Source organism: Coffea arabica, chromosome 3c (genome assembly GCF_036785885.1).
Source record: "Coffea arabica cultivar ET-39 chromosome 3c, Coffea Arabica ET-39 HiFi, whole genome shotgun sequence".
NCBI classification, from domain to species: Eukaryota; Viridiplantae; Streptophyta; class Magnoliopsida; order Gentianales; family Rubiaceae; genus Coffea; species Coffea arabica.
In genome coordinates this window covers 8,801,037-8,871,374 of record NC_092314.1, presented here as the reverse complement: position 1 = coordinate 8,871,374, position 70,338 = coordinate 8,801,037, and the positions used below count along the sequence as shown (strand labels likewise).

The following is a 70,338-nucleotide window of genomic DNA, read 5'->3' as shown; positions in this document are numbered from 1 at the left end:
AACTAAATTTTGATGTTTCATAAGAAATGTAGAACTATGTGTTAGCTTTAAAATGGTTTAAGAATCACCTCAACCAATACCTGTTGTTCAAGATATAGCCGAAATGCCAACAGGTATCGAAGCTATCAAACTCCCTTTCTTCTACACTTGACTGCAATCCATCTTTAAAACATTTTGCACTTCATATTCTCTTTATATCATTTCAAATCATCAACACTCATCTAACTATCTCCTCCATTCATTCCATTTGATGATTGAATCATTGAAACCTATAAAAACATGAAGTTTTTATCACTTTAATTCATAAATATGCAATTATCACACTTTGACCACAAAATGCATAATTCACTAGAAACCTAGTTCATTCGCCATAAAAGTGAATAAAACACATCAAAACTAAATAATAAAACATATTTAAATCACTCAAAATACAAACTTATCAAAATCCCATATACTTGAACCATTGCTTGTCCTTAATCAATTAAGAATTATAAACCAACAATGATCCAAAACTTTGAAAGTAAACATATGTGAACACTTCAAATTCACCTCCTCAAAACAAGGTAAATAACTATTATGCGATCATTCAATTAAGCTCAAGTAATCATAATATCAAGTAAAGGAGAGCCAATTATGAGATAATTGTAACTAGTTCAAGTCAATTCCTCATCTTTTTTCAATTTCAAAAGCAAGTTACTCCTATGGTCAATAAAAAAAAACTTCCTAAGTCTATGATCATCTTCTTTTCTAAGTTCAAAGAGGGATTTATTCATACAATATATCTAAATGTTTACTCAAGTTGTGAAAGTGACTTTTGACGCGAAAATCGACAATTTTAGATAAAATTCGCCAGTTACTCAACATTTCACATTCTGAAGTTGCTTTGCATACTCTTAATTCAAATACTATTTTCTACGAAAGTTGACATTTGTAGATGAAGACTTTTGGTTACTAAGTACAAGAACCATTTGAGTAGAACAACTCTTATTCTCTTCTCTTTTTTTTCTTTTTTCTTTTTTTTTCTACTTTTTCCCCTTTTTGTAAAGAAAAGATACCAAAGGAAAGATAAAAATTATTCCCTCAAAAGAATAATCATGAGAAGAGTATCACAGTTATTGACCATATTAATCACTTAACTATATAAAATCAATTAAAAGAAGAAATTTCATCAAACATGCAAAATTTAGGCATAATTATCTCCGCTTTACTAGATATATTTTATAAAAAATGTAAAAATTCTAATTGCATAATAGCTATTCTGTTTTTAATCCAATATTTCATGCAAATATCACTTTTATTGATACTCAAAAAGTTACGGAAGAGGCAAGACTATTGTGACATGGTCATGGTTGCAGTTTAGTATAGTCATAAATACATGGAAGATCAGGTAATCTTATAGAAGTAATTCAGAAATCTAAGTATTAAATCATACGGTGCATATGGTGTTATCCAGTGTCATGGTCGGAGCTGCTACTATGATGAACTTGAATTTTGCGCCATCTTATAATTATTTTAATACGTGTGAAGACAAAGACCAATGTGGAACACGTTTTTACACATTGGTGATTAGGTCAATCCTTAAATTAAATATTAATTAGCTTGGCCTATAAATTAAATATTCATATACTCAATCTTCAATCCCCGTATTTAAACAAAACGTACAGTTGTACCAAGACTACAAAGCTACAGCTCTTCAAATTAGTATATAGCTATAACACCTGTCATTACCATAAAAGCATTGATTTTTTTTTTTTAATAATTGCAATAGCACTATGGATCATTTTACATTCCACCATTAATAGAAATAATAAAGGAAAAAACTCACTAAAACTATTAGGTCTGGTCCCAGGAAATTGACCAACGAGAATAATAGAGTTCTTACAAACTCGATAATGACAATAATAAAGCAAATAAATTAAACAGAGAAACACAAGAATTTATGTGTTTCGGTCCAATTGACCTACATTTACGAACGAAGGGGTAGCAGATTTATTATAATAAAAAGAGAGTACAAAAGAGAGAGTATAAAACCCTAAAAAATAATTTTTAGGTTCAAAAGGCACCTAAAACTGAAAACACAAAAGTGTCTAAATAGCACTAAATACTTAAGGGCCCAAGGGCACATGGCTTACTCTTTTGGTTTGATGCCAAACCAAAACTCCTCTCAGACTAGGGTGCGAGCCCCCAAAACTCTCTTGGACTTGTGCATATGTCACTTGGGCTAGTGCCATGAGTATAATTAAACTCACTTAAGTCCATTATATTCATAACTGCCATAATTTCTTGAATGATTTTCTGTTGAATTTCACAATCTCTAATTCATTGAATGTTAAACAAAATATGGGGATAAGTATTAAAATCCAACAGCATGTAGATCTATTAATTTTGTTGTCACATTTTAAAGAGCAGATGATTCTTTGCTCATATCTATGCATTTTAAACTTATTTGACACGGTATGATACACGTTGTTTAGAGATGTCCAAATGAATGGTTGTAGAAAGCAGAAACTCTCATCTTTGAACTCTAACTTTTGAGTTACATGTCTCTCTCAATATATCAACTCATCTTTCATTTCCTTTCCAGATTTGGATTCATTTTAAGTAATGCTTAACTAATAAGATTTTATAACTAGTCATGAATATAGCACCTAATTGACATACAAAACTCAGTGATTGGGACCTGCTTCCAAGCAATCGAGAAAAACACAGAAGGCTGTTTTTATTCATTTAATGGTGCATTTTTGTTCGTATAAGTGCACCTTTGACATACTAGTACAATGACACAAACTCAAACACACAGCGGATTTTTTATTTGACGGTGCATTTTTGTTGGTAGAACAGCACCTTACATACTAGTACAACATCAGGGAGATGTATGCATGCCAGCAGTACATCATCCATGCAGAAACTGAAAACCACACCAAAGACACTATATAATTAGAGTACTTAAAGTCGTTGATCCTCAGTTGATCAACAGCAGTGCTTGATTATTTCATGTGCCAGATGAGTTTGGTTTCACTTGGGGTCTCAAGAACAAGTGCTTTATGGAGATATGTGGCACCGTCGCTATCCTGATTTTCAATGATAAGTGCGTAGTAATAACCTCCATCACCGCTCCACGTGAATCCTCCAACCACGGCGACGAAAAGCAGCTGGCCGTGGTGACATTGTTCCACTACAAATTGTCCGATCTGGATCACATGAGGGTCAGCCGGCTTCACCGGTTCTAGTGAACTGATGTCGTTCTGTAAACACCAAACAATTGAGTTCCCAAAATCAATTAGAATCCTTTCAAATAAACAAACAACCAGAAAACTAAATCCGACCAATTAATAAGAAACTGTATCACTCAGAAGAAGCTTATTCAGACAATTCAAGAGACCAATTAATGCATGTAGACAACTAGAAAACATAAAATATTGCTCAAGAAAATTCAAGAATGTTAATGTTACTGTAATTTGCAATTCCTTATACTCTTCCAAACGTTTCTGTACAAGTTGTTTATGAGTTGCTTCTCAAAACCACACACAAACTTGAAGAAACAAAAAAAAAGAAATCTATGTCTAGCCAGGCATACAATCACTATTCACCTTTCCAGTGCCAATAGCAGATTTGGCTGCGGCCATTTTTTCCTTAAAGAGCTAGCTAGCTAATGAATAAGGATGAAAATCGATATTTGTAACTGGTTACTGTCGAAAACTTGGTATAGTTGAGATCCAGACTCCTTGTATTTATAGGCCTAAAAATGTGGTAATGTCGGACCTAATCACCAAAATCTTGGCCCACCAGCATGGAACATGTTTTTACACGTCCGTGATGAGGTCAGTGTGAAAATATACACCAACATCACCTAATTACTATAGCAAAGCCTGTTTTTTTTTTTTTGTTATTGTTTTATCATCATTCAAACCTTTGGCTTCATACCACTAGGCCGGGTTGGTAAGTGACTAAGATCTCCCCTACTATCATGTTTAGAATTCGAATTTTGAGACTGATAATTGTGAGCGGAAAGGGTTATAGAAAGGGGAGGGAGAGTTAAAAAGAAAAAAAAAATACTTTCGGCTTGAATCTACTAATTCCAGTCAAGTAATAACTTATATTTTTTGTATTTCTTTCAAGATTTGATGTATCTCTTAGTGAGCTGATGTAAAAGAAGACGAATAACAATTACACAAAAAGATACATAGATCTTGAAAGAACTATACGAACCAAAAAAATTAAAACCCAGAATAATATACTTGCCATTTATGACCACATTTTGTGTTCTAGAGTTTTTTTCTATTCACTTTACGAACTTATCGATTCAACTCTTATAGATATCGAGTCTCAACCTAAATTAGTTTACTATTCAAGAAAGTTCATACAAATGCATCTAATGTCATTGCGGTGGATGATAAATGATATACAATGCCATTTTAGAAAGATTGTTATATTACTTCTTAAAAGTAGTTTCAGTAGACGAAGGAATTGACAAGAAATGTGTAGTAGTCCATTGAAGTTTGTTTATCCTTGGCAACATGATCCGATGATGTGTTTGAGTAAGAAAATTGAACACCTGATGCTGATTCCAAAGAAACGTACATTTGCCACTACATTTAGTGAAAGTTGAAATTCTCATAGCTGGTGGTATTCATTTTTCTCTCAATTGCAATAGTTAATTAGGTTGTACACAAATCATAAATTCTTGAAACCCCACATAATATATAATAAACTGGCAAATAAATCTTTCCCGGGTCCTTGCTGCTGATCTTGTTTGATTTTTCCTTATTTTTGTTAGCTTGAAGTGGTGACTTCTTTGTTCCAAAACTTCCCCTGTGTTGACCACATGTGGTGGTGATGTGCCTAATTCCACATACAGCTTCGCGCCAGAAATGAGGTGCTGAATAGACACAATTATCAAATTATTAGATATTCAATAGATGCAATTAAAATAATAAAAGATATGTACACTCACTAAAGGATTTTACGAGTTTACTCGAAAGAAATTAAATACTTAGGCAGGCCTGGAATACAGAATCATTAGCAGACTTGATTGTGGATAAAGTTCAGATTATGATAAATGGATGGATGAATGCACTGAGGAAGAGGATTTGAGAACTCAGTTTAGAGTGGAAAACCTATCAGCAGAATTTTAGCCTTCCTGAAGCACTTTTGAACTTGAAGTCATCAGTATGGTTCACAGTCACAGTTATTTCACATCCCGTGGCATATCGGTTGGATATCAGGTGATACACATATTATAACACATAAAAATTTACTAAAAATCTGAAAATTTACTAAAAACAGAATATACCATAAAAAGGTATAATTTGAAAAAATATCCAAGTCCACTCAGAGTTGACTCGGATATTTTGGTTGATTCTATGCATTACGGATTCGAATCAGTTAACATCGGCCAAGCCAAAACTAGTCATCATAGATATGAAATTATTGATGATTCGGGGATCGGCATCGTACCGGTCTCCTCTATTCCAGTTATATCAGACTCGGCCGAGATGGCTAACCATGGTCATCAGATGAGTGCTGAGCAAGCTTTAGCCGAGATTTTTCAGCAGAAAACTACAAAAGATTCTAATTTATTGTGTAATTAGTTGACGTTTTGTCTATTACAGATAATATGGATGTAGTTCTCTGCTTGTGTAAGCTTGCTGCTCTATCATTAAAAAGATCTGCCACCTAAAACAAGTATTCCTGTTAACAATGGCTTAAGCAGCTAATTTCATCTTTCTTTCCCTTTTCTTTATATCAGATTTGTCTACATATGAAATTGGTCAGGAAATAAATCTTCCTGGCCTTGTAGTTGGGACTTGTCTGATAGAATTCCTTCAAAAAAAAACTTTTTGTTTTCTTTATATAGATGAAGATGAGGACAAAAGAACCTCCATTCTAGCTTCTTTGATCAGTTACAGAACAAGAAAATATTGCTGCCTTTGATGTTAAGAAACTGTCCTCTAAGCACAACACAAGGAAATTGTATACAGAATGCAATGTAACTGAAGAAAATATTTCAAGGATGAAATGTTATGACATATCAAACGGTGTATCTTTTAGGCTCTTCTGTTAAAGCAGGTCATCTCTGGAATTTTGCAAATTGGATATTGGATTGATACTACGAAACAATTGAGCTGTAGTGAGGTAATCATAATCATACATTTCTCTAGAGTATACACAAATATCGATATTTACCATAATTGAAAATCTCATTCAGACATTAACTATGTACCCCAAAATGTAAAGTGGTAGTACTTTTACCCTTCTCACAACATGCAAGTCACAACACCACAAATCATTACAAGACCAACACCACAAATCATTACAAGACCAGCCACATTTTCTTTAGTCCAATCTGCTAGCCATCCCTGGAGTATTATCGGCTTTGAGTAGACACTGAAGCATCAAGTGCAAAAGACATCTTGAGATACAAATGCAGCCCATGCATCCTGCAACAGACAAGTAAGCATAATAATCATCAGCTAAATTGGTTACTAAAGATTTCACAATTTACTAAACCTGGAAAATGTACTGCAATAATATATTCCTTAACTTCCATATTCTCAGTAAGATTGACTTCATATAAGAGAATAATGCAATAATCACAACCAAAATGACAGTTCTGCTTCATCTTTCCTATTCTCATTGTTTTTTCACCATTACACTTAAGTCCAACAGTTATATATATTTGGAAGTTTTAGTATTAATTGAGATATAAAAACTCTGTGGTTACCTAAGAAAAAGTTTTTATTAAGTTGAATGCAGATTGGTGCCGATGTCACATCAAGAAGCCCATTGGTGGCTCAGGTATGAACTTTCCTAAGCATATGATGGACTTGGAGCTTCAAATAAAGAACCAAGAGCATAACATACCTGGAGGATGGGAAATGCCTTTTCTGCAACATATTTTTGGGGGAATGATGCTCCTCTTTGTTGCAATTTGTCAGGGTGCAGAATAAGTCTAGCTTTCTGATAAGCCTTCTTGACATGTGAACTTTCTATCAGATTTGTTAATGGTACTGCTAACCAGCCACTGTCAGGCCACAATATCTGAACTCATCAAGAAATGGCAGTTCAATCAAATAAATTCCATACACTTCAGCACATACAGAATATATGCCAATTCTACTAATTCTCTCTTACATGATGCAGAGTTGAGAGCAGCAATCGAATATCTGCTTCTTTTCCAGTAGACCACAACCTTATCTTTTCATTTAGTAGCTCCATTTCCATCTGCCATCAACATGGAAAGTAAGTAGTTATTAGCATACTTGGAAAAAAACTTAAGGATGCAACCTGCCCTTTAATAAAGATTCCATCATACACAATATATTATACAGTAATCTACTTATAGATTGAGAGAGGGTGAATCTAAAGTTCCAGAATATTCAAGTTGATAGTTTTTTTTTTTTAATCTGACAACCATAGAAGCATGTACCTTATGACACAAACATATGTACAGATTACAGCTGAGACTAAAAGAATCAAAGGTGAGACTTTTCAATTTTGGGGTGACTATTGCAGTCCTTTTGCCATGAAAAGGAGTCCTGTGTAGTTAAAAATAAAATCAAAGGATAGTGCAAGAAGCCCGGTTCTCACATAGATATTATCATAGTGACTTGGCAAAGGAAAGTGGGCTTTGACATTCAGTAATCAAGTGGTTTGCTTGAGTAAATAGTTAAGAGTCCATAAATTGTTTGTGAAGAACTGTTACTGCAACATAAATTTCTTAAGGCTGCTAATTTCCTTGTGATAAACTAATAGGGGTGTTTCTCCTATGACTGTGATGATGAATGTCAATAGCATAGTTAAGAATGCATCTTGGAACACAAACACATGTATAGATTGCACCTCACATTGCAAGACTCAAGTGTAAGACTTCCCACTTTCGTGGTGACTATAGCAGTCCTTTTGCTATTAAAAGGAGTCCTGTGTAGGTAGAAAATATGTCAAAGAACAATGCAAATTGTCTGGCTCTCATACTATTAGTGACTTGGATAACTAAAATGGGCTTTGAGATTCAGTAATCAAGTGGTTTGCTTGAGCAAATAGTTAAGTCCATAAATTGTTGGTAGAGAAGTGCAACTGTAACATAAATTGCTTAAAGCTTCTAATTTGATGGTAAGAAACTGAAAGGAGCAGTTTTCTCCCATGACTATGATGACAACTGTCATATTATAATTAGCAAAGCATCTTAGGAAAACTTAAGACACACAGTTCTCTGTAGGATATTGGTCTGCATGCAATTCTAACCATGTGCAAGAGCGAGGGTAATATCAATATCCTGATGTCTAATTTGCAACATTTGTTTCTATCAATGCAAAATTGAAAACCAACATTGAATCATACTGTTATTTTCTGCTCCCAAGTCAGTGATAAAATAACTGTATATTGGAAGCTTACATCTGTCCCTAATTCTCGTTTCTGTTCTGCATTTGTCCATGTATCTTGTTCTTCATCCTGTAAACAAATAATTCAAATAAAAAACTATGTTAATCCTACGTATGCAATCAGGGCTTAAAGAAGTCCTAGTCAAACAATCATTAGGAGTGGATAATCTAAATATGAGTGTCCTCATAAAATCCAGAATAAGAGTATAAGATGCTATTACTCAATCATGACAGCACAGGGGAGCAGAGTTTACCCCTGCAACATGCGTTGATTCATTGACATCTTTATGTCCATCTGAAATTTGATCTGCACCAAGCATGTCTTCTGAACAACATGTTTGAAACTTCTCTTTTGCCCAAGCAATAGCATCATCAACACCAACTGCTTCCTCAGCCCATTCCCTGTTTCCAGCATTAATTTCAATGACATAAGAGCTCACAACTTCATCTTCATCTTGCTCCATGGCTTGCTCTCGCGACATCTGATCCTCAGTTCTGTTGGCTACTACATCAACTGCCTCCTGGTCTTGACAGAGGGAAGAAATAACTGACGATGGTGAGTTGTGGTGCTCTAAATCATCTGCTGACACTTTTAGACTACGGTATGAGTTCGGTTCAAGACTAATTGTTTCAGGGGATGGATTCCTTCGACAGAATCTGAAATTAGAGCCTCTGAAGTTCTCATTGTAATCAAACTCAGCATCATAAGAAGGGCCGCTGGACACAAATGCAGACATGGACTGCTGCTCTTGAAGCTCCTCATGGATGGCTGTGTTTGAAGTCCATCTTCTTGGGACATTTAATGGCCTGAAAAATCCATTGCTCATTTAGTTTCACCAAAAAAGTTTTGAAGCAAGCTTTTGATTGCCACAAATTAATACATTAGCTAGCATTTTGGTTAGTAATTTTTAGTACTAGAGAAGAACCATTCTATCTACAATTTACTTAGTTTCCAACTTTGCTTCTGTCACATTAATTAAGACAGTTCAGTGGCTAAATCCCTCCCCTTTAGTTCCTCCTTTTACGACAAATAATAACAATAACAATTACAATTGTGATACTAACCATAACAATGATAATCGATCGAGGTCAGTGAAGTTAAGAGCTTTCAACATATGAAAGAATAATTATTCAATGTTTGTGAAACACAATTTAAACAAGTTGAAAATCTCCACTATTTGTTCAAAAACTAGCCCATGTAAATATTGAAATTTTTATATGATGTCCGGGGCAGAATTGTCAATCAAGCAAAAACAGTTGCAAAAGAACCCAAAAAAAAAAAAATACTGAGTTAATTAGTTAATGTAGCACAGTATCTAACCTCAGCCTGGAAGCAAAAAATGAAACATCCTCATCACCCAATTCACCACCTCCAATGGCCGGCCGTAAAGGGCTCAACTCCTCCGAACTCAACACCGACGATGTGCTGGTCTTGGACTTAGACCTTGACCTCGTCCGTGACCTCGACCTCTTCAAATCCTCTTCATTCCACCCAAAAATATCGCCGTAAAAGCCCTCAAACTGATTACTCCTCCTTGCACCCTTTTCAGCTGGAATCCTGAATTCCGGCAAGTTCCGGCCACTCCTCACCGGTGCTGGTGCCGGAACCACATTCTCGGGTGGCCTGAAAATCTCTTCGTAGAAAGAAGAAGTCGAGGATGACCTGAGAAAATACTCATTGCTGGGAAATTGCCGTGACATGACTGTCCGAGGCGGCCCACCAAACACGTCGTTGAAGTCTTCAGGGTCTAGAAGAGGGCTTTCAGAGGTTTGCCTGTAGGAAGTGTCCTCGGTGGATCGCCGGGGAGGGGGATTGTGCTTCAGCCCTGTTTTTGTTGTTGTTGGCATTCCCATTCTCATTCTCCATGACTCGTCCATTTCTTCTGCAAAAGCAAGTATTAATCAAGCGATCACTGCGCCAGTATTTGTTGCAAATTATGTTCGGTAGAAAGGCCTACAAATTATGGTAAATTATTGGGTGCATGGGTTGTGTGGAGATGAAGTTATACAAGAAGGTAGTTGAAGTGGATAGAATGATGGATTGATGATTATAACCAAAAAAGCAGGCCTGTTTCTTTGTCCTGGATTAATGATCTTGTGGAGTACTAAAATGGCGATAAGAGCTGATGAAGAAGAATTGGGTTTGGGGTTGGGACGTTTTTTTCTAATGGCTTTGAAGATATAGACTGTGCGTGAGGGATTGTTAACGGCAAGCAGAGTTGGATTTGAGTGCTGAGTTTTTTCTATTCTGCTTTTAATTAACAAAGGCAAAAGAGAAAAGAAGAAAAGATATTTGCATGATATATAATATTTTTTGTATCTGTAGCATTTAATGGATGAATAACTACTTAACCCCTTGTGGTTTAGCATATAATCACATAACTACCCGATATTTCAAAATATTTACATAACTTTCCTTGACCTAGACGTGCTCAAGAAATGTACACTGAAATTATAATATTGACTTAACTCTCACATTATTTTCATATATTTTATATAATTTTTCTTTTGATTTTATGCAAAGTAATTAATCCCCGTTAAATTCAATATTAAATAAGAGATATAGTGACATTATATTTTAAATAATGACATTACGAATATTTCTTTCTTTAAAATTCCACTTTGTATAAAATTACAATGGATCATGTGAATATTTTAAAATGTTAGGGTATCATGTGGTAATAGATGAAATAATAGAGGGCTATGTAACAATTTACCCATACCTTTAGCATGCACACGATTTTACACTTGTTTTTCGGCCATTATAAACATTAAAGTCATTTCCTTGACAGGCAAATTTGAATATGCAACATTTCTAGCCACAAATGGGATGAAGGTACATAGTGATAGCAGAAGGCCATTGTGACCTGTGTGTGTGAGGAGTGGGGACATGAATTTGTCCATAAGCATAATCTCAATTGAGTAAAAGGAACTATCATTTTTTCTTTTCACTTTTTGGGTGGGGAATCATGTTTATCTGTATCAGATCAGTAGACAAACTTAGTCGGTATACGATTATGGATAATGTATTAATGTTTGTTTGCAATGAAAATGATGAAGATCGTATGCAGATATGTGTCAAAGGTTATACTATGTTTGAGAGACACGGAGATATGGCTGTAAAATGAGATGAAGAGACATGCTTGCTAACCTGGGAAGCTTTATGTTTGCAGACCCCACGACATGCCAACTGTGGAGTTCCTTTTGCCTTTTCCTAATATTTTTAATCTCTAATATAACAAGTTAGTATACACTATGCAGTTATATAACGCTCTATTTTCTACCACTTGATTCCTCTATCTAATTTAACTTATTTATGTATCTAGCAACGTGCTAATTGATCCTCTTCAACTCAGATGATGTTCATGATCTTTGTTGAAATAGTCATGATCGTATTCAATTCTTGTAGGCTTTAAACTTTGAGGGATAAATGGCATCGGATACGTAGGTTCGAAAACAATCATTACCCCGATGGTAGTTGGGCAAATTTCACTTTATCCCCCGTGGTTTAACATTTTTTTACATAACTTTCCTATAGTTTCAAAAACTATACATAATCCCCTCATGATTTAAATTAAAGTGTCAAAGTGACGGAAATGATCATTCGTAGCGGAGTTATCTAAAATGTCAAAAATACCCTTATATAAAGTTGAAAATTATTTATTAACCAAGGAGAGTTATGTGTATATTTAGAAAACCATAAGGGGGTTATATGGTAAAGTATTAAACCATAAGGGAGTTATATGATAAAATATAAAAATCATACGGGGTTAGTGTGTCATATATTTATAAGGATAATTTAGACATTTTAAGAAGTTCCGTTTCAAATGACTATTTCCATCACTTTGACACTTTAATCCAAATCATGAGAAGGTTATGTATAACTTTTGAAACTATAGGGGGATTATGTAAAAAAAAAATGCTAAACCACAGGGGGGGTAAAATGTAATTTGCCCATGATAGTTTATTTTTCATGATCTCATGTGCTATTAATTATTAAATTCAGCACTACTGATTACAACTCTTTTTTTTCTTTGTTCTTATCCTTCAACTTTTGTATGTATTTCATAATTTTGTACTTCAAATGAATGTTTTTAGTCTACACCTGCAATCAATGTGCATGTATCAATTACTACAAGTCTATTTTAATATGTGCAATTTCAATCTTGGAATGGATGTTAAACACTACAGTACTAAATAGGCAACAAACCTTTTTTTGTTTTTGAAAAATATAGGCAACAAACTTTGAGTTCTCTAACTTTATATGCAATTAAAAGTTCGGTGTCCAAAGTGTCACAATGCATCCCATTCACTCGTCAGTGTGCAAAGTTGGAAGTGCAGGGTAGGGACAATCGCTTGATGCTCTCTCCATACTCTTAGAACTTTTCTATCCCTTCACACAAATTTATAACATCCTTGGTTATTTTTTCAATTTTAGAATGACTATAAGTGGTAATTTTCGTGTTGCTTACTTTACCTGTCTGCCGAATTCTCAATTAACTTTGATCGGTTTGACTAGTAATATCAAGACACTTTTACTGCTGCAATTTGACTGCATCGTATATTAGAATACATGATGGGCGGATTCAGAAATGAAAGTATGGAATGTCCAGAGTGCATTCATCATCTTAGTGGACAAGTTTGGTACGCTGGAAAGCATTTTGTCTACTCCCCATAGACATGCCAACCTAGTACTTCAATTTTCTATGATTTGTACATTGTAAGCGTATTTAGGCCAGCACTAACATATTCTTGCATGTATACGAAATCAATTGTGCTTGATATTAATAATGGTTCAAGCTAAAAAAAAAATGACGATAGTTGTTCAAGCTGTCAAAATTTCTAAAGCTTAATGTTTTTTTGCATATTTGCTTTAACGTTTTCTTTGACTATTTACCCTTTATTCAGATGGCAAAAGCAGACAAAGCTTAATCCTCAAATTCACTAGGTGAATGGGACAAAGAAGCAGCACTCTTAAACTATTAGTGGACTTTTTCTCCGGTCAGTTGAAATCGGAACAGACAAAAACCAGGTTTGTCTTCTTAACTGTACATTAGTATCCAAAATTATGATCAGGTTTGTCTTTAATTTCTCTACTTCTCCTTTCTCTTCTAAAATTATGATCGAAATTCGTTGTACTAAAAATAGTATATGTCATCTGAACATCTGGCTTTGAATCAATTAATTAGCTAGACAAATGTTTTCTTTCAGGCTGATCTCGACTGTTAAATGCTGTAAAAATTGTCTTCGATTGCTGGTGCAAACCACCACAGACGATCCGGACCCTTGTGCCTTCTTTTTTTTTTTTGGGACATGTACTGTCTATAGGGTACCTTCCCTAAGATTATTTTGGGCAAATTACACTTTACTCCTCTATGGTTTAGTATTTTTTACATAACCCCCTATGATTTTAAAATCTATACATAATCCCCTCATCATTTGAAGTAAAGTATCTAAGTGACGGAATTTGCAATTCAAAACGGAGGCAACTAAAATATAAAAAATGCTCCTATGTACAGTTGAAAATTATTTATTAACCATAGGGGAGTTATGGATATATATTAAAAATCATAAGCAGATTATATGGTAAAACACTAACTCATAAAAGAATTATATAGTAAAATATAAAATCATACAGGGTTAGAGTGTCATGCATATTATATTTATATATTTTAGTCATTTCAGCTATTTTAGTTTTAAAACAAGGGTAATTTCGATATTTTTATAGGTTCCGTTACGAATGATCATTTCTGTTATTTTGACACTTTAATGCAAATTATGAGGGGGTTATATATAGCTTTTAAAACTATATGAGGGTTATGTGAAAATAGCTATACCACAAGAGGGTAAAGTGTAATTTGCCCTTTTTTTTTCTTTTGGTGGGTGAGGGTGGGGTTAGCTCTTTTTTTTTTTTTTTTTTCCTTTTTGCACTGGTGGTTGCATTTTCTGGATTTCCAGTACCTTTCACAAATGTTTATGATAGGTATTCACTTGATTTTAAGTCTAAAAGAAAATCCACCACATACAATGGAATAGTCGGAAAGTTTTATAGCTGTGGACAGGAAAAAGTTGCTTAAAAGGCAGGTAAGGGAAAGGATAATTGATAGCTCCACAGGGGACAGGCATGCTCTCTTTTGTTCATTGACATCAAACTTTATGCTTCATAGCTCTACTTTAATTATTTGTTTTTTGCATCACATTTTTTGCTTGAGAAAAAAAAAAGGGGATAATCATTAACCTCATAAAAGCAACGATTCTCATCAATCAAGTAGTGATTTTATTCAGTTGGGCCAGGGACGTTTTTTCTCGTAGACTCACCCGACATATATACAGTGAAGAGTTGATGAGGTTCGTTCAGAGCTTTTAGGCTGCTATTTAAGCAACGGATCTTGTTGATAATAGTGACTAAATAAATGACTTTTGATTTTACTCTTGAAAGTAGGAACTGTTATTTTGGAATATGATGGCTTTTGATATCATGTAGAAGTTGTTAAAATTTTAGATCAAAGTTACATAGTGGTTGTAAAACCACAATTAAAGAGGAGAGAAAATGTTGGTGAAATTAAAACTAAAAAGAATATAAAATTTTCTAAAAAAAAAATACATAACTCTTTAGAGAAATAATTCCTGATTTGTTTGCCAATTACAGCTAAAACTACAATATCGAATTCAAAAGTTGAATAATATGTACATGTGCTATGTAACCCAAAATTCAAGGGTGATATAACCTATTCAAAAAGATTTCTCAAGAAAAGTTCTAGGACTTTTAAGCTAGCATGCTATTACTTTTGTGATTTCTTCTTTCTATCAGACGTGTGAATAAAAGTCAAAGCAAGATGGAAAATTGCATACAATTCATTTGACTGGAAATACGGCTGCAAATGATTTGAGCTCTTGACTAACAATTTATGCTCGTCCACACAATTGTCCATGTACCAGTACAAGGTTCGGCAGTTTTTGCAGCCTCTGCTTCTTCAGATGTCGAAATGCTGTCAAGATAAAGATATCTGTATCTTTTGTTTCCTATTCAGGAGTATAATAAGTCAATTTATGCCCTTTTAACACGATTTTTGAATCCAACACTTGCTTTAGTCTCTATTTATGGTGATATAAATTCCTCTTTACAACTCATGAATTAAGAGTCTCGTAACAAGAAAATCTACTCGACACGAATTAACTATTAATGAAGCTTTTCAAAAAAATCCCTGCTAACACTAATATTATCAACTAATCAGAATGTTTGATTATTAGACCAGACCATGGGATTTGCCAAACATATTATTATTGTATACTCAAAAGACTAAGTTTTTCTTCTTTTTTGTTTTTGTACCTCCTATTTATGCCACTTTACATGTATGCTGGTGCAATCCGACTATATAATCCTGAAGCTCCATTGCTGGTGCAGCTGGTAAGGAAAAATGAAGAAGGAAATATCAAATTTCTGAGCCGATTTTATCCAGCCCAGTCCCACCAACAGGATCTTAAGAAACTGGTGAAGAACTGAATGACATTTATCAACTTTTAAAATACGTTTTATGGAAAGCTAATTAAATTAGTTTTTAGGCGCATTCTCTCAAAACTTAAATGCAATAAAACTGAATAGTTACTTTTTAAGTATTCTCACCCTAAATTTCGAACTTGGACTTGAATGTGGTGGTACAGAAGTCAGGTACCTTCATAAGATGAGAATTATGCGATCTCTATATGCTTAGATTGTTTAATTCTGTGTTAAAAGTTTATCTTTGCACTTAAGAATTGCTTTAGAAAATTTTACCATCCCAATTCTAAAATTTATGGAATGGGAAAAGGCTGAGCCTTTTCAACCGCAAAGTTTCTTTCCAAAAATCGTCTAGATTGACTCATCTCATAGAAATCAAGAATCAAGATAATAGTACCAAAAGATTTCTACCAATGTTCTTTTTCAATTTCTTTGGCATTGGTCGGGTATATAATTCTGAATCCAATTCAAAAACAAGGTAGGATCCTTAAATCTTGTAAAACAAGGAAGAAAACAGTCATCTGCATGCAAACACAGCTCCTCTTGAAGAAAAGCTTGAACCTGCTCTTGCACAAATGCTAGAAATCAGAAGACAGATTTTGGAAGGAGACAAACTGCATAAGTATTGTAATGGTTCTAGACGCATGAAAGAGAACATCTACTTTGCAACTGAAATTCAATCCTGCATGAAATTATTGAAGGCGGGTTCCACGATTTGGACAATCTGATTCGATCATTTCTGTAGATATTTGTATAACTACTGAATAATGCTTTGGACTCGCGCGTTCGGGTCAACAAACTCACGAGTACTACAATAGTAGAGACTGATCTCTGCAAGTTGATGAAATAATGGTACGAGGATAAATTAATTACCAAGAAATTAACGTATTAAGGCTAGAAAATCAACAGACAACTCACCGAAATACTACAAATTAAGCGATGCTTCTGAATATCTGAGCATTTCAAGCTTCCATTCCAAAAAAATTTACTCATCAGACCTCAAAAAAATTGGTAATTTGGGAACTCTATCATCTTTGCCAAACAAAATTTTGTTCCATAAATTTTCTCGCTCGTAGGAATGGGCCTAAAAATATTTGGGGTTCAATTGCTGGCCAAGGTGAAAATGTTTTGTTTCAATTATATTATGCAATTTAATCGCAAACGATCATTCTAGCAATCGACGCACAATAACTTGAAGAAAATAATAAAATGTTTAACCTCATACAGAATCCAATATAATTAATTTGGTTGTCAATGTTCACTTCTCCAATTTTCTACGCCTCCTCAATAGTTTCCCTGTGTAAAAAAGATTCTTTTAGTATTGTCAATGCTTGCTTCTTCAATTTTCTACGCCTCTTGATTTACTAGAGACATCGACCTATTCTGTTCTTTTAGATCGGTGGATACAAAATGGGTTTCAAAGATAAAAATTCTTTATTTATTGGCCCATAAACTTGTCTAGATAACTCAAATTATTCATTTCCCTATTTTTAATTTTTCCTTTTTAAAAGGCCTATGTAAGAATTTTGTAAGGGTTACCGTAGCAATTTTGAACTGCCAAGGGATGCAAGTTGGAATTTTGAAAACTTGAGGCCTTCTGAATTCTGATTGTAATTGCGAAACGTCAGGGACGGTTAGATCAATTTGAGATCATCCATGATCAAACAATCCAAAAGTATTGGGCCTCAAAGCTGATCGATACTGGTGAGTTGTATACTTTGACTCCGTAGGATCAAGTTGGACATAACCCATATCAGTTTGTCCCGTTGCCAGACAAGTTTGGGTTTTTACTTTTGAGCCCAAATTTACTATGCCTAACAACTTGCGGATGCGAAAGCTAGTAAAAGACCGCGTCTCTTACTTTTGATTTTCAGACCAAAAAAGTCAGCAGCTGAATTGTAAATAGAAACATTAGAGAGGACACTATGGGATTGGTTTAACTCTTGAATCCTTCGTTTTTTGTTTTCTCCTTACACAGTTCGGAGTTTCTCTTAAATTACAAAAAGGAAGAATTTCCCCAAAACGTTCTATCTACTTCACAAATTATCAATGTTTCTACTATGATTTTACACAGTGGTGGAGTCACGACCTGGAATTACAACGGTCAATTTCAAGACAAATCATATTCTTAGATTTATATAAAATATAATATGTACTTTGATTTGAAAGGCCAAATCCATTTTCCCCATTAGTGTCGTTAATGTTTATTTTAGAATAGGTCCAAAATTTTTGTTCGAGGAGGTAATTAATAAAAGATCTTATTTTTTTTAAGCAGTCAATGTAGAATAAGGAGGGAATATATAGATATTAAGAGGATAATCTATGTATAGAAAGGAATTTTCTTAGATTTAAGGGGGACAATGCAAGTATGTAACTGAAGAAGAGAACTTTATAAAATTTAGGGGGTGCAAATATAATACAAACTTAAAATTTTTTTCAAAAAAATTTAAGGCTATTACATAATTTTATCGAATTTAACGAAAGGGAGGTGGGGGGAGGCGGTAATTGTCCACCCTCACTTCTATGTTGCTCCGCCACTGATTTTACACATAAATTATATTAATACCAAACTCAAGCCCATTAACTAGAGCTAATTAGCAACTGACGATTTTTGAGGTATTTCACCGCAACGGATCTTCTGTCCCACACTCTGTGCCATTCTCTGTCTCACTTTTTATTATATTGCTATTTCTCATTCATAAACATCATGTTTTAATTCTTTTTTACTTCCTTAAAATCTAATAACTATTAATTGAGTAAAAAATAAACATAACAGCTTCAAAAAAGCAATATATAATAGAAAATTAAAAAATACAGCAAAAAATTCATAAAAAATCTCATTTTTTATGCATTTTGATTTTTTGAGTTTGTTAAATTTTGTGTATTACTCAATTAATAGTTATTGGATCTTAAGGAAGCAAAAAAGAATTAAAACATGATGTTTATGAATGAGAAATAGCAATATAATAAAAAGTGGAACAGAGAGTGGCACAGGATGTGGGACAGAAGATCCGTTGCTGTATTTCACAGGGCTTCAGAATCAATGTGTTTGTAACTTCTGTCAGCATTGTGGAGTGTAATAAAAAAAAGCCACATGAGGGCGTCCGGTTTAAAGGAGAATTTTTGTTGAAAATTTTTTAGTCGGAGAGAGAGATGGAATTTAATAAATTGAAAGGGGACAGGCAGATTAGAATCCATAAACTGAAAGGGGACAGGAGAATTAGAATCTAGAATCTCTAAGAAAAATCTATTTTGTGAAAATTCATGGAGTAAATAATAATTTTAGAATTTTAATAATGAGCACGACCTTTTATTTTTGGTGACTTTCTACTTCTATAACTAGTATCTAAGTGTTAGGCATTTGAGGGTTATATAAATCATGGATTTTTCTGGTGGATGTGATTATCAGAATTCACATAATTAGTAGGGTTTAGTTTAGATGTATCAACGAATATTGACTGAACACTAGTTAAAAGGCTTTACAAAGTTTAAAGAAATGATTTAGGAACCAATTGAGAAGATAAGGTTATCTATGTAGAGAGTGAGTATCTTCAACATACGTGTGCGTGTGTGTCTATTTTGAATGAGTATTCAATTTCCCAGTAATTCCTGTTCCTAACTGAGTATCAAAAGGGGAATTAACATTTGGAGATAAGCTTCAAAACCCTCATCCTGCTTTTCTACAGTGAGATGTATTTCAGGCATGGTTCAGGTGACCTCCCTAACATACTGATATGGTCTCGGCTCCATGATATTACATCTGTGGTGAGCTTGGGATATTACATCTGGAGGTCCAATCAGCATTCTCAATCAAGCTGTGGTGGCGGTTCCGTACAAGTGAGTGTTTATGGTCGACATTTATGCAGGCCAAGTATTGTCGGCGAAGCCATCCATGTATGGTGGGGGCGGTGCAAGGGAGTTCATATGTGTGGCGCCGTATGCTTCAAGTGCGGGAGGTGGCGGAGCAAAACCTTCGGTGGTTGGTCCGGTCTGGTCAGTGTAATTTTTGGTTTGATAATTGGCTGGGATCTGGTCCTCTTTGTCAGCGAGTACAAAGTGTTTCTGATCATCAAGTAGGTGATTTTGTGGTGAATGGGCGATGGAATCAACAATTGTTGCGGCGCTGGGTTCCGGCTGATATAGTGTCAGAGATTGTTATCAAAGCGCCTCCTGTGGGGGCTGCGGATGATTCTGCGGTGTGGGCATTGACGGAGTCAGGGGATTTTACGATTGCGTCTACCTATGTGCTTTTGGGCAGGCAGAGTCCTTCTTCCTTCATGTTTAGCAAGGTATGGAATTCTTTGATTCCACTAAAGGTGTCTTTTTTCATGGTGCGGTTGTTGCGGGATCGTTTGCCATTGGCGTCTGCGTTGGGGCGATTGCATGTGTATGGTCCTTCCAAGTGTTTTTGTTGTTCGCTCCCGCACTCCGAATCTTTGGATCATGTATTTGGGGATGGTGATGTTGCTCAGTTCTTGTGGACATTTTTTGGGAACGGTGCGGGCGTGACGTACCGAGGGGGTGGGGTGCGTTCACGTCTGGCTGGCTGGTGGTGTAAACCGACAGGTAGTTCGCGTTTGGCATCCTTGCACGTGCTGGTGCCTAGCATAATTTGCTGGCATCTTTGGTTAGCACGAAATCTTGCGCTGTTTGAAGGGAAGAGTCTGTGTAGGGAAATCATGTGTGCTCGCGTCCTTTCGAATGTTGTGGGGCTTTTTGGCGGAAAATTTGCAGGGGAGAATCTGGGGCATGGTTCTTGGATGTCATTTTATTCCAGAATTGGGGGCTGGAGGCCTCGATATTGCCATAGGCTGGTTCATTGGGTGTTTCCATCCCAGGGGGCTTTCAAATTAAATACGGATGGATGCTCGTTAGGCAACCCGGGTGTTAGTGGTGGGGGTGGTGTGCTCCGAGATTCATCTGGTGTAGTGGTGTTTGGATTCTCGACCCCGCTTGGGGAGTTATCTTCCCTGCATGCGGAGATTAGTGCTTTGTTGGTTGGAGTGCAGCAGTGTCTTCTTAGGGGTTTCTTGCGGATTCAGGTGGAGGTGGATTCTCTTGTGTTAGTCAACATTTTGCTTAAGAAGTCGAGATGCCCTTGGAGAATTAAGCCGGAGTTAGCTGCCTTAGAAGCGATTCAGGGGATGGACTGGTCTGTGGGGCATTGTTTCCGGCAAGCAAATCAGGTGGCGGATGTGTTGGCCAAGGTTGGGGCACGGGCAGCGGGTTTGGTTTTGTATTCTTCACACATAGACTTTCCTAGACGGGCAAGGGGGGCTTTGGGCTTAGATAGGTCTCAAACTCCCGCTATTCGGGTTACAGTCGCTCGCGACTGAAATCTTTGTATTTCTGTTGGTTTAGATGAATAAGAGTTGTGACTTTTGATTAAAAAAAAATAATAATAATAATAATAATAACGAAGTGTATTGATTTTCTAAAAAAAAAAAAAAAAAAAAAAAGAGCTTGGGATAAATATCACATTTCAAAAGTCTGTGTCCGGCTGTATTAGCAAAATTGTCTACTATATATTATCCGATATCAAAAGTAGCTCAGAAACTTGTAATTGTTCATATGGAATATCAGGGCGAAGTCATCAGAAAAGTAGAGCCCATTCTTGTCAACCATATCGACCAAAACCATCCCAGAGGTCCTCACCCCTACGGTTGGAAGCTTTATCCTATGAACTCCAGCACGATCAAAGACATGGTATATCTACAATTAAGAGCAACTCATCCCTCTCCCTGCTTCTAAACCCTCATCCCTCTCCTGTTAAAAAAATAATAAAAAGAAAAAGCTAAGGCTTTCGAATTCTTGTATAAGCAATCCTCAAAAAAAAAAAAAAAAAAAAAAAAGAAACTTGTGACTCGAATACAAATTACATTTGCAGAATCATTATTTTGAAATAGTGAAGATTGACGTTAACAAACTCCGTTTGAAAATCTGCATAACAAATATTTTTTTTATAACTCAATGAGAATTGAACAACACCAAAGAGTTTGACTCCATTTATGTGACATGAGCTTTTGAAGATAAAAAGAAAATAGATTTCTATGCATATGTACGTCTGTGAATATCTGAGCATTTTTCTGCCTGTGTGTTTGATTGTCCATAAGTTGGACTACTTCCTATTTTCAGAATCCACATTCATTTCGAAAAGGAAAATTATATTTACACATACTCATAAGAACTAAAGTTAATTTGCAAAATCTGAAGTATTTATTTCTCAAGAATTAATCATATCATTTCTCATCTATTATTTGCAACTCAACTTAGTTTTATACTTTTGACAAATATCGACCTTTAGGCAATTTGGTAACTTACAATTATTAAAGGATGCAATTAACGTTATCTTTTCTTTTATGTTCTTTAATCAAAACAAAATCAAGTTATTAATGTATAATTTTGAAAGAAAAAAAATAAGGAGAGATAATATTAGCTAATTAAAGACATAATGGCGTAATATAAAATGGTATAAAAGAGTTTAATTATTGCATGATAATTTTCCTTTACCTAAACCAAAGGAATTCAATGCCAGAAAACAACACAATCCTGCATGAAATAATCCACATGCAAGCCTCATTTTCCTGTCACATAATCTTCATCTCAACAGTGTCAAATTTTCAAAGCATCTAAAGGCCTTGTGATCCTTTTGTACAATCTCGGATTTTTGTCGTCAATGAGACCCTCCGCGGGTTTGATTTCACCGGACGAAGGTTCAGGACAAAAGAAAAAAGCTAGCGATATTCTCTCCTTTTTGTTGTTTGTGGGAACTCTATGTATTGGACTTTTGAATATGCCGTTACTCATTATCTGCAAATCAAATAAAATCGAAGTTAAAAATAAGAGTCACCTAGAAAATATATAAAACTGTTGATTTTAATTGGGAAAAAAGCAAATTATTCTAACTACCAATGACATTTTTCATAAGTACAATAATCTCAATGCCTATCAAGTAATTAAACATATTCCTCATCATGCTTTGTATGAAGGGACATGATCAACTTCACAATTTGCTTCTTTTTTCTAAGATAGAAGAGATCTTTGAAATTACATGAATGAAGATGAAGCATAACTACAGAGCTTAACAAATGAGGTCATTTACGTTTTATTTTTTATTTTTTTTTACGTTACAGCACACCTAACCTAACCTAACCTACTCCTACTGGGGGAAAGCCTATTTTAAGGGGTGGCCCAACTGAGACGGGAGGAATCTGATGGAAACTAAATCACCATCAGACCAGACAGGTGCACCACACTGCGATGACAAGCCTCATATAGAGGCATATTGATGGGAGGCAAGGTTTGAACCCTTGACCTCCCACTTCACGTATTGATGAGATCATTTATGTTTTAGTTGCTGCAGCGAAATATGCCTCTCTTTTTTTTGGGGAGGGGGGGAAGGACAGGGGGATTCTAACTGAGACCTCAAGCCTTATACACGAGGAAGAAACGAGAGAATTTAAAAGTTGAACCTAAGATTTCACGGTCATCTAACTAATATTTCTACTAGTTAAATTGATTGCTTAGAACAAGCTTGAAGTTAAATTAAATTTTCAGGGCCTGATGCAATTTACCCCTTAAAACATGATGATTGCGACTTCTTATGAAACTTGTGTGCTTCTTTAGTTTGTCAACTTACGTGTAGCTAATGACACTATTCAAGTTTTATTTTATTTTTTTCTTTTTTTGGGCGGTTTTTTTTTTTGTTAGCCTTTGTTTAATTAAAAAGTACACAAACAACATTGACGACAAAAAGGATTTAGTCACCTCAACTTGATCACCAACATTGACGACAATGGCATCTGGAGTAAGTAGAGTTCTATGCCACTGATTTTGAAGTTATCTTTGCTTGAGCTGGTGAGTGTATCACTCACCTCATTTGTTGCTCAACTTGATTTATTTGTACTTGGAATCTGTGATTTGAATGACTGTACTATCTGTTTATCCTGAATGAGACGAGAGTGTACTTTATCACACTCGTTCTCTGGCCTGTGTAACTGGTTTACTGTATATGCTTGAACCTGTTACTTGTACCTGTTATAAGCTTGAATCTATTACTGCGCCTGATCGGATGTCGTTTGGAAATGTATCCAACGACCTTCCTGTTAAACCTGAACTCAATCTCATGGAGAATTAATGGAATCAAGCCAGCAAGGGTTTGGTCGAGGAAATTGACAATCCATGGGTGCCTGTTCGTGGGGAATCTATGGGTATTGGAGACTTTGGATTTCCGGTATACTCGAGTATTACCATTTCTGTTTCCGTTGAGGTGTTCAGGCCCGGTAAGAGGTATGTTTGGTGGACGGAATTTGGCATTAAACGGTGCTCTACTGAACTAGTTACTTTACTTGAAAGTTGACGGAGTGTCAACCACTATTTGATCAAGTTCTGGCACTGCAACCGAAGTTTGGCTTCTGAGAGCCACATGTATCCTTTTAATTGAATCACTGTGTTTAACTGCTTTACTTTATATCTGGTATGTGTATTTGACTGGGCAAACGTGAAATGCCATGATTCATAACTACTTGTATTTTTGGTACCTCATTGAGCGTAAGTTCACCCCTTCCTGTTATCTTTGTGTTTCCTTATAGGGGCAAACTTTGAAACCATGATTTTTGGAAGAAAGAGTCAAGCTAGTGTAAACGTTCCTTTGTTAAGTTTCTTTGTAATAGAAAACCTTAATTGTATTTTGATCAAGTATCACACTTTGACTTGTAAAGTTCAACATATATATATATATATATATATATATATATATATATATATATATATAAGTGTTTATTCATGTTTTCTTCATGTATTTGTTGGTGAATGTACACTCTATGGGTTTATATGAACTTTACTTGTATCTGTGGGGATTCAAGCAAGTGTGGGAATTGATCTAGAAAAGAAAAATTTTGGCGGGGAACTGTTCACAGAATCCGTCCGTATATCTGGCCAGTTATTGGCCGGATACATGGCCGGATTGACAGGAGATTTGGAAAAAAAATTGGTTTCGCTACTGCCTTGAATCCTGCCGGATTGTGACGTGTCAGCTACTGTTCATTTTTGTTTTCGTTTTCGTTCTTCATTGTTCGTGGTCGTTGAAGTGATTAACCGAAGTCCCATTGCACCGTATGGTTTGGTAAGTTATATTTTGGTTTGGTGGTTTCCAATTGTTCGTTTTCTTTGGGTTCTATCGCGCGTTATGTAGGGTTTGTGTGATTTGGTTTCGTAGTTCTGGCGAAAGTTGGGCAGGCGGTCCACCGAATCCTTTGGTTCGCCTTAAGAGGAGGTGGGGCTATCGCACCTTGAACCGGAATTGTAGTAGAATTTTCCATCTAAACAACGGTGCTTTCATCCACCGATTTCATGGACTTGAAGAACGTTCTATTGTTGCACACGTGTCACGTAGTTCCAGAATCAACCCACCAAGCAAAATCATTTTTAATCATATTGATTTCAGAGATCATTGCCACAAGATTTTTGCTTGTATTTTGAGAAGACTCTTGCTTCTTTTTCTTATTTTGAAGAATCTTGCACTCGAATTTGTAATGTCCCTCTTTCTTGCAATAGAAGCATTGTCCCTTCTTCTTTTTCTTGGATTGGTTCTTGGGTTGTTGGCCCTTCTTGCTTCCTTGAGACTTTTCAGTTTGTCTCTCTTCAATCACATGCACTTTTGAAGTAGAATCTTTGTTCTTTTCAAAGATTTGAGTATCCTTTTTTTCTTGCATGCGAATTTTCTCTTTTACTCGAAGAGATTTAGCAAGAATTTTAAGAGAGATATCATCTTTCTTATGTTTACAGTCTCTCCTGAAATCTTTCCAAGAAGATGGTAACTTATTTATTATAGAGCAAACAATAATGGCTTCATCCATGTGTAGATTGTGGTGTGTGAAGTAATTAAGAAGCCTTTCAATCTCACTAAATTGCTTCATAACAGACCTACTATCTATCATTTTATAATTATTAAAAGATGAGACAAGAAACTTCTTACTTGTAGCATCTTCTTGCATGTACTTGGACTCCAAACGATCCCAAAGTCCCTTGGCGGTAGTAATTGAACGGTAGACATCAAACAGGCTGTCACTCATGGTATTGAGAATGTGACCACGGCATATTTCATCGTCGTTCTCCCATTTCTGACATTTTCTGATGTCTTCAAGAGTTTCTTCCTCGGGATTGATCAATGATTTTGGTGTGGTCAAAACATAGATCACTTTGAGTGCAGTGAAAAGGAAAACGAACACGTTTTTGCCAACGAATGAAATTTCCTCCGTCAAACCTCTCAAGCTTGACAATGTTGGATGCCAACTCTTTCAGGGTACCAGCTATTGTAGAGTATGAAATAAAGCCTAAAGATTGTTGGGAAAATTGCAAATAACTGGCAAATATTGTGACAAGAATTGGCTTCCAATTGTGACAGATATCACTTTCCTTTTAGGCTATATTTGTCCGGTATAACGTGCAATAATCTTGGATAAATATCCTTTAGGATAAGATGAAGTTTGTTTGTCTTAAACTCTTACACAAAACAAAACAAGCCCTTTGTGAACTAGGGAGTGCTTTTGAGAGAGTATACAGTAGTAGGAAAGTGATTTTCTGCAGCAGACCACTCTCTACTTGATCTCTTTATATAGAAAGATTGTTTGAGAAACAAAAGAACTCATTAAATACTTGTATGAATAGATTCAAAGTATTGTGTACAAATTCATGCACTTTAATTCATGCATCTCATGATCTTAAGATCAAAACATGAATCTATCCTTTCATTCAAGGATTCTCATATACATGAACACATTCATAAATAAATGTACATTTTAGAAACATTCACAATACTATACATGTATCAAAAACAAAAATGAATATATATTAATTACATGTATGTACATCATACAAATTTTGAAAAGTTTCCAACATTTCACTAATTGGAGATCTCATACGACAAAGATCTTAGGATCAGCTCAAATGTAGAAAATTTTGGGTGGTGGTGAAATTTTTTTTTTCCCTGTTGCCCATGCACAAGGCAGGCTTGTTGAGTTAATAATCAGAAATCGTATTGATTCCATTAAAGAGTTTGACATGCACATTTTGCTTGTAAAATTGTCTCTCTTAAAGAACTGCAGGCAGTTCAGCTGACTTTTCTCGTCTTCTAGTTATTACTTGCGAGTAAGCATAGGGTTGAATCTGAAATTGGTAATAATAGTGAGTGTCTCTTACTGTTTTGCCATTTGCACCCGGAATATTCTTTGAGAATTACTCATAATGGTACCATTTATCTTGACCATCATTCTTTGGGGGCAGAATTAGAATTGCATTTTCCTTGTTTGGATTGTGATTTTTTGTGAATAAATTTTAACGTTTTTATGAACATATTTTTTTATTATTTTTTTTAACCTCGCGTGCATCAAATTATTACAATATATATTTTTTCTATAAAAACTTTTAAAAATAGTAATTCAACGGGGAGAGTGGTTTTTTTTGGTCCAGAAGAACAGTCTGCATGTTATCCCTAAAAATAGTGTAGGCTAGGCAGCAAGTTTATATAGTGAGAGAAGAAATAACTTATATGTTGCATATTGATGTATCCAAGTGCTACACTTTTGTTGTTGAATGCGCTTCCAATTGCTATTTCTGTTCATCCATCCACGATTGAGTTAAACTTAAAGCATAGCTGTGGAAATGGCTGATGGAAAAGTGAGAAAATTTGATGCTGTCGCAAAATTCAATTTACATAGAAATAATTGCACATATGGCATTAGCTACTGTCTTGCCGGCTAACCCTGCAACACATTTTGGCAACCCAGAAAAATTTGGTTGCTGAAGGAATTTCTCTTAGCTGGTTAAACAACGAAATTTTATTAGCCGGTTGTGGTTGCACCAGTAGTCGATTTAGACTATTGAGATTGGTCAGATTGATCACGTCCAAATAATCGATTTAATATTTTAAAGTTCCTCGGGATAATAAAGAAAAATCTATTAATGTTCCTCCAGCAAGGATGCAGCTGCTGCTGCAGACAATTCTGATCAATAAATGGTAGTAATACGTTGACAAACAAACAGATCATTTTTTGTATGGGCATCCAATACGTTGACAAACTAAAGTCAGCGGCTCCTAAATAAAAGTCAGTCGATGTGATATGCTTTTATGACGTTTTAAGAAAGACTTGAGGAAGACTTTTATAACTCGGTCCTAATGTGGAAGACTTGAGGAACTTTCCAAAAATGAAGACCAACGCACTTGACATTGACAATGCTAGTGTAAACTCAAATATCTGAAACATGCTAAGCCTCCTAGCGTAGTGACAGTTTTATAGATTCTAATTAAGTTATTTACCATTTGACAATCTTTAGCATATTTGTTGCAGATTGGAGAACTTTTGGGCATTATCTTATGGATTAATTGGGATAGAGTAATCCCTTATTTAATACATTAGGTGTCCTGTTTGCCATGTGAAGCTGAAAATGGACAAGAAGCTCCATGTGCTTTGCACCTCCTAGTGTAAATTGCTGACCAGTTCCACATATAGTAGCTACTTAAACCGGACAAATTAGACAGCCATCGATGCCCGTTGTAGATTGCCGACTACCCTTTGTGAGGAAATTGATGGCAAGAAGTGTTGGCATTTTGTTAGCTATCTTTTGCTTCCTGCTAGGCTCAGCTGCAGCAGATTGCAACATTCTCAAGGAGAAAGGGAAAGATGGACTTCAAATCACCTTGAAGAACTACTGTGAGGCTTGGAGGATGAATGTTGAGCTCCATAACATCAGGGATTTTGATGTTGTGCCTGATGAATGTGTTTCATACATGGGCAAATACATGACATCAACTCAATACAAGGTGGATTCTGAGAGGACTATTCATGAATCCATTGTCTATCTCAGCACCAGCTGCAATCTCAAGAAAGATGGCACAGATGCTTGGATCTTTGACATTGATGATACTCTTTTGTCCACTGTCCCTTACTACAAGAAAAATGGTTTTGGGTAAGTTATTTCAGCTATAAGATTCTATTATTCATTCACTTCAAGCCTGATTCCTATCGTTGTTTTTAATAGGGGAAAGAAGTTGAACTTGACCTCTTTGGAAGAGTGGATGACCAAGGGCAAAGCACCAGCTCTTCAGCACTCTCTGAAGCTTTTCAATGAGCTTAAATCACGAGGAGTTCGGATCATTTTGGTTTCTTCAAGGATGGAGCATCTCAGATCTGCCACAGTCGACAACCTTGTCAATGAGGGCTTCTTTGGCTGGAATAGTCTCTTATTAAGGTTTGGATAAGATATCTTTTGCTAGCACAATATGCATCCTTTTAAAACATGATTCTGCGCATCTCGTCTAAATGGTGCCTGCCTATCTTTTGAGATTATTCTCATTGATCAGTTGCTCTATTGTTGCAGGGGAGCTGATGATGCATGCAAGGACATCCAGGGATTCAAATCTGATGTAAGGAAACAATTGATCAGCAAGGGATATCGCATTTGGGGCATTCTTGGTGACCAATGGAGCAGCATTGAGGGGCTTCCAAGTGCAAATAGAACATTTAAACTTCCAAATCCTTTGTATTATAGAGCCTAAAAATCCAACAGTACTTATGCATTGATCAACAGCACAATCACACAATTTCTTGTTGTCCTCTTATTTCTCTTAGTGGAACATTTTCTTTGTTCAACGAGTCCTTCAATGATGATTAAAGTTCTTGTTTTCTTGATTTCATTTTCGTACCTAAAGTTGCCCAAACAATAGTGAGAAAAAGTAGAAAGACCATCATGGATGGTATAACTCTTTATATATCCTATGCAAATAAGGTTACTTCCTCAGCTTGACAACATTTTCGAAAGATATCGGGTCAAAATTCCTGAATCGGGACATGGCTGCTGATGGCAATGTTGAAATGTTGAGGAGTCCTTCAACGTCCTCAAGAAGAGTCATCTTTTCTGCTTAACATCCTTCCCAGCCGATATTGTTTTCACGAACAATTATTTTGGGATTACAGTCCTAGTTGCATTTAATATTTTCCTAACAATCAAGCTTGTCGTGTCCTAGCATGCTTTGTCATCTCTGGTTATGCAAACGGTCCCTGAAGAATAAAATTCTGCTCGTGGACCTCAGCCCTTGTGCCATCAGTTATTTCCCTTTCAAAAAGCTTAAATAAGGATCTTAAGTTCATTAGCCGTTGCTTGCAAATTGTTTTCCAATCACGCAAATTATGTTATTAAATCAATCAATCTTGCACCACAAAAAAGTAATACCTGAAGGAAATGAACCGACCAAAACGAGTTAAAAAAAAGAAGAAGTAAAAGAAAAAACAGTACTGAGAGATGCAAGCATATTTCAGAGTACACAACTTGCAAATTTGCCTTTCAGAGTATTACTTTGTCGAATCTTCTTGAATAATTGATCTATTTTGGGTATAATAATTGATCCTATTGCTTTGTAATCATCTGACAACTTGTCGAAGCAAAATCCATAGGCCACTGGAGAATCAGTTATACGGTTTTCACCATACAATATCCTCCTGCTAAAGTTGATCAAACCTCTAAAAGATCTTGTTGATGGGTTCAAAAGGTAGAAGTAACAATAATTATAGTAGTCATATCTGGTATTATAAGTACCATAAGTACTGAAGAGCACCAACCGTTACAAGATCCTAGAAAATCTAAATAAGGTCGATACCAACATTGCCTAAGAATCTCTTGGATTGCATACTGATCGTCTAAAGAACTAAAACATCTTTTGCCACAACACCAGAAGATCGCGTGTTCTCTACCTTTAGTTGCCAAACTGAATCAAGGATCGGATAGCAAAGAGTTCCATAACTTGCAAACTAACTTGAATTTCAAAATCGATTTCACCGGTAATCTAGAGCGTATCTCAACAATAATTTCCTCTGGTATGTGAATGTGTACCATAGTGGTCATCCTTCTTCTTCCAAGTCTTCTGGGGCGTATTAAAATAGCATACGAATGAGCATTTGTCTTTAATTAAGGAGTAAAAAGGATTTAAAGTATAAATATCAAAATATAAACGGTTTATCAAATAGATGGTGGGAATGTTTTAAATTTTAAATTTGATTAGTGATAGGGTTGGTTATAACCACTACTTTTTATATATTAAAATAAATACAAAAATCTAGAAAAAAGAATGAGAAGTTTGGAAGCCATTGAGAGGGTCTCTGCTAAAAATCCCTTACTTTTTATGTATTAAAATAAATACAAAAATCTATAACCCACTACTTGTTCCGTTTTTGGGATTTTTTTTAGGGTTAAATATAGTAAGCCCCTTAACTTTACATTTAGCGGCACTTTACCCCCTCAACTTTACATTTAGTTGCACATTTGTGATTTTTTTGAAACGTGATTGTAATTTGCAAAGCTCATTTGTAGGGGTGGTTATACGGTTAGTTTGGTGATAAATATTTCTTAATTATAAAAATGTAACATTATATTAAAATAGCATACGAATGAGCATTTGTCTTTAATTAAGGAGTAAAAAAGATTTAATGTATAAATAACAAATTATAAACGGTTTATGAAATAGATAGTGGGAATGTTTTAAATTTTAAATTTGATTAGTAATAGGGTTGGTTATAACCCACTACTTTTTATGTATTAAAATAAATACAAAAATTTAGAAAAAAGAATGAGAAGTTTGGAAGCCATTGAGCGGGTCTCTGCTAAAAACCCATTCTGCAATACATATAGATATAGATATAGATTGTAGAAACTAAAACTATAAATGGTAGTTTGTAGTGTTTATCCACAGGACCTACTAGACATTACAAATTCTCTGTAAGCTTTAATCTCCACCTTCATCTTTTAAATGGTGGAATCTCCACCTTGAATAATTACCCTAACAATTGTTCTGACTCCAATCCTGTGGAGTTACCATACCCAAAAAAAAAAAAAAGGAAACTAGGAATACAACTTATAAGAAAACATGATGTGCTTAGAACTAATCTAGAGGGTTAGACTGGTGCTGGAACAAACCTGAAAGTAACCAGATGAACTCAGAGCTGAGCGCAGTTTCCTTAGTTCCACCCCCACTTCAGGTGAAAGAGAAGAATTAAGAAGGCCAATATTGATGGCTGGAATCTCCAAAAGTCGAAGGGTGGCATGATCGATGCTTTCAACGCCTTTTATGGTAGGTTTTTGTGCGAAACTATTGGAATTGATGGCCAATTCATCAGGTTTTAGTGCATCAGCCATGGTTTCTTTGCAAGTTTCTTGATTGACTCGAATAAACAGACAAGCCACATCTTAATGAATTTCAGTGATGAGTTGTTTTAAAGATTCTTTGGTTCGGTAGCTTCACCTTTTCTCACCTAATCAAGAATATAGAAACAAAATAATTTGAGGGTGAAATATTTTTTGTGAACTTGATAGATATTAATATAAACAGAAAGGTAGATCTGCTTCAATAAAACAAAGCTACCAGTTAAATTACCGGTTGACATTCTGTAAAGAGGACAAAGCTTGCTCGTACTTGGCTAATTCTTTTTGCTAATATACCTCAATTTATTTCCTGCACTTATGACCGACCTCAATTTTCAGCTACAATTCCAGAAAAAGTTTTGGGCTACATGCCCTCTATTGAAATTTTGGCACTTACATGTACATATATATAAAATGCTACAGAAATTTTGGCATTTAGTGATTTTGAATTCCCAATAATAGAAAATAAAATGCTACAGATAATCTAATTTTGAAAGTTACACATAACTTTTTGCCAGTAACTTTTTCATTTCTATCACTACTTATCCATTTATTCCTATATTTTAGGTAAATTCGGTGACCAGATGAATTAAAGATTCTTTAATTTGATAGCTTTACCTAATCAATCGGCTTCAAATCCTCTCACTACAAGAAAATTAAGTTTCTGTGACAGGCGAAAGTCGTCACTAAAAATTCAGAAGTCGTCACAAAAAAAATCAGTGACGACTTTTACTGCTGTCACTAGTTCTATGTCACAAAAGGGGGTCCATGTGACGACTGTTGAAAGTCGTCACAAACGATTTCGCTTTTGTGATGACTCTTGTCGTCACTCATTATTGTACATTATGTGACGACTTTTATTGTCACTAAGCTGGCTAAATTCTTGTCATAATCAACCCTTGGAGTTGTCACATTATGCTTCCGTTCAGTGACGACTTTTATTGTCATTGTTTTCCATCCATAAAAAGTGACCACTTTCTGGTGTCACTAGTGAAACTTGTTGGCAGTGACAACTTTTTTATTGTCATTTATTTTTTTTGTAAAAAGCAATAATCTAATGTTAATTACGCAACATAGCTGCCAACAATCACAAAACGTTCATTGAGTAGCAATGAGAAAAAAAAAAGCCAACATACGAAAAGAAAGCCAACATTCATTTCCAATAGAAGATCAACCCAAATACATACATATATATATATATATATATATATATATATAAATGTTGCCTCAAATGAGTCATAAAGCATGCACCATCCAAAATAAGCCATTCAGTTACAATACTAGTGATTTCCCATCCACAATAGAGAGTAGTAAAGTTCTATACAAAAATATGAGCACGATTCCCATCTAGAACAAAACATGAGCACGATAGGCCTTGTAGTCTTCAAATCAAAAACCATTTTCACAGCAATGACTGGCTTCTTCTTCTTGGGAATCGTGTTAGAACCTACACGTTACCAAAATGAAGCAATGAGCACAGGTGTTAAAACTGGAACTACACTTCTAGATAGGCACCATATTATAAAAACTAATGTCACTCTAATTTGAAATTATAGCAATCTAAGTAAATTGCTTAACACAAAAATAAAGTGAAATTATAGCAAATAAGACAATGAATGTATATTCTGTGAAATATAGAATAACAATACAAACACAATAAATATCTGCATGTTCACAAATATATATGCAATAACAATAACAATAACAACAATAAAATCCTAAAATCATTGAGAGCCTAGATGATCGTGAACCACACAGTATATCAAGAAAAAAAAACACACACACACACACACAATCACAGGTGCCTCTTTTTCCTTAGCACAAAAAAAAAATTCTGATACAGAAAAATTTAGATGAGTTCGACAAAGAAAAAAGTGGAATACATCCCAAAGTGAAAAACCATCTCAAAAGGGGAACTCACGAAACCTAACTGTTGCCTCAATGAGACTTGCCAAATTAATTTAAAAGGAAAAATATTTCAACTAGCCGCAAAGTTATGTTTCAAGAAGCCACAAAGGCATACTCCCGCCTGAGAGCCACAAAGTTATGTTTCAAGTAGAAGGCAACTGCTCTTACCTTCAAGACATATTGAAGTGCAGAAAAAGCAAAGTGTACATATGCCATATATAATAACTTTGACTGTCTTTAGCAATTAAGAGATGAAATAGCTATGCTAAAAATATTTGTAGATAAATTACACTTCCACTTGGAGCAGTAGATGCAATATAACGCATTTTGAGAGATGACAGGACAAAGGAACCTAAACCAATCCCATCTATTACATCTCAATGTGCTTTGACTGCCAGTGTCATGATCAGCAGCTCAGGGTAAATTAGTATACAAAAATATTGCCATGGTAGTAAGGTACAGGAGTAACAGGACAACCTCTGTCCAGGTGCATCCATTAGTTTTGCAGCTGGATAGGCATAATCAATGAGATCAACAGAACACAAAGCTCAGAAGGTGCATTTACAAAGACATGCATGTTATTTCAATCTATTACTGAACTTTGCAACCATATATCCTTTTGATCTGTGTCTAAGGGGCTAAAATTACAAAAAGTAGAGAGATTGAAACGAAGTGAAATTCAAGGCATAGACTAAGAATGAAACATTAATTCCAGAGAACTGGTTTGTCAAGATTGTAAAAATGTTCTTACGGTATAGTCCCTTCAAATATACCTTGGTCTCCAACCTTGAGTAAGCCCAATTTGGTGAAAAATCAGTGATGCTAAATAGTTGATCTTGGGAGAGTGAGAAATTTAATGTGTCTGCATCCAGTTGCAGCTGGGTGGGAGTACAGGAATCACCAACCACATCCTCAGTCTGTATCACACTCCATGAGTATCCATTGGTTGATTGCAAAGGCAATTCCTCAACTTCACCTAATTCTTTAGCCATCCATCGGGAGAAGCTGTCCACTTTCTTCAAGCTTTCTTCTGCTTGGATTCCACTCAGATGTGGCTGCTTCAGAACCAAAGAGCAGTTTCCAGACCCTGCAGAAGGCATACCATTCTCAGCCTTGTAACTCATCATATATCCGGCTTCTACATTTTGTCGCAGTTTTTGCACGTCCCTTTCCACAGCTTCGTCTTCTTGCCCATCATGCCTCATGTAAAATGGATCTGCAGCAGATTGAAGAAGTGCAGAAAGAGATTTCTGCTCCCATAAACTTCCTTTGCCATAATAAGCTGAATCCGGAATCAGATTCTGACCAAGTGGCACTCCTTGCATGGGCGATGAACAATCTCCCTACAAGCAAAATGCCAAAAGCCTAAGCTTGTAAATATGAATGATTAGATGAGAAATAATAGTCAAAGATGCAAATTGTTCAAGACACAACATAACAAACTCGTAAAAGTTTCAAAAGAAGGGAACACAAGCTGTCAGAAAAAATGACTTGGCACATAATGAGGAAAAAGGGAAAATACAACTTTGATGCCGTTAATTAGGTCAAATGCATTCGTATTAGGCATTTTCAGAAGGCTTTAAGAATCTTTTAAGTTTGTTTTAACACTAATATACAGTCCAAGCAGTTATAGAAACTAGGGGTAACATGGATATCAAATTTAATGGAAGCATATTAACTGTCAAATTTTGTAGAATTTTGGCTAGCTCAAAAGAGTACAAGTGTCAACTAATTTTTACAGAGACTTAATTTTAGCTACATGAGCTGACAATATCTGGAAGGATTGAAATGCATAAACAAGCACTTAAATTTAAAACTGAAAAATCTGTAACCCAATGAGATTCTAGTGAAAGCATCCAGCATCATACCAAGGGAATAACTGTTTCATGCTAAACAATTATCCTCCCATGTACCACTCTACAACTAGCAGCAAATTAGGACGATCCTGAACAAAAAAGTTCTGAGACACTAACCAACAAAACCAAGAGCAGCACAAATAATGCAGCAAATATGTGATCAGTCCTACCATTCAAAGAGAAAGTTTAATCATGTCACATCAAATAAAAGTGAACCTCCGTGAATGTTCAAAGGAAACTAAATGTTAAAATTGCTGACCAAATATAGGTTTGAAAACTTTAAAATTGCTGACAAAGGTTTTGCATATTAACACCCGTGATCAGCTCTAATACCACTCTTTGTTCACGTTAAACAGCAAGTGAACTTTGGGATTTGTAAACTAATTATTAAGTTTTTAAGGCAAATTATTATTAGCTTGAAAGAAAACAAGTTTCAAGTCTTGAAAAGTTTGCTACCTGCCAATTTGCTTGGTGTGCTGGGGGATTCCAGGACTTCTGTCCACCACCAACCATACCTGCCAACGTTTAGCCCAACATATTGATTCCCTTCAGTAAAGGAATTTCTAAGGATCAATTCTGCTGTTAGACCACTTGGGCATTTCAACAAACAGTAAACGAACATGAAAAATTCCAGCAATTCTTTGCTCAAATGAAGCCACGGTTGGCCCCAAAATCATCAGAAGTACAAGGGATTTCAAATTCAATCATGATATAACATGCGCATGCTAAAATTTGAACAATCAACGGGGCAATTGCAATAAACGAAGCCATGGCAGACATGCTTAGAGGACTTGGGAAGGAACTGAAATTCAAAGAAAAAGGGGCGACTTATAGTGCTCTTACTTGAGCGGTGGCGACGGTGATTATGACGAAGCCGAAGACGGTGAGTTGGAATTGGAAGATGACTAGGTCTGACTTCGTCCGAGAGCCTTCATCTAGTGTTACAGAGAACGGCAGCAGCCCAGGAGGTTGTGCGCGGTGTTGGCGATGGCAGACAGCAGCAGAGCGGACGCGGACTGGTGGTGACCTGGTTCTTCCTCCTCTGTCCGTTGCCGCGTCTTTCTCTCCTGATCTTCCCGTCAGCCGCCACTCTTCCTTCACTCTATTTTTTTTCTTTTCACGCTCAAGGCCTCCCTTCCAAGAACCCTAGCCGCTTCTCTGCTCTTCTGTTTCTCTTTTTCTCCTCTAAAACCTAGCCTAAATTTGTCTAAGTGTTGGAAGAGAGAAGCAGCGAGACTTTTGTTTGTGTGTGAACAACCAAAACGACATCGTTTTGTAGAGATTTCAGCCACCCGCCTCGCGCCTCTTTCAGATTTCAGACTGGCGCTCTTTTTTTTTGGCATCTAAGCACGTCTTTGAGATTCCAGGATTCACGCCTTTTGCTTCATACATCTTTTTTCTTTTTTTTTAGCCAATTTTTTTTTCAGGTTTCTTTTTTCATACTTAATCTCTTTTTTTTTCCTTAATCTCATCTATAAATATCAAATAAATTATTTGATATTGGTTTCTTTTTTGTGCATGTATATATATGTGTGCTTGTTTGTGTCTATATACATCTTTTTGGGTTTGGACAACTCAATATACAAATTATTTAAGAAATTACCTTACAATAAAACTTACACAATAAAACATGTTTCAAAAATTTAACATGCATAGAATCGCTTATATACAGTATAGCACTTCTTACTCATGCTTATACTACTCTTTGTCTATTACTTAGTTTTTATAATAAATTAAAAGAAACATGTAATCAAATATTCTGTTAATTGTGTGGCAACTCTCAATCTTATTGCACAACAGATATTTTACTGAATAATTTTAATTTCGTATATACCCATTCCATATGAAAATAATTATTACTTATGATGTATTACACGTTATACTAATCTTTCACAGTGCTAACATTAGACTACAAATTATATTCAATTACACTTTTTCAAATTATTTCAGTTATTGATTTTTGGGGGTTGTTATAAGGAATAATAAATTTTTATGCTCAGACATGTCTATTATGTCAACTTAGCAAAAATTACAAATATCTAAAAATAGTTTGTTATTATATCATTTGCATTTTGCTAATACGTAATGAATAGGGGCTAAATTATAAAATTAGGGTGTCATATCTTCGGTGCTTTTGCTCATATAAAAGAATTGGGGGCTAAATAACAAAATTAGGGTGCCATAGTAGAATTAGTGAAATTTGATGAAAATACTATAGAATTGCTTATATACAGTATAGCACTTCTTACTCATGCTTATCCTACCCTTTGTCTATTACTTAGTTTTTATAATAAATTAAAAGAAACATGTAATCAAATATTCTGTTAATTGTGTGGCAACTCTCAATCTTATTGCACGACAGATATTTTACTGAATAATTTTAATTTCGTATATACCCATTCCATATGAAAATAATTATTACTTATGATGTATTACACGTTATACTAATCTTTCACAGTGCTAACATTAGACTACAAATTATATTCAATTACACTTTTTCAAATTATTTCAGTTATTGATTTTTGGGGGTTGTTATAAGGAATAATAAAAAATTTGTGAAAAATTTTTTATGCTCAGACATGTCTATTATGTCAACTTAGCAAAAATTACAAATATCTAAAAATAGTTTGTTATTATATCATTTGCATTTTGCTAATACGTAATGAATAGGGGCTAAATTATAAAATTAGGGTGTCATATCTTCGGTGCTTTTGCTAATATAAAAGAATTGGAGGCTAAAAAATAAAATTAGGGTGTCATAGTAGAATTAGTGAAAGTTGATGAAAATACTGTAGTATACAGTGATGCAAAAAGTTGTCACAAAATTGGAATCGGGTAGACCTTCAATGACAACAAATTATGTTGTCACTGTAGAGAGAGCATTTGTGACGACTTTACTTGAGTTGTCATAAAATCATTTCCCGCGGCATCAAATGAGATGCGCGCCAACTATTTCGTGACGAGTTGAGAATGACAACTTCCAATGTTGTCACTGATTATGCTTGTGCTGTACTCATCAGTGATGACACCTAATGTCGTCACTGAATTAGGTTATCTGTGATAAGATTTTTGTTGTCACATAAATTTTTGTCACTGAAAAATATATTTCTTGTAGTGTCTATCACCAAAGTAGTCTCTATCCTCTTTGTCTTTTACTTGTACAGTTGTCACGTATCTCTAGCCTTTTGTTAACCCAAACTCAAATAAATCGATAATAATCGATTTACAAGTTTACTCAAAATCAATTAAAATAGATAATTAAAAACTTTTTTTGATTTTCTTTTTAACAAAAAAGAGTCTTGTTGATCATACATGATCTATTGATTTGTTTTACCTGGATGAAGATGATATTGAATCTTGCTACTTGATCCTTTGAGCGTTTTTGCTACAAGATTAAAGATATAATGAGTGAATCAAAGTACTTGTAAGGGTTTAAGAAAAAGATGATTTGGGATAGAAAATAAAGAAGAATTTTAGTTGATTTCTATGTTTATGATCAACGAGACTCTTTTTTGTTAAAAAGAAAACAAAAAAAAGTTTTGATTTATCTATTTTAATTGATTTTAAGTAAACTTGTAAACCGATTATTATCGATTTATTTAAGTTTGGGTTAACAAAAGGTTAGAAATACGTGGCAGTTGTACAAATAAGGGACAGAGACTACTTTGGGGACAGAGAATTTGAAGCCCTGTCGGTGACTGTCTTCGAAGCGGACAAAACTCGGAAGTTGTTATTTCTTTTTTCTAAGATACTTCAATAGTTCAATTAATTTATAGTTGCGACAGACCTTTATATCACCAGCAATAAGGTCCAAACAAGAAAAGAACATCAAACTGAAGGAAATTTTCGGTCCACAGATGATTGAAATTTTGCCACATATACTAGTGGTTCAAATATATCTAGTCTCAAAGAAATTAAAATATATATGGTTGTTATAAGTTTATTGTATTTTGAGATGGAATTTATTTAAAAAAACAGCGATAAAGATAAAGATAAGTGTAGACATCTCCAAAATAAAAAATTGTGAATCATTTTTAACTTTGTAGCTATCATGTAGAGTCGTGTGTACAGTACTATTTTCCATTGAGAAATACGTCATACAAACAAAAGTTAGATCGGTGAATCAAACTCCAAAAGGAAATACCCATAATCATACCAGTATTAGTTTTGCTTTAAGCGTTTAGCTAAAAAGCGAAATAAGTGCACTATTATTTGTGACACAAAGTCCAATATTTGAGAACTTGAATTGTGACTTTAGCCAAAAGAATGAAAAATTACTACTATAGGTTAAGAAAAAATATATAGAGTAAATATACCTAAATTCTAGACATCGGAGTGAGCTATTAAAGAAACATTTCATACATTACAATGGCATAGCAATATTGTTAACATTACAATGGCATAGCAATATTGTTAACATTTCGGTTACAAGACTCTCTCTCTCTCTCTTCTTTTATTTAAACAACTTTTTTTATAAGTGAAAAATTTTGAATCTAAAATCTTCTAGTTATACTCCCTTTCTCTTATCATCCAACCTATAAGTGGCAAACCAACCCACTTAACTAAATTTACCCAAATTCGCTCATGAATAGATGGGTGGGTATCTTAAATTTTTATATATGGGTATAAATGGATTACCCAGTAATACCCATTTATTAATTTGGCATTATTAGGTAACCCATCAAATCCAATTAATCTATTTAAAATTCTCTTCTCTCAAGTCTCTTCTCTTCCCCCACCCCTTTTTTTTTCAAATTTTTTATTTTGTCATGATATTAACTACTTTTGTTTCATTATTATTATTATTATGATTTGTTCGTTTGATCTTATTATTTTATTTTCTCTTAGTTTGTTAGCTTATTCATTTTTCAGCATTACCAATTTATGATAAGTTTTAGCCTCTTTTCTTATCTTTCTAAAATGAAATTTTATATTTTATATATGAAAAAAATGTTAGAGGTTCAAAATTTTTGGATTAAATTTTTATATTAACCTTTATAGTACTTAGTTCAATTTTTTATATTCTTATCATTCAATTATTAAATAATATGTAATTTTGTGATATAGAGTATAAATGGAAAAAAAATTAGTAATTAGGCTTATTGAGCATTATAAGTAAACATTTAAAACCAATGATGGGTACAAAGAGCGATGTAATTGATAATTTAGTTTGTAAAAATGAATTTAAATGAGTTTATAAAAAAGTTAAAATAAATGGGTTATAAATGGGTAATTGAGTTACTCATTCATTTTTTGACTTACCCATTTATACCCATCTAATTAAATGGGTATAAATGGGTTGACTCACTTATACCCATTACCCATTTTATCCAACCCAAAGCCACCCAAGTCACCCATTTTGACACCTCTAATCCAACCCAACCCTCCCATTTATTTAAACGTTTTACGTGCAAGTCAAATTTTTACCAAAAAAAAAAAAGGTGCAAGTCAAATAGCGTTATATACTGCAAATCATTCTTTCCTTTGTTCAAGCATTTTGCTAAACCATCATGGACTATGCCCGAAATTATCACTACTTTAAAATTCTTATTGTGTCGACCCACTTAGAGGAAAAGCCCACTAGATTTTGAGTTTGTGCCTTCATTCTAGCCTTTCACTACCAATTACAAAGTGGTCGCCTATTTTGGGCCTTTTTTTTTTTTTTTTGAAAAAATAAGTCTGTTTAAAATACTATTTACAGTAATACTCTAAAATACAAATAAGTTTTGGTCCACTGGATCGCACACACCCTCACATGGAAGAAGTGAATACTTATCGTGTGAGGCAAATTCTTCCTTGACTGTCAAGTGACGTAGAATTTTTGGTCATCCTCTTTATATCACCGTAGGAACCGCGCCACTACCTTATAAATTAGACACTTTCTTAGGGTGCGTTTGATAAAAAATAAAAATTAAAAATTGAAATATGAGGTCTGAATTCATTAAATTAATTTAATTATCAAGTACTAAATTTAATATATTTAAGTATATATCACATTCAGTGATAAATTAATAGTTTATCACTTATTTTTTGGGTCAAGTTTTACATAAAAAATCTAATGTTACTTAATTAATTCAGATATTCAATTTTTTATTATAAAATACGTTTGAACATGTTAAGATCTGAATTCATTAATTTTAAGTGTTGAATTATAAAACAGGACCTTAGTTATCAATCGATGTACTTTGGATCTTAGACTGTTTCTTACTATCAATTAATGTGAGATCTTCGGCCCTCCTCCTTACATCATTATTGAGTCCATAACCCTACATTAGATCTTATGAACTAGATTTTTTCTTAGCTATCAATTAACGTGTGATCTTTAACCCTCTTTTTCACAATCACCATAAGGCTCCTAGCAGAGGAAGAGGTCTTGTGCGCGGTGTGAGGGTTCCGAAGACATTGCCACTGTATTAATGCTTGAATCTTTTTTTGAAGCGCTATTCATTTTGATCCATTGGATTTCATGGTTGTCATTTTATAAGGCACCCCACATATATAATAGGGGTAAATCCTTTGTTTTATGAGTTAAATTCTTTCTTAGGTATCAGTCAATGTTCGATCGTTGAATCTTTGAACCTGATCATTACATCACCAGGCTCCTAGAGATTCTTATAGAATTGCTCATCAGTTGGCGTGTTGGCGTGGGAATTTCTGTGGAATTTTACACTTGACTTTGTCAAGCAATTCTTGCTGGACCATTTCCAGTAATATTTGTAATAAAATGATGCTTCTTTTAAAAAAAAAAAAAAACTATTCATTCACTCGGCAATAAGCCCGTTACAATTTTTTTGCAAAAAAAGGAACTAAATCCATCCTTATTGTTTAATAAAGTAAAATCAACTTTATATCACTACTAAAAAGAAAATCATGTTTTCAAAGTAATTCGCAGATGATTGACATACAAAGATGTTATATGCATGGAACTGCTGAATTTTCTTAGATGAATTTAATCTGTAAATAATAATCAATCTCATAACGACGACAAGTAAAATAGTATAGGCAATTACATTTTTCAACTATTATATCTGATGAATATTGAATGCATATTGAACCGAAGATAAAAGGGGAATCTAAAACTACCTGACAACTAAAATAAATTCTTCTCGTTGTCTGTGTCAAAGTTTCATTGCATCAATTGGCATTCTTCCCTGCTGAACATACTCAAAATAGTTTCGTGAATAATCTGTGACATTTTTGTACATCCTCGGGTTTTTATTGCTGATTAGACCTTCAACCGGTTTGATTTCCCTTGTTGGTTCAGGAGCAAAGAACAAAGCCAGAGTCTCTCTCTCTCTTGTTCTGTTTGTTGCTACTCTATGTATGGGGCTCTTATAGATCCCGTTAGTCATTATCTGCACAATTGTACAAGCCAACTTAGCAAACAAGAATGTAGATATTCAAGGAAAGCAATATACAGTAATATTTATACCATAAGCATGACGAGTATCATTTTGTATTCCACTCATCTATAAACGTCACCTAGTTGATCATACCACTAAAACTCATTTGAGTGCTTGTGATTGGAATAATTTGAAGGCAAGTCAGTGTAATGATCACAATTCTTAGTAGAAATAGTCAAGAAAATGTAGTGCTGAAGGTAAGAGCAATCAAGATTCCAACCAATATTCTAGAAAATGGCACCGTAGTCAATATTATGGCATTTTGAGTCAAAAAAATGTCATAGTTCACTCGTGTAAATACGTTGGCATGGCCTTTTTGATCACCTTGCTATTAGATGCAAACTTAGCCACAAATTGAGATTTTAGTTTAGAATATCGTAAGAATTGGAAGTTCTACTAGTTTTTGTACGACTTTTTTTTTTTTTTTTTTTGATAAATAAAAAGTTTTGAGTCTAGGACTTCTTACTTACTATCTCCCATCTTACCATCTAACCTAACACTCCCTCCAACTAGAGATTCTACAAGTATTTAGGATATCAATCTAAGAAACTAAAATAAAACAGGACAATATAAAGAATTCTCATAAATGATAAGGTTTTCTTTCAAATTTACTCCTCTCACCAATTGATAAGTATTGTAGTCCCCCAAAAATTAAGTATAATACATCGAATACACGGCATCCTGTTTTCTTTTTCTTTTTTTTTTTTTCCTTTTGGCTGTTTAGTCATTTGCTTCGATATAACTAGAGAAATCAATTGGACTTTTTAAGTTAGATCTTGACAAGCCAAAATTAGCTCGCCAAAAGGACACCATTTGAGCTTTCGTTCTTCGGAGTTTGGACTCATTTTGTGGGCCCATGCTCGACTCATTATGCATACTTATGCATAATTTATGTTTGAGGTTTATATATTACCAGATGACTGGAATAGATTATTAATTTTTTACACTATAATATGTATAATTATAGACAATATACATTATTATGTATCTAATACATCTATGTATACAATATATATAGTATTATATTATATATATAATACTCTATGGTCGGGATTTAGGCCCGTTTAGGATTGCGGTGCTTTTGGTAAAAGGTACCTCAACTTGATCACCAACATTAAAGGCAATGGCGTTGGGAGTAAGTGGAACTAGATACCACTGATCATCTTTCAAGACTTGAAGGCCTTCCACTTCTTTGTCTAGCAAGAGATAAGTGGCTCCTGACGCATCTCCTTGCGGCTTGGCTGCAAGTATGCGATCAGGCCATGGACATGGAGGGTAGAAGTTAAACCTTGCAAGGACTATGGGACTTTCACCAAATTGATCAAGAAAACGATTTTCTTCCAAGTCAAGTGACTTTTCCATGGCCTTAACAATGATTTCATTCATCACCCGCAATCTTTCTGTGAATTCAAGTAAGATTTCCCTGGCAAGTCAAGAAAGAAGTATTACATTTTCAAGAAATTAACCTAAAAAGTTTTACGTCTACCTTTTTTTTTTTTTTGCAACTTGTATATTTTTGTCCCATCTTTTAAGAGACTAACAGGTAATAAGTTAGCCCATTTTTTTCTTTCATTTAACACCTTGAAATCACTAATTGTAGCCAGATAAATCCAATTTCAGAAGCTGCTAACACAATTAAGCAGAGAAAATATGTATGCATACCTGCTTATTTCCTAGTTAGCACTGGTGTACTGGAAAATAGGACATATTCTTATGTGTTCTCGACGCAATTAGTTAGAGTCCAATTACGTTAATTGTTCGAGCATATAGGTTGATGGTGTGCCAAATTCGTAATTTTGTGGCTCAGTGTTAAAATCAAAGTAGGACATCTACTCAATAATAATTCCCTGTGTATAAGAGCACTAGTATGTCAAGAGTTTTTTTATTCCGTGCACTAAGACAGGTAAACAATAAGAGTTAGGGCGGTATTTAGTTATCTGCAAACGTTTGAATTTTCTTCTCTAAAATTTCTTCATTTTTAGAGGCGAATGATAATTTTTGAAATTTATAGTGGACTCACTCTCTCTATTTTGTTTGACTATTCTGCACGGATGAGTAAAAACCTTATGTCAAAGTTGGCGGAGTGCATTTTTTTTGTTTTGGGGGGGGGGGGGGGGGGTAGGTGTGGCAGGTTACCTTAAATTTTGAGGAGGGCGAGGCCATTTTTCAAATTTTCTGATACTCTTCGGGAGCACATGAAGATACAGCCGATCATTCCAATCAAGGGTTTGACGATCTGAATAGATTACATCATTCCCATAGCCGTCAATCCCGTTTTCATCCCTGGAATATGTCCTTTTCTCATCCAATGGAAGTTTGAAAAGTTTTCCAGTGACTTCAAGCACTTCATCCAGAAATGAAGCGCTCATTCCATGGTTAATTGCCTGAAATACCAAGCACTACTTTTGTAAATGAGTTGGTAAATATAGAAGAACAAATTGGTTTGGGGATCGATGGTCCTAATAGATTTAGTGATTGTTGTGATTCTTTGGATAATTGATTCTACATAGTTTTCCTTAGTGTTATTTTCTTTCTTCTACGCTATAGAATCTTAATGAACAGGGTCATTACTAATAATTTCATGTTCCCGCATGACTCCCGTAATATTTAAAAATATCCACATAACTTTCTTATAATATTACGTGAAGTGAAAATTAGACAGAAAGCACCTCAATTATGCGAGCAACTCAGACATCTAAAGATGCGTGTGATGATATTATAATATCCAAATTTTCTTGGTGATGTAGATGAATTAAATTATGGAAAATTGGATGAAGAATGGGTAAAAATGTTTGAATTTTTTCTTCACAAGAGTGATCAAGCGAAAAAATTGTTTGAAAAATACAAGTTTCATCCACTACCGCAGGTGAAGATGAAATTAAAGATCCATTGCAAGTTGAAGTTCCACATCATCTATACAGCGACTAAATTTGTTTATGGAGATTTAAACTCTTAATGGCATTGGAGGTGACCATATGAAGAATTTGGTTTAAATGAGGTAATGAAGGAAATTAAACCAAACTATCTTAGTATTTAGTTTTCTAATTCTTTTAGATTCTTGTTTTGGTATCCTGTTTATTTAGTTTTCATATTAGTGTAGAAAATCTCAAGTCAATGTCTAAATAAGTTTCAGTTTATGATTGTAATTGTTTTAAGAAGCTTTGGAATCTATAAATACTATTAGTCTAGTAAATTATTACTTGAAGAGTTGAGTTAAGTCCTAAAAATAGGTTTGAGAGAAAGTTTCATAATTGAGAAATGTACGTTATCGTGAGCGAAAGATTACGATTTGATATTTGTTACTGTTGAGTTATGAGTTAATAAATAGTTAAGTATTTCTTTGTGTGTTTATTCTTCTCCTCTTCCTACGTATTTTTATATATGTCAAAATTCCTTCCACTCGCTGTGTGATTTGTTGTGCTAACAATACATGTTTTCAGAATGATATATCACTTATAGGAGAAAAATGAATACTAATTTTTTTATTGCTATTTAGTATCAGCAATAAATTTGAAAAAGTAATATTTATAAATTACCTATCATCACAGCCAAAATTACCAACACAGATAAAGTAACATTATAAACCTACACAGTTTGCTTGGGAATAGTAAGGTGCTCTGAAAGAATAGGGACAGCGCAGCAATCGATTCTTCATTGGAACATAAAACATCTCTCTTTTTCCCATGGATATCAATACGTAAGAATCATTTGGGATGTTAAACGTGATGGGGTTCTATTACAAAAAGAAAATCGAATAAGTGTAGTTAATTGCAAGTTACAAACAGCAAAGTTACAATTGTTACCTAATAAACATATCTTGAGTTCAGCGGCTGAGCTTCCACTGATGAATTTGTTGACACCAGTGGGATTTGACTAGGACGGGCTTTAATTATTTTTACTTTAAGATTAAAATTGCTTTGGCAAAAGAGATTCATGCTCTTGCATTGTCGTTAACCCAAAAGAAAAAAAGTATTGTTTCTAATGCAGATCTCTCATGTATGTTAATTTGCATGGATCAGTTCTCATGGATTTTGATGCATTAGTGAAAAGGATCTGTTATGATCTTTTCCGATCGCAGGGTTATCACTGTGTCTCAATAATGAAGGACACAATTACTGGCTGGTTGATGTTGAGTTGACATGTAATTAAGCAGGGAGTAAAGTAATTTCACAACCATAGAAGTTTGCACTCATTTGACAAAGTATCAATAATTATGTAATACTTCCCATTTGGCTCATGTGTGGATTAAGAGGAATTAAGTTTTCTGGAATTAGTAGACGTGGGAATTTTAATTCCAGCATCATTCGATACTGCTGCATATTTCGTCGACATGAAGCGGCGAAAATTTTGAATTAAATCTTATATATATTGATAATATATATTTTCATAATTGGATCTATGATATATATGTAAAATTTGAAATTCAAATTCAGATTCAAATTTAATTGTAAGCTCAGGAGAAAAGAACAAAGCCACAGTCCTCTCCTTTTCCTTGTTTGTTACTACTCTATGTATTGGGCTCTTGAATATCCCATTTGTCATTATCTGCATGTGTCAGACAAAAAAACCCAACTAAAAGTTAAGAATGATATATATACATATTGGAGAGAAATCATGAACACAAGAATGGTTCTACTTTGAGTTGTTCGTACAGACACAGTTCAATATTACTGCCATTGTAGATCTTGTTGAGCTGAAGGTGCATTGTTATGGTTCCTCATCTTTCCAGCAAAACCGATTTGTTATAGCAGCACGTGAATTAATTTCTACCAACTGAAGGCACTTTGAGAAGAATCCGGCCACCAAATTGATTACAAGATTTGTGAAGCATTCTCAACTTAATTAATTCAACAAAATGGTTCAGCAATTGGTGGTTTTGAAAAACTTGAGGCACCAAATTATGCTCGAGGAAGGAACTAAAGTAATTCAAAAGAGAAAAAAAATTAAAAATAAAAACTTTCTTGAAAGACCATATTGATACATGGCCCAAATGATTAGGTGACCAGAAAATTGGTAATTATCTAGTCTTAATTCATATCTTTTCATTCGTTTAGAATTGGTAAACTAAATAGTTATCTCAGAATTTTTAATTACCTCAAGTTGATCACCACAATTGAAGACAATGGCATCCGGAGTAAGTGGAACTCGATACCACTGATCATCTTTCGGGACTTGAAGGCCTTCCACTTCTTTGTCTTGCAAGAGATAAGTGGTTCCTGATGCATCTCCATGTGGCTTTGCCGCAAGAACACAGTCAAGCCACGGACAAGGAGGACAAAACTTTAACCTCGTAAGAGAAATTGGGTTCTTTCCAAATTGATCAAGAAAGCTATGCTTCTCCAATTTCAGTGACTTTGCCATGGCTTTAACAATAATTTCATTCATAAGCTGTAGTTTCGATGTAAATTCGAGGAAGGTTTCCCTGCAAATCAAGGGGAGACTATACATCTTATAATGAAAAATTTCATTTACGGGTTTTATTCTATATACCAATCTTTCTTTTCAATCTTATCATATTCCCTTTTTCCCCTTTTTCGTGATAAGAACCTTGTCATATTCTTTTTATCTTTTTATTTTTTTAATTGAGGATCAGCTCCCCATCTATTGTATTAATGACTTAAATCCATCACCTATGAGGTACAATGTCTTACCAACCAAATTGCGTTTCATTACGAATCATATTCTTTTTACTTAGATTAAATTACATATAATGCTCTATAGTTTTGTATAATGTCAAATGACTCCCCTTAAATTTCAAAATAGTTACATAATTCTCTTGTGATTTTATGTAAAGCGAAAAATGGATGAAATGTAAAATCAATTATAGCGATTAGACTGCAAGCGCTCTTAAAGTGCACGTGATGAAATTATGATATCCACTGAGCCCCCTTATAGTTTGTATAAATTCTCACTTTACCCCATTTTGGTTTTTGTATTATCCAGATATCCCTCCTATGATTTTGTATAGGTGACTAAGTTGATGTTCATTTAGCATTTAATAAGAGCACTACTAGTATTTCAACTAATGACGTCACAAAGATTATTTTTCATTAAATTTATAGTTAACATGGAACTATAGTGTTGAAGTGGATATTTTAAAACGTCAGAGTGATTATGTGATAATAGATGAAACCATAGGAGTTTACCAGTAATATACCCTTTTCTTTACTAAGTGACCCATATCAAATTTTGTTTATGATGCCATTGTATATGGATTATGGAGCCATCTCAATTGCATTAGTGAGGATATTTATTTTTCTGGATAGCATAGATATAGGATTCGAATTCCCCCACCCTCAGATATTAAACAAATAGTGATACAAATATTTGCATATCACACAAAATATTAATTATGTGGCTGCATGTGAACCCTCGTAAAATTGTTTGTCGAAACGTGGACATTCATGTGAACTATCAAGATTCAAGGGATCCTTAAGGTTTATAAATTTTAATGCTGCAAAAGATATTGCATATTTACCTAAAATTACTGGGAGTTTGAGGCCATTTTTCGAGCTTCCTCATGCTCCCAGGGAGCAAATGAAGATAAAAGCCGGTCATTCCAATCAAGGGTTTGATTCTCTGTGTAGATTATATTATTTCCATAACCATCAATCTCGTTTTCTTCTCTGGAATATTTCTTTTTCTCGTCCAATGGAAGCTTGAAGAATTTTCTTGTGACATCAAGGACTTCTTTTTTTTTTTTTCGACATCAAGGAATGATATACTCATTCCATGATTAACTGCCTGAAACACCAAAAATCATATTTCAAAAATCCTTAATATGGATTTAACACCAAAATCTAAAGAAATCATTGCGTTGTATTTTATTCAAAACAAAGCAAGTAAAATCCAGAAAAAAAAATTTGTAAAGGATTAATACCGCTTAGGCCCTTGTGATGTTGCACGTGTCCTCAAGCTTTACTTTAAACAATTTATACTTCTTGTAGAGATATTTGATGATAGCAAAATTACAAACGTTCTATTATATTAGTTCTGAGAATTTTTTTTTTTATTGGATGCTTGCAAAACTTTTAGTTTTGCGAAAGAAAAAAAAACCTATGACATGGTGGACGTGCATGGGAAGTGACATCTACTTTTGTATCCATAATTAAAGGAATTTTATCCATTAGCCGAGTTGCTATATTCCTATGATGGTGCTAAACAAAAATTGCAAGTGAAATCTAGGCAAGCGGCAGTTAAATTGTCATTTTCTTGCAAACAATGTCGAGAACGTCTTGATTTAGTGACAACCTGCAAGATTCAATGCATACTCGAATTAAAAGAAAGAAAATGACCGAAATGAAAATTGGATTAAACCTGAATGTAGCCAAATGAACTAAGAGCAGACCGGAGTTTCTTGAATTCCTCTTCAACTAGAAATAAAGAAGAGGAGGAACCAAGAAGACCGATGTCACTGGTTGGAACTTCCAGGTATGGGAGAGTGGAAAAATTGATGCCATTACCATCCATCAAGACATACTTCTTTGGGGGATTATTGCCTTTAGGGGAAAGTTCTTCCCCGGAAAAGGCCAGCCCTTCAGGAGTAAGAGGAGCAGCGGTAGGTGCCACGTTTTTAAGGTCAAAGCAGTACCCAATATGTTATCTCAACACTGTAACTAGACTTTATTTTATTTTGCAGTTTCAACCGATCAAGAGTATAAAAATATTACTATTTTGATTTTGTTTCTTTATAGTACTAATTATATGCTATCTCAACACTCTAACTAGAAATTATTTTATTGTGGATCTTCAACCAATCAAGAGTATAAAAATATTATTTTATGTCCTTTATAGTACTAATCATTTATGGTCATTTATTCTCGTTTGTAGCCTTTCATTTTTAAACTGTTTTTCTCTTTGCTTTAGAGGATTAAGAGTGAGAATCTCCTATTTTGGTGTCTTGAATTGAAGAATTTTCATGCCAGAGCAATTAGAGCAGCAAGTCTCAAGAATCAAAGCAGTATTGACAAATTTAAAATGAATGTGTCCTGTAATATTACTATATGTTACCATGGCTTCACTTTCCATCCCTGTCTTAAGTTCATACTATGTAATAATTGGTGGAAAGAATCTGGCATCTTGGTGAGTTAACCTAGCTAGATAATTGAATTTTTTTAGGCTAATAACTTAGCTAATTCAATTGTCCTTATAAGATTTCTACAATGTTTAACTAACACATCAACATCATTAAAACTATTGAAACTCGTGTATACACATATCTTATCTTTAGCTGATTACATTTTTTTATTATAAGATTATAATGTTGATGATATATTTACTCAATTGAGGTTTTGGATGCTTTATTTGTCAATGTTCTTCCATGGAGTTTCTTATATTTGAGGGGTATCAATATCTACGAAAGTTCCCAATTCTACTAATAGGAACCACATTGTGCAATTGGGTACTTTTCCAATCTTGTAAATAATTTATATGGGACATTGATATGTGAACAAGGATAAAGAAAGACGTACCATTAGAATGCCTCGTGAAGAGTGTCAAATAATTTGAATATTCTAAATTTCTTTTCCCAATTCGCTAAGAGCTTTATTCTTTTTTTTTCTTTACCTTCCACCCTTTCATCCATAGCTCTTCCCACTTTCAACTGTCAAACTCGAGATTCGAACCGTTAATCTAATAATAGGAGAATTCTAAGAGCCCTCCCTTGAGAGCTGTATTCTTTTATGGAATATAACTACATTTGGCTTTGCAATTAAAACTAGAAAGTTTTAGCCATAAAATGAAAGAAATATATTGGAATTGAAAAAAAAAAAAAGAATAGGAGATGATCGGAATGGTTAGGTCCACTAAGAATAATTGGCAAACCTTCATGAGGGCCAACTATTTCATGTCTCCGAAACCAAATTATTTAAAAATACTGCACTAGTTTAATAAGCCTTATATAATTGCTAGTAATTCTTTATTGGAGCAGGTATTGCATTTGCCTGTTACTGCGATGGATATGAACTCGACAATGCAAGTAGACATTAACAACAAAATCATATGTACAACCACTGATTCGATACGAATCTTTTCTAAAACATAATATACAAATTATGTGACCTTTGAACTTGCAGAAATCTTTAGCGGACTACACCCTTTGATTGATACTCGTACACGCGCATCACTGTAGCAAAATGCTTAATACCTCCCCATAATGACTCAAAACATTCTCAATTTCTGTCTTACAATTGTAAAGTACTGATCATGGAGGGAGGATAAAAAAAATGCCTCCAAACTGACTGAAAAACGTATGCTGAATTTCATGGGAAATGCATGTGATCATATGTTACCAGGCCTTACAAATCTTCTGCATTGTTCATCATCTCAATCTCTTGCAGGTACTGCTTACTTGTCTAATGCAGAAAGAAGAAGTATTTGATTGTGAGTTCGAAGGAAGGGAAGATATATAAAAACCAAAAGAAAAGAGCATCGACCAAATTCTATAAATTGTCAATTATTTAATTCAATGGCCTTGTTTATTTACCAAGATCACCTGGAAATGGTGTAGCAACTGATAACGATCTGGAAATGAAGTGCATAGTTGGTCTGGATTGTGGATCAACATGTAAACATGACCTAGCAATTCTGATGATGGGCATCAGAATCTCTAGAATCTTTTGAGCAGGATACTGAAGTCTTTGGTCCAACAAGTCTTCCAGCTCTATATCTCCAGGTGCTGAAGACTGTAGACGAGGGATTAAATCACGAGGGTGTTTCCCTTTAAACACTTCCATGATCAGGACTCCGAAGCTATATACATCACACTTTTCAGTTACTTTCATTGTGTAGGCAAACTCTGCAAGGAATATCAATTTATGATGGCCTGTGATGACGGTTTTAGTTACTCGAAGTAATACCAAAAACGCGGAGGAATTAAACCTTGTTTACCTGGTGCAACATATCCATATGTGCCTGCAAGAGCACTCCAATTCGCTGAGTCTTTTTTGAGAAGCTTAGCAGTGCCAAAATCTGAAACATGAGCCTCATAGTCACAATCAAGCAAAATATTGTTGCTTGTGATGTCGCGATGAACTACTGGTGGTGAACAATCGTGATGCATGTAAGACAGCGCATGAGCTACGCCTTTGATGATATTCACCCTCTTTTTCCAATCCAGTTTCTTAGCTTCTTCATCGATGTGAAATACTTTGGCCAAGCTTCCTCTTTCAAGGTAGTCATAAACCAAAATGGAGTGTTGAGCAGTTGAGCAGAAACCATGAAGTTTCACAATATTTCGATGCTTGATTTCTGTCAAAGCATTTACTTCATTCAAGAAAGCTTTACGGTCTGCTGTCTCAGACAAGTGATGAAGTCTCTTTACAGCTACTATCTTTTTGGACTCAAGTTCTGCCCTGTATACACGTCCATAACCTCCTTCCCCAATGCAAAAAAATGAATTGAAGGCTTCCGTGGCTTCTAAAATTTCTCTGTACATTGCCTTGCCATCAAAAATGCATCTGGAAAACAGATCATCATCTTTCACATTTCCGTCTTTAGCTCTTCTGCATCTTTTTCTACGTGCGGATGAGATGATAACTCCTGCGACTACATAACTAAGCAGCACTGCTCCCAAAACAGGAAGCACAATTAGGAGAATTAGTTTATGGCCTTTTTTCCTGACAGGTTTTTCAGACAAGCTTCCACAAGGTTGCAACCCTGTAATATTGCCACACAAATCTCTGTTCCCCTGCAACTGTTGTATGGTGACATTTTGAAAAGCTTTCCCATATGGAACAGGCCCCTCGAGGTTGTTGAAAGATACATCAATTTTCAATAGGCCAGGCAGTTGGGCAATGTTCTTGGGAATCAAACCTGAGAGGCTATTATGGGAGAGATTCAAAGCTTCTAGATTCTGCAAATTTCCAAATTCAGACGGTATTTCTCCTCTGAAGGAATTATGACTCAGATCCAACAAACAAACCTGAGTTAACCTACCTATCTGGATAGGAATCTTTTGGCTTAAATTGTTGTAACTGAAATTCAATAGATACAATTCCTGAAAATATCCCAAATTTCCTGGTAAGGGACCATTCAAGGAGTTAATAGACAGGTCAAGGTAAAGCAGTTTTGTCAGCAATCCTAATACTTGGGGCACACCACCATGAAACAGGTTTTCATGTAAATCGAGCTTTAGCATAAAAATTAAATTTCCCAACTCGATTGGAATCTCACCAGATAAGTTATTTGATGAAAGATCAAGTACATGCAGCAGAGTCAAATTTCCAAATTCTGGTGGTATGGAACCTGTAATTTTGTTCTTGGCAATCAATAGAGTAGTCAGGTTTGTACACCTTCCCCAGCTGCTAGCAAGTTCACCATAGAAACTGTTGTTACTAAGATCCATGAAGTGCAAGTGTGGATATATGCCGAACATTTCTGATAAGTTTCCTGTGAGCTGGTTCCCACTGAAACGAGCCCTGACTAAACTTGAGCAGTTTTTCAAGTTTCTTGGGATCTGACCGGTAAGCAAGTTGTTGTGTACAGCGAAGTACGTAAGTGTTCCATTTGGGCAGAGATTTTGTGGCAAATGACCAGAGAACTGATTATGGTCCATTGCCATGACAACCAACTTTGTCAATTTCCCAAGTTCTTGTGGGATGGAACCAGTAAGTCGATTGTGGTTCAGAAACAGAGTTTTCAATTTACTCAAATTCCCAAAAGAAGTGGGAATTGAACCAGTAAGTTGATTTTTCTGCAATTCCATGGTCATAATAGACTTCAAATTCCCCAATTCCCTAGGAATTGAACCAGAAAGTTTATTCCCAAAGAGATAAAGAATAGTCAAGTTAGTCAAATTACCTAACTCTTTTGGGATTGAACCTGTAAGGTTAGTTTTGGACAAACCCAAACTCTGAAGGGATGCCAACTTCCCTATCTCTGGGGGAATGGGACCTGATAAATTATTGATGCTCATTCTTAAATAAAGTAGCTTAGATATATTTCCTATTTCAGGAGGAATGACACCTGAAAGTGAATTGTTATAGAGAGACAAATAACTCAGATTTTTCAAATTTCCCAAAGAAGCAGGAATTGAGCCATTTAACTGATTTTCCCTTAAGTGGAGGACCAGAAGATTGGTTAAATAGCCTATTTCAGGTGGAATTTCTTGTGAAAATTGATTAGCTGACAAATTCAGATAAATAAGCTTGGAAAGGTTACCTATCTGAGGGGGCATGGTTCCAAAAAGTTCATTGCAGCTTAGATCAAGATATTCAAGATTTGGGAGGGATGAGAATGGGAAGTTGTAGAGTGTACCCTTAACACTTGCATTTGTGAGGTTCAATCTGTTGGTACTTCCATTTATGCATGTAATGCCAAACCAAGTGCATTGCTGTGGAAGCCCCGAAGCATTCTTGTGATTCATCGGCCGAAGATTCCATGAAGTTAGCAGGGAGGTGTTTTGGGTTTGAAAGCTGGTTTTCCAATTGAAAAGTGCAGCAGCTTCATCAGCTGAAGCACAAGCACCACCATTTTCTTGAAGAAGAGAAAATAACAAGTACAAAAGTAGGACCAAAATGAAACTGAAAATATTCTTTTCAACTGCCAAAGAACTCATGATTTTTTTACCCTCAAGATGGCTTAGAAGTTAGAAGAGCTTGTTTTAAATAATCTGTACGTCTATGGCTAGAAATTAAAAGCCTTCTTCGCCTTTGTCTCTAAGTTGTATGGATTTGACAATACAAGAATTCAGTCAATTTGAGCTACCGTAATTTCCAATGAAGAAGTTACAGAGAAACCAGACAAGAATAGACTTCTGAGTCTTCCACTCAGCGGGTCGTCTGAAAGATACAAAAGTAGCAATTGACCTGACCATCTGCAAGGGGTAAATTACATTTTGCTTGATGATTAGTCATGCTTACTATTATTACTACTTTACATTAAAAAGGAATCATATTTTTGTCCCTATAGATTTTGATGGTAAAATTTGTTTGCCAAATATGTGGTCTTTAATCAATTAAATCATTCGAGGCTACGAATCCATTCACTCATCAGTCCCTACAACTATTTGATGAGAATCTAGCTAAGCTATTAGTACGTGTCTTGTACTGTTTCTAATTCACCAGAAGTCCTCCAACAGTTTCCTTAGGAACTTGATACTATCATCAATTAAAGTTTCTGAGTCCCAATGAGCTCCTTCTTCTCCTCTCAATCTTCTCCTCTCAATCTTCTCACTGGCTTCGTGATGAATCTACTTTCTGCAAATCCATATTCAACCTATAGACAAGTAAGGCATATGCCTAGCTAATCACTGTCCCAGCCACCTGAAATTTATGTGCCTTTTCTTGTTTTAGGCGAACTGACCTTTTCATAGAACAGATACACGGGAAAGTGTTTAAAATGAACAAGGTACAGAAAGTATAATGTGGTATTTTGCAATCTGATTTACATACTGGCAGCAATACTTTCTGTTCTACTTGGCGTTCCTTGTATTTTGAATTTATCTATATGTTTGTACATTTGTGTTTGTTTGTGAGAGACAAAGTTAGTAAAATACAGAACCATCATAATATTAGTTATTCTACATGCGTTTATCATAAAATTTTTTAAATGTATGCGTTTATTCGACACCAATTTAGTATGAATTTGAAAAAGTATGCTTCTTTAATGTCAATTTTAACTATTATCCTTGTGTATGAGACATAAAAGTATTTTTTACGTTTCATCCTCTTTTGGACTTTATACGTTAGATTTATAACATGACATATACACAAACTTTATCATTATAGTTAAAAAGCATGAGTATTTCTTGAAATTTACAAAATACAGAATTTTTTTCATTATAGTTACAAACATGACATATACATATACATATACGATAGAGATCATGACTTGAAATCCCCTTTCTTTCTTCCTACTTCTTAAATTCTATCCCTTTCCTAGTAGTAAAATCATTAAAAAAAAAATAGGGACTTTTATTTAGCCAGTCAATATTGTTCTCTTGAGATCAATTCTTCTCGTATTTTAGCTTAATAGTAGACTAGATCTGATGATTAAATTCGGATGAAGTTGAGTTCTACTTTTGTGGATGGAAAATTGGCAAAAAGCATATGTATCAACAGCTCAATGTTAAATGTTTTGGGCCAGGTTTGATGACAATAATGACGCCTAAAGTCCTTCCAATTGCTGCTCAGTTACCGCATCAGTTGCGAACACCAAAATGGATCGGCCTACAGGCTTTAGTGACACCCAATGAAATTGGCACTATACAGAGAAGATTAGCAAGGCCCAGTGCAAGAATGACCTCACAAATCGAAAAGTTGTTCAAATTGTTTTGGGCTTTTCTATACTGATTTGGGTCTAAATCTATTTCCTCTACATATAAACATGGCCGGTAGATAGTTCACAAACTCATTTTGCGCATTTTTTTATTTTTATTTTTTTTTGTTGATTAGGGTCCATTTCTATTTGGGCTAAATATGCATGCATCTGATGCCTTGTTTAACTCATGGGGTGATTTTTTTTTTTTTTTTAATTTGATTGACAATACTATTTTAGATAAATTCCCCAAAAAGAAAAAGAATAATAGACAAAAGAATAATTGTTTATCTCAAATACTGTTGCAAAAAAATGTTCTGAAGCATGGCCCTTGTGCAAGGATCACACGCACAAATTGAGAAGTGGTCCGAATTCTTTTGGGTTCATCTATGCTTGTTTGGGTCTAAATCTAAAGACGACTTATACAATGATGTTAGAATTTGGGCTTTTCTGTGCCGATTGCCGAGTCTATCTGGGATAAATCTATGAAGCACTGATTCCGGGTTGATCATGATTTAGTTTAACTCACTGGGCCGATTTGTTTTATTTAATTAACAATAGTGCCTTGGATTAAATTACAAAAAGAACAAGAGTAATAGACAAAGAATAATTGTTTGACTAGAATAATATTGCAATAACATGTTCTGAATCTTGGCTTAGGTAATTTTTACTTGGGCACATTTTGGCTCTCAGATGTTGAATATCTTTTATGTTTGGCAATTCATGTGATGAATTGAAGTGATTAGGGAAAAAAGTGCATATGTAAAACGTATATTATAGAGACTTGATTTTTCAATGGTAAACGTGACGTCTTATACTGCTAGGAAAAATACTTGAATAGCACCCATCTGGGCTAGCAATTAAAGTGCTCATCTGCTTTGCTCACCGTCCCATCACCGACAAAGTAATAAACATGAGATATTGAGTGAAAGGGAGGCAAGATTTAAGGCACAATGAAATTACACCTTAATTTATTTGTTACCAAAAAAAAAAAGAAAATCCTTACTGGGGCTATTTGTTACCTAATACTTACCTGCTTGTTGGCGACATGGTGCACCAACAGATAACAAACTAGAAATCATATGCATAGTAGGCCTAGATTCTGGATTCACATGTAAACACGCCTTTGCTAGTTTGATGGTGGGTATCAGAATCTTTTCAGTTTCTTCCGTGGGATGCGGAAGTCTCTGATCCAACAAGTCCTTGAGTTCTATGTTTCCAGGTGTTGAAGACATTAGATTGGCAACTATGTCACCAGGGTGCGTCCCTTTGATTGTTTCCAATGTCAAGATTCCAAAGCTATAGACATCACATTTTTCAGTGACTCTCATTGTATAGGCAAGCTCTGCAAGGAAAATCATGTTATCACTTGAATACCTGAAAACAGAGAGAAATTATAACACTACGAATTACCTGGTGCAACATATCCAAGTGTGCCAGCAAGAGTAGTCCAATTGGATGAGTCCTTCCTGAGAAATTTAGCAGTGCCGAAGTCTGAAAGACGAGCCTCATATTCTGAATCAAGCAAAACATTGTTACTTGATATGTCTCGATGAACTATTGAAGGCGTGCAATCATGATGCATGTAAGATAGGGCATGAGCCACGCCTTTGATGATGTTCACCCTCTTTTCCCAGTCTAGTTCCTTGGCTTCTTCATCCGCGCTAAAAATTTTGGCCAAGCTACCTCGCTCAAGGTACTCGGAGACCAAAAAGGAGTGTTTGGAAGTTGAGCAGAAACCATAGAGTTTCACAATGTTTCTATGCTTGATGTTTGTCAAGGCTCTTATCTCGTTCAAGAAACTGTTGAAGTACACCTTCTCGGGCAACAGATGAAGTCTCTTTACAGCTACTAAGTTAGAAGGCGGAAGAATTGATTTGTACACACTTCCAAAACCTCCCTCCCCTATGCAGAATATTTCGCTAAACTCTTCTGTTGCTTTTATAATTTCTCGGTACATTGCTTTGCCATCATAGGTGGTTATGGAAAACAAATCAGCATCCTCGACATTCTCTGTGGTCTTTCTTTTTCTTTGTCGACAAACTTTAAGAGCTCCAAAGAATGCACAAAGAAGTAAGAGTGATCCTAGAAGAGGGAGCACAATTACAAGAACAAGTTTGAACCCCTTACCCTTTACATGCTTTCTACTCAATCGAGGACTTTCACATACTTGTAAACCAGTAATATTGCCACACAAACCTTTGTTTCCCCTCAGTTCTTCTATGGTGATATTTTTAAAGGCTTTGCCGTAAGGAATTGGACCCTCAAAGTTATTGAAAGATATGTTAATATGCAAAGAACCAGGCAGCTCTGCCAAAGCCTTTGGAAGGAAACCCGAGAGGTAATTATGGGAAAGATCCAATATCTCTAGACTCTGTAAACTTCCGAACTCAGATGGTATTTCTCCTGTGATGTAATTATGACTCAGATCCAAGATAGAAAGTCGAGTTAACTCACCCATCTGAGGTGGAATCTGTTGACTCAAGTTGTTGTTGCTCAAATTCAGGTAAAACAATTGCTGGAAATCTCCAAAATTTTCTGGGATAGATCCATGCAAGAAATTTCCTGACAGGTCAAGATAAAGCAGATTTTTGAGCTGACCTACTTCTTCAGGTATATTGCCAAAAAGTTGGTTATTTTGTAGATTTAGTTTGAGCATAGAAGCCAGCATCATAACTTGCTTTGGAATTTCCCCAGTAAAGTCATTGGAAGACAAATCAAGTACATGAAGTTGAGATGCATTTCCCAGCTCTGAAGGGATCCAACCTGTGATGTGATTGTCGGCGAGAAAAAGTGCTGCCAAGTTTGGGCATCTACCCCAGTTGCCAGAAATTCCGCCATAGAATTCATTGTTGCTAAGATCCATGAAATTCAAGTTGGGGTAGATACCAAACATCTCTGACAGGTTCCCAGTCAGCTGGTTTCCCTGAAATCGAGCTCTAAATAAACTCGAGCAATTTTTCAAGCTTATAGGGATTGGACCGGTCAGCCTGTTGTTGCTTACCGTGAAGTTTTGAAGTGTTCCATTTTGGCAAAGATGTTCCGGCAGATGACCAGAGAATTGATTTGTATCCATTTCCATCACAGCCAACTTTGCCAACTTCCCAAGCTCCTCTGGAATGGAACCAGAAAGTTGGTTTTCACGCAGAAACAGAGATTCCAGGTTGCTCAGATCACCAAATGATTTAGGAATAGAACCCCTCAGTTCATTCCTGTCTAGTTCCAAATCTGTAAGTAGCTCTAGGTTGCCCAACTCTTCAGGAATTGAGCCTGAGAGTTGGTTATCATAGAGATGGAGGACAGTCAAATTTGTCAGATTACCCAGTGATGTTGGAATTGTGCCAATGAGATTATTTCCGAACAAGCTCAAAATTTGAAGTGGTTTCAACTGCCCTAACTCAACTGGAATGGAACCGGACAGATTGTTTTGGAAAAGGAACAAGGTCTCCAACTTATTGAGGTTACCTAGATCAGGTGGAATTGAACCTGTTAGAAGGTTAGAGCTCAAAAAAGCAGTGACAAGATTGGATAAGTTTCCTATTTCTGGAGGAATGGAACCAGATAATAGGTTTCCATACAAAGACAAGTATGTCAAGTTAACCAAATTTGCCAAGGAAGATGGAATTGTGCCATTGATATTATTGGTATTCAAATCAACCTCAGTAAGATAGACTAAATGGCTTAATTCCTCAGGAATTGGACCAGACAAGTGATTTTGTCTCAGATGGAGGACTTGAAGATTTCGTAACAACCCAATTTCGGGTGGGATTTCTCGTGACAGCTGATTGAACGAGAAATCGAGATAAATGAGCTTGGAGAGATTGCCAATCTGGGCTGGTATGCTGCCAAAAAGCTCATTCATCGACAGATCAACATATTCAAGATTTGGCAAGGATGAAAATGGGAAGTCATAGAGTGTAGAGTTGACACTGGAATTTGTGAGGTTCAATCTGTTGACACTTCCATCAACATTGCATGAAACACCAGCCCAAGTGCAGGGGCTGGAAGAATTCTTGGCTTTGGTTGGCGGTACATTCCACGAAATGAAGAGGGAACTATCCTTGTTTGCAAAATTGGATTTCCATTTGAAGAGTGAAGCGGCCTCTTCAGCAAAATCTGATGCACAAACTTTGGGAGGAAATGATGGGGCTAGTGTATGTAGCACTAAAATAAACATAAAAACGAAAACCTCTGTAATGAAATTTGGAAGCATGATTTCTTTTGGTCTAGCTCAGGTGAGGCTGGACATATTGGTTACTTTGTTTATTTGCATGAACTACAAAATGAGGCATGACGGATCCTCCCTTTATGGACAAGACTTCAAAAGTCTTCTTTTTATTTTTATTTTTATTTTTTTGAACATTCTTTTTCTTTTTCTGTATATGCATAAAAGTCGAAACTTAATACTTTGCCGTTAATTGGACCCTTATATACTCTTGACCTGATAGATAGTTTGCCAATTTTAATACAGATAAAAGCAGTCAATTTCTCCTTCCCGTTGTGAATTCTTTTTTTCTAAACACATTTAATGAATTCACACTTCAATCATCGAACGAAAACTTTCAAAGTCAATCACCAGTCAAAGGTCACTGCCTATAAAGTCAAGTTGAAAAAGAATGAACCAAATACAACCAGCACGTGTTATTTGTCTCATGACTACAGTGTTCATGTGTTCACAAGAGACGACCCAAGAAACCCTTCCAAAATTCCATAGGCATTTATTAGGCAGAATGGTCAAAATGGACCATTTCAGGTCCTCCAAGGATTTGATTGATTTTTTTTTTTTTGTTTTTTTGTCAAAAAAAAAGGACCTGACCCCACTTCAGGCCCCAACCCTTATTCGGGTTGTTGGGTTACCCCATTTTCGTTACTGGGACTCGAACCGGTGACCTACGGGATACTACCGCATGTGGTCACCGGCCGAGCTACCCAGGAAGGGCACCAAGGATTTGATTGATCGAAGACCACATATTTGAGAAACAAAATTGACCATCAAAAAAATGAAGTATAAAAGGACAAAAAATAATTCCTTTTAATGTTAAGCAGTAATAAAAAAATAAGCATGATTAATCATCAAGAAAAATGTGTTTTTTTTTTCCTTTCTAACCTTTGTGAATTCTTTTTTAATAATACAATTATCAAGTAAAGAGTTTGCGAAGTCAATCACCATGGCATTTGTACTACAAACCGACCGCAGCTTTTGACAATCAATAGTCGCTGCCTCTAAAGTCAAGTAGAATTTAGGGTAGGCATTAGGGAGTTGTGAAGCATCACTATCTAATTAGGGTAGTCAAGTAGAATTTAGGGTGTCATATTGTACCATTATTGTATGTGTTGTCAAAAAGACTAAACAATACTTGATTTTCCATGTGTTCACAAGATACGACTCATTTAACCTGTTAACTTACAATAAACACGAGAAACCCTTCCAACCAGTTTAGCTTAAGTTTAGATAGATCAGATGCTCAAAAATCCAATCATTCAAATTGTTCAAACCATTTCACCAAATAGTGTGGCATAGTATGAACAATTAGGTTTTTGAACACCAAATCTATCCAAGTTTTGAACTTAAATATTACTCCTAAATATCCGCTCAAATTAACGTGTCAAATGGTTTAAGGCAGTTGTGTATTTAAGAGCCATTTTGACCGACATTTCAAAGTCCTGGGTTAGTTGTGTTCCAAATGTGACAATGTGATAATGCAACGTTCAATTATTGACTTTTGGAATTTGTTAAACGTTTCCAAAACGGGAAGAAAATGGAAACGAAATTGCAGGCTTAGATTATAGTACGCTTTTTTTTTTTTTTTTTTGAAGGGGGGGGGGGGGGGGGGGGGGGGGGGGGGAGGGGTGGGCACCGGAAGGAGAAATGGATTGCCTTTACTTGTATTAAAAACGGCAAGCTACCTATCAGGCCAAGACGATATAAGGGCTCAATAATTGCAAAGTAATGATCATTATGTGTAGGTTTAAAGAGAGAAGAATGGGGAAGAAAAAGCAACTAGAAAGAAAATTTGGATACCAGCTACTTATGTTTTCCTAGGCAAGTACTGTCACTAGACTAATCTCATTTCCTATACAAGATTCTCAAAGGATGGATTCTCCACACAAATTTAGATAATGTCCTATAAAATTAAAGGAGCATAATATGTATTTTAAGGTTTACACTATTTTTTGACATACCTAACAATTACTATAGCATCAAGCACAACATTTAGATGGTTTTCTTGCTAATCAAATTTATTGATCAAATGCTAGAGTAATGCCTGCTAATATGCGGATTTCTAATATTGTGAGAGAAAATCATCTCTTCTTGATCTTATTTTCGCCACATATATGGGAATATAGTCACCACAAAACTTAACTACATGTAGCTAATTTTTTTTTAAAGATAATCACCTACTGTTCAATCGTTTACTACGTGGAATGCCAAAAGCGCCATGTAGATATCACGAGAACAGGCCTCACAAGTGCCATTTTGCACAATTTGGTAAATTTTGGTACGTAAGGTAAGAATTAAATGGATTGAGATAGTTAAGAAAGTGAAAAAGAAAAGGGGAATAAGTGGGTGAAAATAAATGGATGGAATTGATTGTTACAAAAAAAATAAAATACTCAAAATCTATTCAAAATTTTTAAAAAGAAAACTAAATATGGCCACATGACAAAAATATTGAGCTTCCACTCAGTAGAAAATGAAAGTAGTCAATTCAACAACCTACTAAAATGGGAATTGAACAGTGGATTATTATTATTATTATAGATACATATACATATACATAAACACACATATGGTATGCACATGCCTGTCATACTGTTTCCCATACTTATTTTTTCAGATCCTCCATATTACCACAATAGCTTTGTGTATTATATCACAGTTTTTACTCCCTATTTGAATTGTTATTTTTCTTGAATTTTTGTGAGAAAAATTATTGTAACAATTTAATGTGTGTAAAATAAAATGGTGATTAAAAAATGTGATCATGAAATAAAAATTTTTTTGGAAAAAATCAATCCAAACATTTTGTTCCAATGCCCGACACCTACACGTTGAGCCGCATTGTAAGTGCATCCACCCCACTTCATCTCTCAATCACAAACCAATTCAGATTTCATGGCTTTGGAGATTGGAAAATTCGGTGTAAGATTTGAGAATTCATATTTAAGGATTTAGGGATTTGGTAATGTGGTGGGAGGTAAAAGAGAAATTTGTTGACTCCCTATCTCGTTTCATCTAAAAGCGAAACTTTTTTTTCCCTAGGTTTGCTTGTATTCAAATTAGCAACAAGTGTATTAAACTGAATAAGGATATCGTAGTAATTTTTTGCTTGTGTTCAAATTAGATTTTTAGAATAACTAGTGTTCTCGTTTATAATTGTAAAAAATTATTTTAATAAATGCATGGGTGTTCACAAAAAGAGTTGAAAATTGTTTTTGACAAAAAGATGATTAAATTGCCCGTACAAAAGTGACATTTGTGCTAATTAAATAGTATTTTTTATGTAATTAATTGTTTTTCTTGTAAAGACTAAATATTGGAAAAGAAGAAGATGAATGGAGACAAAGGCAAATTTAGAAATGAGGTACAAATAGTAATAAATGACAAAGATGTGTATGGTAGTAAAAATTTTCCTGGCCTCAGAATTATGTTAAAGTTTTTTTTTTTTTGAAAGGTATGTTTGTCTGTATGACAAAAGTACACGCTAGAATGGAAAAGCCAAAAGTAGCTCAAGAGATGCTTCTGATTTTAAGCTTTGTTATACAAAAAAAAAATCAAAATTTTTAAAATCAGTTGATAGCACAAAAATAGCTTTTCGAAAATCAGAAGTTAAATCAAGTTTTCAAAATCAATTTAAAACATATCCATTCTCTTCTATACACGAAATAATCATCGGGTTTTCAAAATTTAGCTGAGAGAGCATAGAAATTAACTTTTAGAAGATCAAAAGTTAGAACGAAGTTTCAAATTTTACTTGAAAATAAGCCCATCCTATTCTATACACGAAATAATCATGCGAGGCTCACATATTTGATCTGTTTGCACCCGTAGATTAGGAGCCATCATTGATCGAGATTGGGTTGGTCGAGTCAAACAGTCTTCCATAGACTTTGGTTTTTTTTTTTTGGGTAATAATTTGGTGGTTTAAAAACAAAAAGTCTCCTGTAATATACCTAATATACAAAAAACCCTCATATAGTTTCAAAACATATAAAACGATATTTTATGTTTTGAACTAAATTGTAAACTAATAGAATTCGTTAAATTTAACGAAAATAACGGTTTCGGTTGTTAAATTTATTGGATTCCGTTAAATTTACCGTTAAGTTTATCCGATTCCGTTAAGTTTTCCGTTAATTTACCGAATTCAGTTAAATTTAACGAATTTTGTTAATTTACAATTTAGTTCAAAATATGAGGTATCGTTTTGTATATTTTGAAATCATGGGGGGATTTTCTATATATTAGATATATCACAGGAGCTTTTTTGCTTTTAACCCTTTGTTTTTAACCATAGGTTTGTCTACTATAGCACTTGTTAAGATATATTTCATGTGTCATTTTTTGAAAATACAAGATTAATTAAGGAAAGGAAATACATACAAAGAATGGTAGGTAAAAATTAAATAGAGAAAGTATATAAACATAATAAAAAGTTGTAATTGTTAGTATATATATATACAATGGAATAAGTGAATGATAACAAGTGTCTATAGGACACCCATTAAAAAAACTCTTAAATTTATATGGACAACATGATAAGCGATTCGAATCCATCAACTTAGCAAAGGCATCAATTTATATGGATAGAACCGGCTATGTTATGCATCAGTCATGGGATGATTGTTCAGACACCGTCCAAATGAACCACAAAACAAACAAGAGGAATCTGAATATACAGCTTTCCATAAGCAAAACGAGGACATATAAAAACAGATTATTTTGATACTTGAGATGCACATTCGTATCTAGGCTTACAAACAACTATAAAAGGAAGTAACATCCCAGTCCAAATCGTGTAGTGTCGTCCGACTGGGGATATCAATCATCTTAGGCTGCCTGGGGAGGACGACTCGTGCCTGCTGAAGGTGGTGTATGATAGACACCTGGGCTTATCTTTACCTCTGGAAGATTGGCACCTTTACCCCGAAATCCATCTGCATGAGACCAGAGTACAACACACATAAAACGATAAACCAAGTTATCATAGGTTATTCAAGGTATTGGACCACGAGACTTACTTCTTGTCCCGGAAACTGTTCTTGATGCCGCAGGTAAGATGGATGAAGTTGAAAGTAAGACGAGAAAGAAAAGTGTGGTGAGAGCGTTGGCGGCCATGAATTCTACAGAAACCGGTAAATTTCGGAAGCTACCACCTATTCGAAAGGTTGGTGCAATTGCTCAACTATATATAGGAAGTTTTAGGAAATGGTGAAAGGTTTGAAATTCATAAGAAGTATATAATTTGGGTGAATTTGTGAAAGAAAAATGAGTAACTACTCACTTTATGCAAAATGTATTATGGCATTCGGAATTACCACAAAGCCCTGAAAAGCTTGCTGAACACATTTTTTTAAAGTAAACCCGGTTCTGTTTTCCTTCTTCTCAACTAAGATTCCTACATTGCTACAATTTTCGTCTTTTAATGGTAATAAAACTTTGCCGCCAAGCTTTCAATGTTATGCCTCATATTTTGGCCAGTATTTTGTCCAAATTTTATAAATAAAAAAAAATCCTTTTATTAAAGCTCAAAACAAGCGCTGTTGCGACTTATTTACCAATTTTGTTACTGGCAAGAGTTTCAATTTTTGTTTCCCTTTTAGTTTCGGGCACATTGGGGGTATAAATAGGTCTTGTGAGGACTTACTCTTAATATTAATCAAATATCTTTGATTTTTTTACCAAATTTTCTTGTGAGTGCAAAAGTAACATGAAATTTCTTTTAATCCACAAATTTAGGGTAGGTAGTGATCAACGAATTGTTTCAAGTGCATAGGGTCGATCGTAATAATAAATTATCTGAAATATTCCATGGTCGAACCCACAAGAACGATAACAAAAATAACAAAAATTAACCTCAATGGGTATTTTAATCACTGCTTGAGAAATTAAATAAACACTCAAATCAAATAAGATATAGGTGAGAAAACAATTGGCAAAAGACTAGGATTTCATATTTTAATCTAGAGTTTGAGTTGAATATCTAGTTAATTTCTTAACATGCCAAGAATGTATTCCATGCAAGTACCTTAGATTATCTCTAAATACATCTAAGTTGTGATTAATTAAATCTCACGTACATTTTGAGATCAAAAGTATTTAATTAAACCCTTTAAAATCTTAGGTGATATATTTATATCATACAAATCCTAACCTACTTTAGTGATTAGGAGAAGTATGCTTATTTATCTAGTGCATGATTGTATATCCTTTTTTAGTTCAATACAAATCCTAAAAGCATGTCTATGGTAGCCAAATATAAACATATAATTAAATCAAGATAAATAAATCAAGACAAAAGTTGAACATTTAATTAATATAAACAATCAAACTCCTTCACAAAATCCTACCCCTTGATATAATTTAGTTCATCATAATCATAATTAAAAACAAGAATTCAAGACACAACAACAACAAAACATATTAAACCCAAGAAACCCTTCCAATCTGTTTAGCACGTTGTTGAATTCAAATTTAATGTGAGAACAAAATATATTAAACTAGTGTAACACATCCTTTCTAAAGTCTTGTGCAATCAAGTCAGGTCCCTCTCACATAAAAAATTAAATTAAATAGGACATGAATCTATTATTGGGAACATCACTAATGACTAATCAATAAGCATCTTAGGAGCCAAAGCATAGCCATGTTGTTAAAAGAGTTATCAACGTCTTTATATGATACAAAGTCTTCAATATATAAAACAAAGTATGTATGGAAATGGTACCTAGGATGTTAATCACATTAAATGCTCACTACAATGATTAAATATTGGCTTATGTTTAGATAGATCCGGTATTCAAAAATTCAATAATCCAAATCGTTCAAATCATTTCAACAAATAATGTGGACCATTAGGTTTTTGAACACTAGGTCTACCCAAGTTTTGAACTTAAATATTACTACTAAATATCCGCTCAAATTAACGTGTCAAATGGTTTAAGGCAGTTGTGTATTTAAGAGCCATTTTGACCGACTTTTCAAAGTCCTCCGTTAGTTATGTTCCAAATATGAGAATATGATAATGCAACGTTCAATTATTGACTTTTGGAATTTGTTAAACGTTTCCAAAACGGGAAGAAAAAGGAAAAGAAATTGCAGGCTTAGATTACAGTACGCTATTTGCGATTTCCTAGGCAAGTACTGTCACTAGACTAATCTCATTTCCTATACAAGATTCTCAAAGGGTGGATTCTCCTCACAAATTTGGATAATGTCCTATAAAATTGAAGGAGCATAATGTGTATTTTAAGATTTACACTATTTTTTGACATACCTAACAATTACTATAGCATCGAACACAACATTTAAATGGTTTTCTTGGTAATCAAATTTATTGATCAAATAGGCGGATTTCTAATAATGTGAGAGAAAATCATCTCTTCTTGCTCTTATCTTCGCCACATATATGTGAATATAATCACCACAAAACTTAACTACATGTAGCTAAATTTATTTGAAAAAAAAAAAAGATAATCACCAACTGTTCAATCGTTTGCTACATGGAATGCCAAAAGCGCCACATATATTTCACGAGAACAGGCCTCACAAGTGCCATTTTGCACAATTTGGTAAATTTTGGTACGTAAAGTAAGAATTAAATAAATGGATTGAAAGTTGAGACAGTTAAGAAAGTGAAAAAGAAAGGGGAATAAGTGGGTGAAAATAAATGGATGGAATTGATTGTTACAAAAAAATAAAATACACAAAATCTATTCAAATTCAAAAAAACTAAATATGGCCGCATGACAAAAATATTGAGCTTCCACTCAGTAGAAAATGAAAGTAGTCAATTCAACAACCTACTAAAATGGGAATTGAACAGTGGGTTATTATTATTATTATATATAATTATATAAATGTGTATATAGATACATATACATACACACACACATGAAATGCAATTGATGAAGAGAAAGAAAAAGAAATATTATAAAGATAGAAATAGGTATAAAAGAAAATAGGAATTAAGAATATTAAGTATTAACAATAACATAGGGTATGCACATGCCCGTCATACTATTTCCCATACTTATTTTTTCGGATCCTCCGTATTACCACAATAGCTTTGTGTATTATATCACAATTTTTACTCCGGTTCGGATTGCTATTTTCTGGAATTTTTTTTAGAAATATTGTAACAATTTAATGTATATGAAGTAAAATGACGATTGAAAAATGTAATCACGGAAAAAGTACAAGTTTTTTTTTGGAAAAACATCAATCCAAACATTTTGTTCCAATGTCCGACACCTTCACGTTCAGCCACATTGTAAGTGCATCCACACCACTTCATCTCTCAACCACAAACCAATCCAGATTTCACAGCTTTGGAGTTTGGAGAATTAGGTGTAAGATTTGAGAATTCATATTTGAGGATTTAGGGATTTGGTACTATGGTGGGAGGTAAAAGAGAAATTTTCTGATTCCCTATCTCGTTTCATCTAAAAGAGAAACCTTTTTTTTCCCTGGGTTTCCTTGTATTCAAATTAGCAACAAGAATATTAAGTGAATAAGGATACGACAGTAATTTAGTAGAAATTTAATGCGTGTTTTATCGCATGCATAGTGTTCTCAGTTGTAGCTGACACTTCCGATAATCAATTTGTGGTAAAATTCTGGT

The 70,338-nt window shown here is 34.7% G+C and overlaps 7 protein-coding genes, 2 long non-coding RNA genes and 1 other non-coding gene across 18 annotated transcripts; 2 read left to right on the top strand and 8 right to left on the bottom strand.

The window, feature by feature from the left end:
• Positions 1 to 2,692: 2,692 nt before the first annotated feature.
• On the bottom strand, positions 2,693 to 3,694 carry LOC140037616 (uncharacterized). The gene is made up of 2 exons (XR_011841555.1): positions 3,591 to 3,694; positions 2,693 to 3,245 (listed from the first exon to the last, which is right to left on the bottom strand). It is a non-coding gene; the product is annotated as an uncharacterized lncRNA (long non-coding RNA).
• Positions 3,695 to 6,082: 2,388 nt separating this feature from the next.
• Positions 6,083 to 10,607, bottom strand: LOC113734523 (uncharacterized). The gene is made up of 6 exons (XM_027261107.2): positions 9,703 to 10,607; positions 8,636 to 9,188; positions 8,395 to 8,451; positions 7,135 to 7,224; positions 6,865 to 7,041; positions 6,083 to 6,440 (listed from the first exon to the last, which is right to left on the bottom strand). The coding sequence occupies exons 1-6, from the start codon at positions 10,257 to 10,259 to the stop codon at positions 6,396 to 6,398; spliced, it is 1,479 nt and encodes a 492-aa protein (XP_027116908.1). The 5' UTR covers positions 10,260 to 10,607; the 3' UTR covers positions 6,083 to 6,395.
• Positions 10,608 to 28,409: 17,802 nt separating this feature from the next.
• On the top strand, positions 28,410 to 29,551 carry LOC113733804 (acid phosphatase 1-like). The gene is made up of 3 exons (XM_027259976.2): positions 28,410 to 28,845; positions 28,918 to 29,127; positions 29,257 to 29,551. Exons 1-3 carry the CDS (start codon positions 28,424 to 28,426, stop codon positions 29,432 to 29,434), a joined length of 810 nt encoding a protein of 269 aa, XP_027115777.2. The 5' UTR covers positions 28,410 to 28,423; the 3' UTR covers positions 29,435 to 29,551.
• Positions 29,552 to 33,203: 3,652 nt separating this feature from the next.
• Positions 33,204 to 37,059, bottom strand: LOC113734522 (calmodulin-binding transcription activator 2-like). 8 transcript variants are annotated; one of them, XM_072082188.1, is made up of 4 exons: positions 36,678 to 37,059; positions 36,291 to 36,397; positions 34,730 to 35,321; positions 33,204 to 33,517 (listed from the first exon to the last, which is right to left on the bottom strand). In XM_072082188.1, the coding sequence occupies exons 2-4, from the start codon at positions 36,345 to 36,347 to the stop codon at positions 33,351 to 33,353; spliced, it is 816 nt and encodes a 271-aa protein (XP_071938289.1). In that variant the 5' UTR covers positions 36,348 to 36,397; positions 36,678 to 37,059; the 3' UTR covers positions 33,204 to 33,350. The 8 variants fall into 8 exon arrangements, with proteins under 8 accessions (XP_071938289.1, XP_071938290.1, XP_027116905.2 ...); XM_072082189.1 differs by having other exon boundaries at positions 34,730 to 35,343; positions 36,291 to 36,380; XM_027261104.2 differs by having other exon boundaries at positions 36,291 to 36,380.
• A 5,893-nt stretch (positions 37,060 to 42,952) lies between these two features.
• Positions 42,953 to 45,606, bottom strand: LOC113735524 (protein LATERAL BRANCHING OXIDOREDUCTASE 1-like). Its single transcript, XM_027262525.2, has 3 exons — positions 45,374 to 45,606; positions 44,333 to 44,660; positions 42,953 to 43,189 (listed from the first exon to the last, which is right to left on the bottom strand). The coding sequence occupies exons 1-3, from the start codon at positions 45,604 to 45,606 to the stop codon at positions 42,953 to 42,955; spliced, it is 798 nt and encodes a 265-aa protein (XP_027118326.2).
• Positions 45,607 to 47,596: 1,990 nt separating this feature from the next.
• On the bottom strand, positions 47,597 to 50,707 carry LOC113735523 (protein SRG1-like). The gene is made up of 5 exons (XM_027262523.1): positions 50,555 to 50,707; positions 50,458 to 50,488; positions 49,726 to 49,924; positions 48,332 to 48,659; positions 47,597 to 47,782 (listed from the first exon to the last, which is right to left on the bottom strand). Exons 1-5 carry the CDS (start codon positions 50,705 to 50,707, stop codon positions 47,597 to 47,599), a joined length of 897 nt encoding a protein of 298 aa, XP_027118324.1.
• Positions 50,708 to 52,197: 1,490 nt separating this feature from the next.
• Positions 52,198 to 55,821, bottom strand: LOC113735272 (uncharacterized). Of its 2 annotated transcripts, none has more exons than XM_027262295.2 (3): positions 53,126 to 55,821; positions 52,722 to 53,033; positions 52,198 to 52,590 (listed from the first exon to the last, which is right to left on the bottom strand). In XM_027262295.2, exons 1-3 carry the CDS (start codon positions 55,791 to 55,793, stop codon positions 52,583 to 52,585), a joined length of 2,988 nt encoding a protein of 995 aa, XP_027118096.2. In that variant the 5' UTR covers positions 55,794 to 55,821; the 3' UTR covers positions 52,198 to 52,582. The 2 variants fall into 2 exon arrangements, with proteins under 2 accessions (XP_027118096.2, XP_027118097.2); XM_027262296.2 differs by having other exon boundaries at positions 52,731 to 53,033.
• Positions 55,822 to 57,403: 1,582 nt separating this feature from the next.
• Positions 57,404 to 57,509, top strand: LOC113736122 (U6 spliceosomal RNA). Its single transcript, XR_003459614.1, has one exon. It is a non-coding gene; the product is annotated as a U6 spliceosomal RNA (small nuclear RNA).
• Positions 57,510 to 58,342: 833 nt separating this feature from the next.
• On the bottom strand, positions 58,343 to 61,675 carry LOC113735284 (uncharacterized). The gene is made up of 2 exons (XM_027262308.2): positions 58,907 to 61,675; positions 58,343 to 58,838 (listed from the first exon to the last, which is right to left on the bottom strand). Exons 1-2 carry the CDS (start codon positions 61,668 to 61,670, stop codon positions 58,516 to 58,518), a joined length of 3,087 nt encoding a protein of 1,028 aa, XP_027118109.2. The 5' UTR covers positions 61,671 to 61,675; the 3' UTR covers positions 58,343 to 58,515.
• Positions 61,676 to 66,276: 4,601 nt separating this feature from the next.
• Positions 66,277 to 66,827, bottom strand: LOC140038039 (uncharacterized). Its single transcript, XR_011841853.1, has 2 exons — positions 66,737 to 66,827; positions 66,277 to 66,652 (listed from the first exon to the last, which is right to left on the bottom strand). It is a non-coding gene; the product is annotated as an uncharacterized lncRNA (long non-coding RNA).
• Positions 66,828 to 70,338: the final 3,511 nt, after the last annotated feature.

Coding starts and splice junctions, on each gene's coding strand:
- LOC113734522 (XM_072082188.1), bottom strand. CDS start 36,347: ATGGTTGGTGGTGGACAGAAGTCCTGGAATCCCCCAGCACACCAAGCA. Junction 35,322..36,290: donor CACACCAAGCAAATTGGCAG/GTAGCAAACTTT, acceptor TTTTGCTTGTAG/GGAGATTGTTCATCGCCCAT. Junction 33,518..34,729: donor ATATTTGAAGGGACTATACC/GTAAGAACATTT, acceptor GGTAACGTGTAG/GTTCTAACACGATTCCCAAG.
- LOC113734523 (XM_027261107.2), bottom strand. CDS start 10,259: ATGGACGAGTCATGGAGAATGAGAATGGGAATGCCAACAACAACAAAA. Junction 7,225..8,394: donor AACGAGAATTAGGGACAGAT/GTAAGCTTCCAA, acceptor TGTTGATGGCAG/ATGGAAATGGAGCTACTAAA. Junction 6,441..6,864: donor AGGCATTTCCCATCCTCCAG/GTATGTTATGCT, acceptor TGTCTGTTGCAG/GATGCATGGGCTGCATTTGT.
- LOC113735272 (XM_027262295.2), bottom strand. CDS start 55,793: ATGAGTTCTTTGGCAGTTGAAAAGAATATTTTCAGTTTCATTTTGGTC. Junction 53,034..53,125: donor ATATGGATATGTTGCACCAG/GTAAACAAGGTT, acceptor TATTCCTTGCAG/AGTTTGCCTACACAATGAAA.
- LOC113733804 (XM_027259976.2), top strand. CDS start 28,424: ATGCCCGTTGTAGATTGCCGACTACCCTTTGTGAGGAAATTGATGGCA. Junction 28,846..28,917: donor TACAAGAAAAATGGTTTTGG/GTAAGTTATTTC, acceptor TGTTTTTAATAG/GGGAAAGAAGTTGAACTTGA. Junction 29,128..29,256: donor TGGAATAGTCTCTTATTAAG/GTTTGGATAAGA, acceptor CTATTGTTGCAG/GGGAGCTGATGATGCATGCA.
- LOC113735284 (XM_027262308.2), bottom strand. CDS start 61,670: ATGTTTATTTTAGTGCTACATACACTAGCCCCATCATTTCCTCCCAAA. Junction 58,839..58,906: donor ACTTGGATATGTTGCACCAG/GTAATTCGTAGT, acceptor TTTTCCTTGCAG/AGCTTGCCTATACAATGAGA.
- LOC113735524 (XM_027262525.2), bottom strand. CDS start 45,606: ATGAGCGCTTCATTTCTGGATGAAGTGCTTGAAGTCACTGGAAAACTT. Junction 44,661..45,373: donor CGCCCTCCTCAAAATTTAAG/GTAACCTGCCAC, acceptor TTGACTTGCCAG/GGAAATCTTACTTGAATTCA. Junction 43,190..44,332: donor ATGTTGGTGATCAAGTTGAG/GTACCTTTTACC, acceptor ACAATTGTGCAG/ATAATGACTAACGGGATCTA.
- LOC113735523 (XM_027262523.1), bottom strand. CDS start 50,707: ATGGATGGTAATGGCATCAATTTTTCCACTCTCCCATACCTGGAAGTT. Junction 48,660..49,725: donor AAAATGGCCTCAAACTCCCA/GTAATTTTAGGT, acceptor CTTGATTTGCAG/GGAAACCTTCCTCGAATTTA. Junction 47,783..48,331: donor ATTGTGGTGATCAACTTGAG/GTAATTAAAAAT, acceptor TGACACATGCAG/ATAATGACAAATGGGATATT.